The sequence below is a fragment of the Oryctolagus cuniculus genome, chromosome 10 (assembly GCF_964237555.1).
Source record: "Oryctolagus cuniculus chromosome 10, mOryCun1.1, whole genome shotgun sequence".
In the NCBI taxonomy this organism is placed as follows: Eukaryota; Metazoa; Chordata; class Mammalia; order Lagomorpha; family Leporidae; genus Oryctolagus; species Oryctolagus cuniculus.
This window is the reverse complement of record NC_091441.1, coordinates 102,207,223-102,277,972: the sequence shown is the minus strand read 5'-3', so window position 1 is coordinate 102,277,972 and position 70,750 is coordinate 102,207,223. Positions and strand designations below refer to the sequence as shown.

At 50.8% G+C, this 70,750-nt stretch overlaps 2 protein-coding genes across 6 annotated transcripts; both read left to right on the top strand.

Annotated features, from left to right (window-relative positions):
* Positions 1–42,834: 42,834 nt before the first annotated feature.
* On the top strand, positions 42,835–48,764 carry CCR2 (C-C motif chemokine receptor 2). 2 transcript variants are annotated; one of them, XR_011379567.1, is made up of 3 exons: positions 42,835–43,157; positions 46,173–47,885; positions 48,172–48,764. XR_011379567.1 is itself a non-coding variant. In XM_002713280.5 (2 exons), exon 2 carries the CDS (start codon positions 46,191–46,193, stop codon positions 47,298–47,300), a length of 1,110 nt encoding a protein of 369 aa, XP_002713326.3. In that variant the 5' UTR covers positions 42,857–43,157; positions 46,173–46,190; the 3' UTR covers positions 47,301–48,764. The 2 variants fall into 2 exon arrangements, 1 of the variants encoding a protein (XP_002713326.3); XM_002713280.5 differs by having other exon boundaries at positions 42,857–43,157; positions 46,173–48,764.
* Positions 48,765–59,983: 11,219 nt separating this feature from the next.
* CCR5 (C-C motif chemokine receptor 5) lies at positions 59,984–65,314 on the top strand. 4 transcript variants are annotated; one of them, XR_011379143.1, is made up of 3 exons: positions 59,989–60,271; positions 61,737–63,218; positions 63,894–65,314. XR_011379143.1 is itself a non-coding variant. In NM_001171125.1 (2 exon segments), a coding segment is annotated over 1 exon segment (1,059 nt). In that variant the 5' UTR covers positions 59,984–60,356; positions 61,737–61,747; the 3' UTR covers positions 62,807–63,265.
* The last annotated feature ends 5,436 nt before the right edge of the window (positions 65,315–70,750 follow it).

The window sequence follows — 70,750 nt, the reverse complement described above, 5'->3', positions numbered from 1 at the left end:
TACCAAATGGAATACTGCTGGCAACGCCCAGACCACATCAGGGCACCAGGTAGGGGCCTCCAGCCAGCACTGAGTGGACCGTGGTAGAAGATTCTAGGATGGTGGCGTAAGGCCATACCCCTCTCAGCGTTAAAGAATTCCTGGCTTTTTGCTGGACTCCAGGGGAGATGGACTATGGGACGCCAGTTTTCCATGACACCCAAGTAGTATATTATGAGCTGTCTTCATCTGACCTACTTTTACCATAAAGTTGAGAGACCCAATAATACCACCTTACCGAGAGGAAGTGGTACATGAGTCTAATCCCTAGGGGTTCTGCAGCCACCAGGAGCAGGTTACTGATTTCTATACCATCCCTAAACCCAACAACCTACCACCCTCCTCCCTTGGCCGGGGCCTCTAACCTCACAAGAACTTTGCTATGATTATCTGACTCAGGGTGGGGACACCCAGGCCTGGCTCATGGGCAGAGGGCTCTGCACTTTGCTCCTTTTTTTAAAGATTTTTATTTATTTATTTGACAGGCAGAATTACAGACAGTGAGAGAGAGAGAGACAGAGAGAAAGGTCTTCCTTCCATTGCTTTACTCCCCAAATGGCTGCAACAGATGGTGCTGTGCCGATCTGAAGCCAGGAGCCAGGAGCCAGGAGCCAGGTGCTTCTCCCTGGTCTCCCACGCAGGTGCAGGGGCCCAAGCACCCGGGCCATCCTCCACCACTTTCCCAGGCCACAGCAGAGAGCTGGACTGGAAGAGGAGCAACCAGGACTAGAACCAGTGCTCATATGGGATGCTGGTGCTGCAGGCAGAGGATTAACCTAGTGCGCCACGACACTGGCCCCTGCACTTTACTTCTACCAGCCTGAGGTATACTGTGTCAGTCACGGGTCCTCTCAGGTTTAGCCCAAAAGTTCAGTAGAGAAGATTCCCCCAAGTGGCTGAATTCCATGGGTTTATCATAATGTCCACTTGGCCAGAAAGAAAAGAACACCAAGGTTCAAGAATCTACACATATTTCTAGGAAATGCTTATGGTGTTGTCAGATGGCATGGGAGACAGAAGGGGTAAAAGTTGAAAGTAGTTGTCAAGAGGATTGGGAGTAGTACATCAATAGGCCCTTGGAATGAGCCCCCTGGCCTAAAAATGATGATATCATACATAAATGCTCACCAGAAGGTACCCTGTGTTGGAAGAGACTCTGAAAATACAGCGTGCTGGGTTGCCCTGCCCGTGACAGTCAGATGATTTGTCTCCGGCTCATGAACAACATCAACAGCGCTTCAGAGAGAGAGACCAAGCGTGCACCTCCTCTCATTGAAACCGTGTTGGTTTCTGTTACGGCCATGTTCTAACTTCTCTACAACAGCAATCAACCCGAACCCCCAAAGGGGTTCCAGGCTTCCAGAAGACCAGTTAGCTTCCGGTTGCACCCAGGCTGTGTCAACTCATTTGCATTCAAAGAAGGGAAATGGATTTACCCTCGGCGGACTGAATACTCTGGGACTGAATGGTTTCCCTTGCTCATTACGCCTCTGCTAACACCAGTTATCCGCAAATCTCCTGAAGGCCTTACGTAGCCATGGTACCCTACCTACCGCCAAGACAGAAAACAATGGGCTGGTGCCCAGCGCAGCCTATTGGTCTCATCACACTCATCAGTCATTCAGAGTCAGCTGCACCTGTGGCAGCAAGGCCCACAGAAGAGTTTGAGGAACAAAGAGGAATTAGCTCAGTAGAATCCTGAAGAGTTGGAGGCACCAACTATGGTGGAAGCTGGAGTCGAGGCTTCAGGCTGCAAACAGGACAGTTAGTTACAAGGTGATAGAAGGGGGGAAAAGAACAAGGAGAAAAACAGAAATGAAAACTATGGCTGAGATTCAAATGTTAGCAGAAGGTTTGGAATATAAAGTTCAGTAGAAAAACTCAAAGGACTAGCACAGTAATAATAATCACTATTATTTTTCAAGGGACTTGTCTAAGAATACACAAACACATTTAAACCTCCTAACAACCTTCCAAAGTAGAAATTATTATGATTTTTATTTCTTTTTGCTGTTAGGGAAGCTTTCAAAGGCCTCCAGCTGCCATGGGGCAGCCAGGATTTGGAACATCATCTTTCTCCCAATCCCCTCCCTTAACTATCATGCAGTACCAACCCTTGAGGGAACATCCAGTGGGGAGGAAGAGGAAATACGAGGTGGGTCCACCTGGAGGTGGGGAAGATGGGTGGCACCCATCTTCTCACTATGGGAGTTCAAGAATAGGAGAAAAGTGTTGCAAAGCACAGTCTCACAAGGCAGTGGGAGAAATCAGGCAGAGTTCCCCGCACAGAAGGACACAGGTCTCTGAAATGAAGGGGACACCGAGGGCCCTGCACTGCAAACAGGCACGGCCCCTCCTCACAGCACGTGATCATGACCTTGTAGAGAGGCGGGACGAAGAAGTATGCTGTGAGCTTCCAAGGAGGGAACCCAAAAAAGAGGAGGAGCAGAGATGGACTTGAGGACATCAGATTCGCAATGACATTGGCTAATGAAAGACGGTAGGGCAACAGGTGCACAGGTTTGGGAAAATTTTGTGTCCAACCCAGAAATCTGCACAGGACCAGTGGATTGCATCGGCCCTGAGGGTAGAACACAGATATTTTTTAAGTGTGTAAGGACTTTAAGATGTGCCTCCAATTGACGCTTTTTCAGCAGGAGACAAATGGGGGAGGGGGACTAAACAGAGGTAGGGGGTAGTCTCAGGATCTTGGAAACAGGTACAGCACGAGAGAGCAGCCCAGGGGCCAGTAGGACATCCAAAGCCAGGCCAGGCTGACTCAAGAGCACATGCGGCATGTGTGGGTTCTGAGCATCCTGAAAAATGATTGTGGGTTCCATGACAGATCTAGTGGAAAACTGGTTTTAGGTATCAAAAAAATAACCAAAAAAAAAAAAAAAAACCTAAGCAAATCGAAAAAAATTTAAAAGAAACTACTATCAATTCTAGGAACACAAAAATGTTAGCTCAGTGGTGAAAAATACCTATGCAATTATAACAGTGTGAACCTTAATTAGTGGTTTAACCAACAGCTGTTAAGTAACCATAGTGAGAGGATATAGGGAGGGGAAGGAAGTGTGATGAATCAAATCTTCATCTACAAGAACAGGGACTCAATAACTAGTGTCTAAAATCGGTTTATCACCAGGTAGCAGTATCAACATATTATTTAACAACATGGGCAAAACACTAGGAGAAGGAACCAATAAAAACCAACATGGTCATCCAGAGGAGGCAGGAGATGCTATTGCTGAATTATTAAATGTACATTCTTAAAATTTTTATTAAAAAGTGACTTTTAAAACTTTGATGTTATAATGAAATAAGAGCAAAAAGGAATTAAGAGTATGATCAAACTATAAACAGATTCCTTTACTACATTATACAAGGCCCTGACAATTGAAAAAGATGAACAAAAATGTGGCCCCGCACTTCTTTAGCAACCAAAACAAAGAGCCAACACTGCCACCACAGTGCCTAACACATTCTTAGATGATTAGAACACTGTTAGATCAGAAGCTATAACCAACTACACGTTTGGAGTAAACACAGAATGACACACCACAGATAAGACCCAAACCAATCTTCACTATCAGAAAGAAAATGGGCAGGCACTTGAAGCAGTCTGAAATTTTCCGTTAAAATGTGATTGCAATTATGATTGTGTTATATCTTTCAAAATTTCTTTTTTTTTTTTTTTTTGACAGGCAGAGTGGACAGTGAGAGAGAGAGAGACAGAGAGAGAAAGGTCTTCCTTTGCCGTTGGTTCACCCTCCAATGGCCGCCGCTGCAGCCGGCGCACCGCGCTGATCCTGGCAGGAGCCAGGAGCCAGGTGCTTTTCCTGGTCTCCCATGGGGTGCAGGGCCCAAGCACCTGGGCCATCCTCCACTACACTCCCTGGCCATAGCAGAGAGCTGGCCTGGAAGAGGGGCAACCGGGACAGAATCCGGCGCCCCAACCGGGACTAGAACCCGGTGTGCCGGCGCCGCAAGGTGGAGGATTAGCCTATTGAGCCACGGCGCCGGCTCACCTTTCAAAATTTCTATCAGTTTCTAGAACCAATCGCTTCTGTGCGCCACCAGCGGTCATTGATTCCTGTGGTCACATTTACGACAGCAAATCGTCACCAGATTCCAGCAGAGCTACAGGAAGAGCAAGGCTTGGTGCTGGCTGTGCCAGTGTAGTCGGTGCTCCTGGTGATGCCGTCACTGAAATGCTAAGCTTTGCTTTCACTACTCTCGTAATAGTCAACTAAGGTAACAGCTTGCTCCCTCCAACTCCTAGAATTAAAGACATCATCACTGGTAAAAGTCCAAGTCCATTGTGCAGATTTGAAGAAGCTTTGTGAGATTCTCAGAGCTATTTGGAGACCCCTTAGGTACAACTTCCAGTCCTCAAGGGCTGCTCTGTTAGGGGCTCCACCCAGCCTGCCGCAGGTACAGCCCCATGGTAGCCGGCATGGGCCCATACAACGCTGCTTGTCACCTGCCCCAGGACACTCAGCACCCACACACGTGCAAACTGGAAGCATAGCGCAGGGACTTGAGCCCCAGTGGGGACAGAGCTGAGGGAGAAATCCTATAGCTTGAACATGATTTAGCTCCCTAAATCAGATATTTAAACCCCAAAGTCATAAATCAATGGTTCTAAAAGGGCAAAGATGTAAGCCAGTTACGGTGTCTGGCAAGCAGTTAGACTAGATTCGGTTATAGGGTGAGACCCCTGTGATGGAACCACGGTGGCTGTGTAAGGAGAGACCACATAGACACAGACAGTGAGGGTGTTCCCAGGGTGCTTGCTTGCTGGCTCGCCAGGAGAACCTTCCTCTGCCTGTATCCACCACTGCTGCCCCTCGGCTACCCCAGGTGGCTGAATCAACTGTCTCCACCTGATCTTGGACTCTGCCCTCCAAAACAGTGAGCCAAAACAAATCTCTGTCTCTCATAAGTAGTCTGTTTCAGGCATTTAGTTACAGTGACAAAAAGCTGGTGGATAGGGGCTGGTGCTACGGCATAGCTAGTAAAGCTGCCTCCTGCAGTGCTGCCATCCCATATGGATGCCAGTTCGAGTCCCAGCTGCTCCTCTTCCAATCCAGCTCTCTGCTATGGCCTGAGATAGCAGAAGATGGCCCACGTCCTTGGGTCCCTGCACCAGTGTGTGAGAACCAGAAGAAGCTTCTGGCTCCTGACTTCAGATCAGCACAGCTCAGCTCTGGCCATTGCAGCCATCTGGGGAGTGAACCAGCTGATGGCACACCTCTCTCTCTCTCTCTCTTTCTCTCTCTCTCTCTCTCTGTGAGTGTGTGTGTGTGTGTGTGTGTCTATACCTCTCTCTGTAACTCTTCCAAATAAATTAAAAATAAATCTTAGAAAAAGCTGATGGCCAGGCCTGCTGTCTCCCTGAGGGCCATCTCAGAGCTCTCCAGGCAGTCCTGAGAGCTTGCAAACAGCACGCATGCTCCGTCATGGCCACACGTGTCCTTGATCTGTGTCTCTCTTTCCTGGCCTCACTCCCTCGACCCTCACCTCTGCTGCCTGAGGTCACAGGCCCTGGTGAAGCACTGATACAGAGGCCTTGATCTTGGGCTTTGCCTTCTAGGGTACCCATCAAGACATGGGCTGATGACGAGGGCCTTTAACTTCATTTTTCTCCTAACGCCTGGGATCCTATACAGGCACCTGAGAAAACTTGGTTGCAAGCCCCTGATCCCTGACATGTGCCGCGATGTGATGGACATTCAGTGTGTTTTTTAAGGGTCTCAGATTCCAGCTGCGACTCCTTCCTCACTACACACACACTTCTGGAGGTGGGAGGATCTTAATAGCAGCGCCGAGACAAACACCGGTGCTGTCAAGAGTTCTCCAGCAGCTGCTGGGAACCAAGCTATTTTCCCACAAGCAGCTATGGCTTGTGAGCACGTTCTCTGGGGTCAGTGCCCTGTAGGAGAGGAAGAGACGCCCTCTACCGACCGGAGTGCTTACAAGGATTCTGGCTGGTTCTAGAGATTGAATACAAAAGCCGACTAATGGCGGAAAAACATACGTTTCTGTGCAAGTTTCCTGTCCTTGGGGATCTTCCCGAGAGATTGAAACCGAAGCACGATGCTTTCACACCTGTTAGGCAAAGAACAATAACTTGTGAAGGGGAATGACAGAATAAACGGGTCTTTGGCCTGTCACTAAGAGATGTTAGGGGCAGGGGACAGGCAGAGCCGGTGGGGGATGAGGGTCCCTTCACTGGGCGGGTGTTCAGGCTCACTGCAGCCTTGGCCATCTGGGTTATTTGTTGTCCTAGGGGTGGGAAGAACGTGTCTCCCAGGGGACCTCCTCAGCTTGCTGTGTGCTGGAAGCCAAAAAGACCCCTCTGGATTCCAGTTCCTCGTGAGATTTCAGCCTGAGATGATTTATACACCTCTTTGGCCTTAACTCCTTCAAGTCACCTGTCAAGTTCCTTATCATGCTTTCTTTTGATCCAGCAACTTCTTGAATCCATCAAGGATGTGATGCCTTTTGCTTGATCATCTTGGATAAATGTGAATCAGGCAGTCCCAGCATCTTGTATGCATCGTACAGTTTATCTTTGGCTAGAAACCAAGTGATCAAATGCCTGTTTACCTTTAACATCAGCGATGCCGCTACACTCAGCCTGGTTGGGGCCCTTTCTCAAAACACAACCAGCAGGTGCCGTGATCCCTAAATAACTCATAGTGCCCCCTGTGTTTTCCAGCATCAATAACAAGTACCCAATATTTTCCTGGGTTGGTTTTGCACTTAATAAGTACTTCTTACTTTAGATTCACTGTGCGGTTTTTTTAAGACAGAACCCTGAAATCCTTTAAAAGCAAGGAAAACCAAAGCACAGTTCGATGTTCTTCTCCTGCACCGTTGAGCTTGACAAAAGAGATGCGTGATTGTTTCTGAGCTGTCTAAGCATCAGATGCGTCAGACACAAAACCAGCCCACGTGGTGCTGTGTGCAGCTGAATGCACATCAGACTTGTTCTAGATGGGTCTTTGTATCAAGAATTCGCAGCCTGGACAATCTCAAGTTCTTCAGATTCTGAGGAGTAGCAACCTCTTGCAGCCATCTTGCAATGCTTTGAATGAAAGTGTTTATTTCCATTCTAGCCCCTGCTCGCAATCTTCCTTTGAAATTAACGGTTGTGTTTGCAAACCTCTCTTATGAAGAAGCATGTTGCAAAGTTTGATTGGCGAGATAAAATAGGCTTCTGAGGTTCCCCTTCCCCCATCACTTTCTTCTTTATACCTTAGGCGTTTTTCTAAATCGTATGGGTCAAAGATAGTTTATCAGGGATATTTTTTTTAAGTTTTTTTTTTTTTTTTTTTTTTTTTTTTTTTTTGACAGGCAGAGTTAGACAGCAAGAGAGAGAGACAGAGATAAAGGTCTTCCTTCCGTTGGTTCACCCCCCAAACAGCTGCCACAGCCGATGTACTGTGCTGATCTGAAGCCAGAAGCCAGGTGCTTCCTCCTGGTCTCCCATGGGGGGCAGGGCCCAAGCACTTGGGCCATCCTCCACTGCACTCCCGGGCCACAGCAGAGAGCTGGCCTGGAAGAGGAGCAACCGGGACAGAACCGACCCCCCCCAACCGGGACTAGAACTCGGGGTGCCGGCGCTGCAGGTGGAGGATTAGCCTAATGAGCTGTGGTGCTGGCCTATCAAGGATATTTTTATACATTCTTCCAGAGACTGTTTGGGAGATTTTGAGGTAGAATCTTGCTATTCTACTTTTAATTCATTGCCATGGGACAGGAAAAATTCTCAAACAGAAAATTTTCCGGAAGGAAAACTTAAGTAAAACAGATTGAATTCAGCAAGTTAAAATTTCATTGAAATGAATATGAACTCTAAATCTTAAAGTTCACTTTGTTTAATTTGTGGATAATTCCAGCATACCAAGCAGCTCAACAAGATCAAAATCATGATGGCATTTAATCTTTGTAATGAATCCTCTCTATTCTGCTTTTTACTGCTCTCACGTATTTACAAACACCTCTGCATCCAAGGCTAGCACAATGCGCCCTCACAGCACCTAAATAACACTCTCTCTTAACGCTTGTTTTAACCGCCAGTTTATTTTTTCTGCTTATTTTACCATATGAAAAATCATATTTTTGGTATAAAATAGAAATTTATCATAGTTGTTACAGCATTTTACTCTGGCGATTTTTAGTGTACATTTACATTTCAATTGGTTGATGGGAGTTCTGTTTTGAATTTTTTATTTTTAAGCATTTTATTGAAATATGGTACATATACCAAAAAATAAACCCAAGTACACAGATGAGTGAGCCTCTTGTCCTCTGATCACAGCGCCCAGAGGAGGAACAAAGCATTGCCAGTGCCCCAGGAGTCCGCTCCACCCACTCCACCCCCTGCCTTTCTTTTCAATATGGGAAAGAAGAGTGCACCGTCAGTTACATGCTTTGATGCAGGGAAGCAATGGGGATGACTACACCAAATGATATGATGGCCATGCAACTTTATGCTCTCTCTATGTATCAACGACCACAAGTAATAAAAAGTGTGGACTTTGTCTTTTTTGGATCTGGCTTATTTCACTTAGAACAGCAATCTTCAGTTGTATCCATATTTTTGCAAATGTCAGGATTTCATTCTTCTTTGTGGCTGAGTAACTTTAAGGAGATTTTCTACTCCCAGTTACACGCAGGTGTGAGGTCCTCCTTGGAACTGCCCTTGGGTCACGGCCTGTAAGCCTGAACTTGGTGAGGTAATGGCTGGGATGACTGTAGCCCACACGGTCACACCACACTAGACACACAGCACTCCAGGGACACCCCCAAAATGACACTGATGTAGGTGTCTGGCTTTTTGGTATCCAATGGCCAAGTCAACATGGAAGCCAAAATTAGATTCTTTGGGGGCCGGTGTTGTGGCACAAAGGGTAACGCTGCCACCTGGGATGCCGGCATCCCATATGGATGCTGGTTCGAGTCCCAGCTGTTCCACTTTTGATCCAGCTCCTTGTTAGTGTGCCTGGGAAAGCAGTGGAAGTCCCAGTGCTTGGGCCCCTGCACCCACATGGGAGACCTGGAAGAAGCTCCTGGCTCCTGGCTCCTGGCTTCCCTCTAGTCCAGCTCCAGTCATTGCAGCCATCTGGGAAGTGATGTAGCAGATGGAACATCTCTCTGTAACTCTGCCTTTCAAATAAATAAAAAACACCTTTAAAAAAATTAGATTCTTTGAACTCTATTTTTAGCTACCTCATCTTACCTCAGCCCCATCTTCAAATGGCTCCGGATTGCCATAAAAACTATTTTCAAACGGGGGATTTGTCAAAGATCTGGGTGCTGTTTTGCCACTTGTGAGTCATAAAGAACCAAAGCAGGAAGTCCTCCGAGAACCCCGAGGCACCCGTGTGACGCTGTGTTTCTGACTGTGCCTCCAAGGCCAGTGCTTTCTAAAGCTGGGTGAACATTTAGCTAAGTTGCCAGCTGAGTCAAGATCTTGAAGGCTGAGGGCTCTGAACCCCAGGTCCCCGAGGTGGAGGTGGGCGGAGAGAGGAAGGGACTGGTGATGCATCTCCTAGTTTCGCCTAATGATCCACCCCGAACATTCTCTCATGCTTAACACCCCTAACTCTGCCCGTCTGAGGTTTTCGTGCCCATGGAGGATGCTTCCACGAGAGGATCAACAAAGCTCTCCTTGGTTAGAAGCTGCAAATGCTACCTACTCCTAGTGTTTCCCCCACACAGTTAGAGAATTGGCATAAAATACATATGTCTCTCTCTCTGTGTGTGTGTGTGTATATATATATGTGTGTATATATATATAAATGACACATTCTAGAAGAGTATATGTAATATACATTCTAGAAGAGGAATTATGAGTGGTGAAACCAAGCAGATATTTTATGGGTTTCCTTGTAAAAGTGTACCCCAAAGTAGGCGGTAACAGAAACGACTGTAGTACTATATGGATCCTCTCTGAACGTCTCAGTTGACTGAGAATTGACCACACTGGGCAATCCAGACTCCAGTCAAGGAGACAGTGGCCCCAAGGAAGGGGAGCAGCCAGCAAGCAGCGGAGGAGGGCCGTCAATGTCAGCTGCAGAAGTAAGCCTCACTGTTGATCCCCAGGGCCGCCTCTCCTTCCTTCTCTTTCTCTTGTCGCTGTGAGTGAGTCTTGTCAGTGGGGTTAAATTTAACATTTGATTCCCAGGCTGCAGCTGGCTCACATGGACTCATACTGGCAATCCAGTGGAAACTGACATCATTGGGAGAGCGTGCACTTGCGTGGCCGTAGCCAGGAACTCATTTCAGGTAATGACGGCCACGCCCGTGGCACCCACTCGGCCACCTGTCCATGGAGCTGCCCCAAGCTGCAACATCTGGCAAGAAACTCTTTTATAGAAAAAAAAAAATCCCAGAAGCATGCCTTATAAAAGGTTAATAATAGCTACTGATTACTTTCACTTCCTATTTTTTCTTTTAGGACGGCTTTCAGAATAGAGAAATCCTATGTGTATTATATAGCAAGAGATGCCTTAGTATACGAAGACGCACAAAAATCAAAGTTGCCATCTTCCCCTGCTCATACAGAAAGAACTGCAAGTGCACCCACATACACAGGGGATCGTTTTCTATTTGTCTTTTTATCTTTGCCAATGTTTCATTTTATCCTAAATTATGGGCATTCCTCCACTTGATGGACAGATGTGTACCTCTCCATCTCTCTTCCTAATTTTGTGTATAAAAATACACATTCATATGGGAAATTTTGCTTTTATGGAATCATATTGTACCTGTACATGTAGGGATGTTCTTTCTTTTTAGTGTGGTTTTTTGCTTCTTTCTCTTTTTTCCTACCAACCTCCCCACGGCTCCTCCTCCCTCTTCTATCTTCCACCACCACTAGGTTTCACAAGTGACTCATGTTCTCTGCTAGCACACCCATGCCCACGCGGAGAGGGAGTTTGGGACCATTGTTTATGACATGTAGCACACACTTCTTTATCTCTTGCTTTTGATTTTTTTAAAGACTTTGTGGAAATTCTTCCAAACCACCTGTTCTTGGTCTGTTTCCTTCTTTCTCACATCATCCTAACATTCCAGGTGTGAACGGGCCATAATTCATGGGCTATTTCTGGTATTGCCTTTATCACTATTCAAGGTTTTTGCCCTCATTAACATCCTGAAACATCAGTTGCTAGTGCCTTTATTCTGATGGCATAGACTCCATGGAGGGGAACTGGCGAGTCACAAGCTCTGTGTTTGAAACGGGAAAACTCTGTCAGGGTGTTTTCTGAGATCATTACAGCAGTTCACTTTTCCACGGGCAGGGCACGAGGGAACCTCTCACTTCTCACTGAGCTCACGCTCCCACTCTCGGAACGTGGGTAGCGTGATGACAGGAAGTGCTCCACTCCGGGGGCAGCTCCGGGTTTGAGAATGCTCTTAGGCTTGTTAGCCGTTTTCATTTGTTTCCTGTGAACTGCACAACCATCAGGGGTGACACAGGAAGCATCTCATGGACATGGAAGGGGTGAGCGGATGCTGGGTGGGTTCTACATGCAGCCCCACAGCACCTCCAGGAAAATCTCCAGGAAATCCTCCCAATGGAATGTTGAAATGACCAAACGAATCCAGTAAGAAATGGAAAATATGAATAGGCCAACTGACACAGAAAAATTGGAAAGGTAAATGAGTATCTGCTTTTTGGAAAGGTACTGATACCAGCTAAAATCTACCTACACTGTAAAATAGATAATTTTGTTACATTTAAATTATTCCAGCTCATAAAAAATAATGGGAAACTTCCTATTTAATTTTGTAAATCCAGTGTATTTTAAAGAAAGGATGCATAAATATATCTATAATGCACAGGCATTGGGCTGCAGCAGGTTCAGCCACTGCTCCAGGCGCCTGCATCCCATCACCGAATGCTCAGGACTGAGGTTCGCCTCTACTTCTGACCCAGCTTCGTGTGAATGGGCACCCAAGGCGCATGGGGACCTCAGTACTACCTGTGTGGGAGACCCAGCTGGAGTTCTCCGCCTCCTACTTACAGCCTGCCCCGCCCCGACTGTTGAGGACATTTGGAGAACGAACCAAATGGAAGATCTCTGTCTCTTTCTCTCTTTCTCTCTTTCTCTCTCTCTCTCTCTCTCTCTGTCACTCTGCCTTTCAAATAAATAAAGAAAACTTTTAAAAAGTGACACACAAACTCACACACACAAACGTGCAAAACAACCCACCACGCAACTATGTATCAATGTCACTTACAAAGCCAGTAAGTGATAGACAAAACATTGAAGAATGAAATCCAACAACAAATCAAAAGGAAAACACACATGGTCAAGGGATGGATGTTACCCAAGCATGAAAACATGGTTTAAGTTATGAACTCTGGTGTTTGAAGTCATTAGATCAACAAATTAAGGAGAAAACTTCAAACTATCACACTGATACTGAAAATTATTCAAGACAAGACAACAATTATCCCCAACAATAAATAAAAGAGGGAGAAATTGTGGAACTATTTGTGATAAAGTCTATTACCAAAAAATAATCACCCCAAAGGATGAACTATTAAGACTAAGCCCACTGGCCGGCGCCGCGGCTCACTAGGCTAATCCTCCGCCTAGCGGCGCCGGCACACCGGGTTCTAGTCCCGGTCGGGGCGCCGGATTCTGTCCCGGTTGCCCCTCTTCCAGGCCAGCCCTCTGCTGTGGCCAGGGAGTGCAGCGGAGGATGGCCCAGGTGCTTGGGCCCTGCACCCCATGGGAGACCAGGAAAAGCACCTGGCTCCTGGCTCCTGCCATCGGATCAGCGCGGTGCGCCGGCCGCAGTGCGCCGGCCGCGGCGGCCATTGGAGGGTGAACCAACGGCAAAGGAAGACCTTTCTCTCTGTCTCTCTGTCTCTCTCTCTCACTGTCCACTCTGCCTGTCCCCCCTCAAAAAAAAAAAAAGACTAAGCCCACTAAGTTTAAAAACCATCCGTAGATGCTTGCCATCACCATTATAATTTGATGTTCCCTTAGAGGAGCTAACAAATGCACTGAGAACAATTTCAAAATTGGTGAAACCTGGCATGCCCCGTGCTCCAAGTGCCTCTCTAGGGAAAAAAAAATCCTCTGGAACACACTAGAATCAGTATTTTCTTTCCATCAGTAATAGCTGACACAGCACCCCAGAGGCTACGAAGGAAAAGACAAACATCTTTGACAGCATAAACTCTTCAGCTCTGTTGTAGAACCAAACAGCCCACATAGCAACAAAGATGATGAATAAAGTATTTATGTCTTCAATATACAGAATTGGTACACATTTGCAGGAAAAAGACAACGCAATAGAAACCTACTGAAAGTCACACCTTGCTGAGATAGGGAGCTCGACTTCATACCGCAGAGGGCAGGTTTCCCCTCACGTGGGCTGTCCGCGGGACCAGGCTGTGCTAGATTAACCATCCGATTACACCCCTGTTTTCAGCACACTTTAAAAAATAATAACGCGAAGGAGGAAGCACACGCACTCCCTTCCAAACCCCCTCGCCATCTGTGACAGCTACGGTCCCGTCTTATGGTCCCTTGGCCGGCCGTCATGGTCTCTGCTGTGGCGGAAAGAGAAACTCTGGTGGTGGCCCTTACGTCTCTGGGCCGGTACTAGGGGACCTTGGCTAGACGGCGTCTCCTACGGATCCTGGCTCAGCCCCCTGGAGCCCTGACAGCGATCCTGCCTACCTCTCTCCTAGCCCTGGATGGCCCCAGCCGTCTTTCAACACCCACCCTGCCGTGAGGCCCTACAGAACAGAGCACCTGGGTTTTGGATACAGATGTGCATGGGTGGACTTTGGCCACCAGGTCCCAGCCACCAGCCTGAGCTGTGTGGGTAGAAATGGGCACCTGGGGCAGGACACCTGCTGCTCAGATTGAGAGCATCTCCTTCAGGAAGGCTTCTGCCATCCAGCCACTCCCCACACCCCTGCCCGCTTCTTCCCACTGTCCATCAACCCATGCCTGTCGGGTATGGTGGCCCGGTGACCTGGGGGAAGGGAGCGGTGATGAAATAATCAAGGGTTCCGATTCGGCCCCACCCAACCTGGGCAGGGTCTGTGACCCGAGAATCACCACCTTCCGCCCTGAGGTCAGGTGGGCCTCTGTGACAGGGGCAGGTGGGGAGGCTCCCCGGTGAGCTGACGAAGCAACCATGGCACGGCCCGGGCGTGCGTGGGCTTGGAGTGGGGGCAGGGGAGAACTCAAGCCACAGCAGAAATGAGTCACTCGGGCTGTTCAAGCCCTGCTACACCCAGGAAATTGCCCCAGGAGCTCGAGCTCAGAGGTCGTTACTTTCACTCCACCTACAGATGCCAAGAAGGGGTAGGGGAGGCTGCCCAGGAGTGGAAACCGAGGCAGCCAGGACTGAGCACAGAGCGGGGGTGTTTCCTTCTAATGGCCCGTGATGCCAGCTCCAATCCACTGCACGCAGAAAGACCAGGGTGGGAGCTCCCATGGCGCCTGGCAGCCGCTTAGACGCAGGGTCCACAAGCCCAGTCTCGAGTGAAGCATTGTGGGATGTGCAGGGCACAGGGAAGACCTGGTCGTCCATGTCCCCGTCCCCCATCCCCGTTGAAACCATGAGACAATGGTGCTGACCCGTCTTACGTGGAGCCTTGGTACTTAAAGTGAGATCTGTGGTTTGGCCTGGGAGCTCATGAGAAAGGTCCTACCCCAGACTGCCCCCCAAATCAGTCCCTGCCTTCATAGCGAAATCCCCAGAAGTCGTCTGAGAAGTGTGGACCGAAACAAGAAAGCAGACTGGGAGGGCTGCCTGGAGGTGGCACCACCATGGAAAGCTTCCCAGACCACTTGAATCTGGGACAAAACACCAGGTCTTGGGGCCAGCACTGTGGTGAGACAGGTAAAGCTGCCGACTGCAATGCTGGCATCCCATATGGGCGCCGGTTCAAGTCCCCGCTGCTCCACTTGTGATGCAACTCTCTGCTATGACCTGGGAAAGCAGTGGAAGATGGCCCAAGTCCTGGGGCTCCTGCACTCTTAGGTGAAGACCCAGAGGAATCTCCTGGCTTTGGCTTTGGATCAGGGCAGCTCCGACCAGTGCAACCAACAGGGGAGTGAACCAGCGGATGGAAGACCTCTCTCTCTATCTCTCTTTCTCTCTCTGCTTTCCCTTCTTACTCTGTGTAACTCTGATTTTCAAATAAACCAATCAATCTTAAACAAAACTCAGGGTCTTGCCCTTGCTCGCATGGCCTCCCCATTGGGGAAGACACATGTGTGGCTACAAGCAGTGCACACGTCACTGCTGACCCACACGAAGGAGTGTTTTGCTCCAAAGTTGCCTTTGAAGGCAGCACTGCCTCTGCTCCAGGATCTGCTGGCGGCACCCATGGGTGCATGGTGTGCTCCGGGACATGCTAGCTGGAAGCTGCTGCAGGAAATGGTGACGGGACGGTGGAGATGGGGACCTGCTCCTCTGTGCTGCAGGCACGCGGGCCGCTGCCTGTGTGCTGAGAGCAGTCAGCTGAGACCTCAGGACACAGATCTGGGACTCTCCAAAAAGGACCCTGAGACACGGGGCTTTCCAAACTGGCTTCATCACTGTTTTCAAGACATTCTTGTGTAAAATGCTTCAGGACAGGAGTCGCCATTCCCACGCCTTCTCTCTCTTTTTCTTTTTTTAAAGACTTATTTATTTATTTGAAAGTCAGAGTTACACAGAGAAAGAAGGGACGAGAGAGAGAGAGAGAGAGAGAGAGAGAGGTCCTCCATCCACTGGTTCACTCCCCAAATGGCCACAACAGCCGGAGCTGGGCTGATCTGAAGCCAGGAGCCAGGAGCTTCTTCCAGGTCTCCCACGTGGGTGCAGGAGCCCAAGGACTTGAGCCATCTTCTACTGTGTTCCCAGGCCATAGCAGAGAGCTGGATCAGAAGTGAAGCAGCCAGGACTTGAACTGGAGCCCATATGGGATTCCAGCACTGCAGGCAACAGCTGTACCCACTATGCCACAGTGCCAGCCCCACCCTCGCCTTCTCAAAGAAGCTCCCAGAACACCTTTTCCTCCTTGAATCCAACACCAAGAATGAGCATGTGCTACCGGCAGCGGGACGGGGGTGGGCACCTCACCTGGTTTCACAAGTCCCAAGACACAGAAACTAAATGAGCTTCCCTCTTCTCATTGGCTGCTGGGAAGCTCAGAGCCAAATCGCTGGCATGCTCCAGCAAGGGCTCGGCACCTCGGCGTGCGTCCTCCATGGCTTCTCACTGCTGTCCACTTGTTAACCTCCATTTCCCATCTGTCATTTGACAAGCCTTTCCCAGCCCACCTCTCCTTGTGCCATTCAATCTTTTCCCAGCAAAAGCACAGATGGCCTATGTGACCAGCCCAAGATGACACAGCCTATCGGCGAGAACTTAGATCACTTCCGCCAGTCTTAAAGGCCTGAATTCCACGATGCCATCTCCCTGGCCCCGCATGGGCTCCGTGGCACCCTGGCTGTGCAGGTGACACGGGGGGTTGGTAGACAATAGCCAATCCTGACCAGCAATGATTGGACTTCATTGTTCTCTCTCACTAGGCTGGTTTCTTGGCTCCTTGGTCTCTTCCACACCCACCCTTTAAAAAGCGTTCCCTGCTTTGTAAGCTCTTCATCAGCTCCACAAGTCCAAGACCCATAACCTAGGACTCACGGCACAGCCCGTGCACTTGCAGATAACCAGGTGCGTCAGAACCATGTGCCTGGCGGCCAGCACCAGCCCCTGGCCAGAACAACATGGCAGCATGATCGGTCGTTCTGGTGTGTTCCAGCTGACAGCCTCCCCCACCTGTGAGCAACAGGGCCCCTGCTGCAGACACTTGATGGGGCACCACTCTGCTACTCCCGCACACACCCCAGCTGCCGCACCCACCCCTGTGCCCTGCCGTCCTGGAGTAGAGCTGTCATCCCCATGGTGGCCACTTGGGTTCCAGGAGGCTGGACCACTGTTACCATGGCAGGAGAAGAAAACATCCCAGGCCCTGCCACTGACTTCCGTTGGGGGGTCTCAGGGGCTGTGCCACAGGGCCCCCTCTAGCTGCGAGGGCGGCCATCCCGAGTGTTCCTGTGGTTAACGAGGAAGGAGGAGAGGCGGGATTTGCAGTCAGCTGGTGTGATTGGCCACACCAGAAAGCCACCCCCCAAATGCCCAGGTTGTGCACAGGTGCAGCAAGCTGGCAGCAGGAGCCAGGAAGAGGTGACCAGGGCCGAGCGACTGGGGGCGCAGTGACCACTCTGCGGCACCCTTGTGTTCCCCTGGGGAGCTGAAGAGCTCTTGTCCTCCAGTTCTGGGAGCGCTGTTGGAACCCCCAGCTAGCAGCCTTGTTGGAGAATCATGTCAGTTGCAAACAGTCGCCTTGCCCAAGGTCGCGTCCCCTTCCCGACCACTGCCCACTCTGTGTGTAACCCTGTGAGTCCACCCCCGTCCCGCAGTTTCCCACGGAGCTGCCTGAGGCCACTGAGACTGCAGGATTCCACACGGCAGCCCGGCTCCCTCTGCTCCACTGCCTTCCCTCCCCAGCCCCCAGCCCCCAGCCCCCGGCCCCCGGCCCCCGAGCATCCCTCATCCACACTCTGCAGGCTGATCTGCTGGGGCCGGAGCCTGCACCGAGCAGCAAACGCCTTCTTTCCCTCTGTGGAGCAACTGCAGAGTCATCCACTGGGGGCCGGCTGTGTTTGTGGCACTGTGCCCGCTGCTGGCCACGGAGGGGTGGACGCATCCAACGTGAGTAACTGTCACTAAGCCCCACCTTCAAGAGGCTCACAGCTGGGGCTGGGGAACAAGTGGTTAAGGGACAAGACAACACCCAGGAAGACAAACCCCTGTGCAGCGGCTGCAGGGAGAAGGGCGTTCGGAGAGCTGGGGGCGCTCCACGGGACAAGGACACTTTGCCTGGACTCTGAAGAGTCCAGCACAGAGGAGCATCCAGGCAGGTCCTGCGTGGACAGAGGCCAAGAGGGCTGGGGCGTGGGCCACATCCAGGGCGGCCAGCAACAGATCCTGGTGACTGGATGGAGAAGTGAAACTGGGCACATGTTGAGAACGTGGGCGTCCAAGTTACACCATCCTGGCTCAGCCTCCAGCTCCACCTCTGCAGGAGAGGCACCCCTCTGCTAGCTACGGCTTTCCCCTCTGCCGAACGGGACCAATCACATCCCCCTACCACAACGGACTACGGTGGGAACTGAATAGTTAACTCTGCAAACCACTGCATAGACACCTGGAAGAGCTTGAAGCTCGTTGGAAATCCAGAGAAACCCTGAGTCAGCTGCTTTGTAAGTCAGCCAGTGGTTCTCAAAGCGAGGTCCCCAGATCACCAGCAGCATATCAGTGGGAACCTAGCAGGAATGTAGGTTCTTAGGCCCTGCACTAGACCTAGTCAATCAGAAGTTCCGGGAGTGGCACCCACAACACACTCTAGCAAGCCCTCCAGGGGACGCCGAGGCACATCTGGACATGAAAGTGCTAGCCTAGGCCTACAGGGATTTATTTTGGGGGGTGCTGGGGCTCTTCACGGGTTTTGGGATATGTGCTGCCGAAGCAGGCACTCTTCATGGGATTTGGACACTGGCAACAGAGTTTCAGAAATGGGGGCCTCACAGATGGGCACCTCCGGAGAAAGGTCTCCCCCCACCTTCTATCCTACCTCCTCCTCCTCCTCCCCCGCCTCCTCCTCTTCTCCCCCCCCCCCCCCGCCGTGGTTGCAGAGGAGCTCACCCTGCCCCCTACTTCTCCAAGCTGAGGGTTTCGGCCACAGATGGGCGTCACAAAAACCAGAGCTCACCCCTGACTCCCAGAAACCCTGGGAGCGGCTCACTGGCCCTGCCGGAGCCAGGCGCCCACAGCTGGCCTGAGTAGGTGGTCTGGGAGCTGAGACTCTCGGTCTGGGCCTCGGGGCCCTACCCCAACCCAATGCATGGAAGGCAAGGGCTGAGTCCATGGGGTCTCAGGACACCAGCAATGCTGGTCGGGTGCTTGGGAAAGCGGTCAAGTCGAGAAGGTGGCATTTAGGAGTCGGCAGAACCAGATGGACGCTCAGGGCTCCCAGCTTCAGCCTATTGCCATTTTTTTTTTAAAAGGAGGTTTTCTAGGTTAAAGAGCAAAGAGACGGAGAAAGTGGGTGACAGTCAAGTCCTCTGAGCGCTGCATGAGAAATCTGGAGCCGCGTTAGGCAGCCATGGGGCTGCACGTGCAGCTGCAGGCTGTGGAGTCGTGGACCGCACGATGATCCCAACGCGGTCAAGCCTCAGATCCCAACGCTCGGATTATTAGTTTCCACTCACCACAAACCAAGGTAGAACTAACCCCACCACCGCCTCAAAATTAGAATATTCAAGGCTTTCACAGGAAAGGAAGGGGCCACAACAAAGGACGACTCCAGCTCGTGAAGTCTTACATGGGGTGGAGCTGCCAAGCGCCCAGCAGCGGCAGAATGGCCGGAACCCTGCCTGAGGGTCACGGCAATGGTCTGTCCTGCAGGCTCTGAGCTTTGCACACTGACAAAAAGAGGGACGTGCACGCTCGGTGGCTGATGCATCAGCCTGAATCACAGAAGTGGCAAGGCCAGCCTGAGTCGGGTGGATCAGGAAAGCTTGTGGGAGGCGCAGCAAGAGGTCAACCGACAACAAAAAACCCTTCAAGGAGGACACGAAAGAGGAACCGACCTGAACCAAAACAAACAGAGCTTTGCTCTGGGTTTTACTAAGGTTGGGTTAGGAGGGGTGGGTGTGGACAGCTGTGCAGGTTGTGGCCTAAACAAACACGGCACTCCTGCCCCTGCGTGAGGCCAGCTGGAACCCAGCCAGTGCTCTGCTCACCAAGCCGGGCCCAGAGCAGCCCAGGCGCCAGCAACAGCCTCGGTGTCCAATTCACAGCATCCCGTTGCTGGCTCGCCATCCAGTGCTGGGTTTGCCCGAGCCAATGGTGTCCATCAAAGGAGGACATCAGTGCGTCTCAGATAATTCCCTCGTTGACGTTCATAAAGACCCAAACTCGACAGCTCCTGCAAGCCATTTGAAATCAAGGCCTTGGTGTCGGGACCCAGACACTGAGTCTGTCCCCACTTAGCGCCACACAAGCAAACAGATCCCCAGTCCCAGAGGGTGGGGGCTGCAGAGCATGCTGGCTTCGCTTCCACTGCCTAATTGTTTTGGAAGCCACCTTTTGCAGGCTCCTTACGGCCCTTGATGGCTGGTTTGGGACTTGCTTTCTTGCGGTCCATCTCTGGTGTCCCTGTGCCACATGTGACTCGACACAGGCAGACCTCTTGCCTTGCAGAAATCCTTCCCAAACATCAACTCTTGAAATGGTCGAAATTACCCAGAACTAGCACTGAACTGCTCACTTCCAGGAGGAACAGGAAAGAGGGCTTCTCGCCCGAGGGGCAGCTGGTTTCCAAGAAGCGTAAGCCAGAGCGGATGCCTGCTCGCTATCTGGATCCGTGGAACCCCCTGCAGTACGTCAGCGTTGCCACGTGCCTGACGCCCGCCCCGCTGTGTGGTCTGCCGCCGGAGCCACAGCCTGACTGCGTAGTGCTCTGTTTTCTGTTACTATAACAACATACTGGGCACTTCATAAAGGGAAGAAATTGGGAGTGTGGCACAGCAGCAACACAGCACTTGGGACACCCCCATCTCATATCAGAGTGAAGGGTTTGAGTCCCAGCGCTGGTTCCAGTTCCAGCCTCCTGGTGATGTGCACCCTGGGAGGAGCAGGTGATGGCTCAACTACTTGAGTTCCTGCCATTCCTATGGGAGACCCAGATGGACTCCCAGGCTCCTGGCTCTGGCCTGGCCCAGCCCCAGCTGTTGTGGGCCTTTGAGGAACAAACCAGCTGTCTGCTTCCATCTCTGTTTCTCTGCCTTTCAAATAAAACAAAAATACATTTTTACAATTTTTTTAAAGAAAAGAGATTTACTCCACACGGTTCAGCTGGGTCAAGAGCTGGGGTCCTCTGTTCCATGCCAGTGAGGGCCTTATCACCGATGGCGACACACTACAGGAGCCCGCGTGAGAGCAGCCACGCAGCAAGGCAGGAAGTGAGAGGTCAGGGAGGTGTCGTCCTGCTCCTCCCAACTCAAACTTGCCAGACCTCACTCCACAGCCCAGTGTGACTCGGTCCTGAGGCAGGGGCCCCCTGTGGCCTCAACACCCACCCATGTAAAGGAGAATACAGCCGCAACCAGAGACAAAGGAGGGAACGGAGACCCCTGGCCTTCACTTGGAAAAGCAGCTGGTGTAGCGGTGGTGCGGTTATCTTGTGTAGGGAGGGGGGGTGTCCCAGGTTCTGCTTCTGTAACTCCAGTCATGAGTCTGTCCTAACAAATCTGCCCCAGGTATCTCTCTCTCTTTTTTTTTTTTTTTTTTTTTTTTTTTTGACAGGCAGAGTGGACAGAGAGTGACAGACAGAGAGAAAGGTCTTCCTTTGCCGTTGGCCGTTGGTTCACCCTCCAATGGCCGCTGCGGGGCATCCGATGGCAGGAGCCAGGTGCTTCTCCTGGTCTCCCATGGGGTGCAGGGCCCAAGCACTTGGGCCATCTTCCACTGCACTCCCTGGCCACAGCAGAGAGCTGGCCTGGAAGAGGGGCAACCGGGACAGAATCCGGTGCCCCGACCCGGACTAGAACCCGGTGTGCCGGCGCCGCAAGGCGGAGGATTAACCTAGTGAGCCGCGGCGCCAGCCCCAGGTATCTCTTTTACAAACACACGGTAGCCATCGACCATTGGAAGTGTGGTCCTAAGTCACGCAGGCTGCAATTTAAACCCACCAATGCTCTAACTGCAGAGGCATGATGCTGACGAACCTGTAAATACTGTAAGAAACTCAGGATAGTTGCTCAGCGCTCAGGAAACGATTCCAGCTGAGCCCGCTGGTGTTCACCAACTGCCTCGATCCTCCACTGTCTCTGGTGCCCGTTTGAACAAAGTGAGTTTTCCCACCCCAGCTTTCGGTAACACCGGGCCTCACCTCTTACAGGTTCCATCCCATGGCACCATACTGGAGGCCCAGCTTCCGCCACAGGCAACCATGCACGACACACTCAAACCATACGCCACAGAGCAGAGCCTTTGTCCCCACTGCCACTGCTCTTCCTGTCCAAGCCACCATGGTGAGCGGGGCCTTTGCATAACTCGTTTCCCTGCTTCTGCGCTGGCCTTAGCGACAGGCTGCGTTCTGTGCAGCCGCCAGAACGCTCCTGTGGGAGTGACTGTGCCTCCACGGCGCAGAGCCCTCAACAGCCCCGCAGCTGGTTCCCTGCCAAGGGCAGAGCCCGTCCTGTGGCCTCCCTGCCGTGGGTCCCTCCGTGCTCCTCTTCACTCCCTCTGCACTGCCCCCTCTGCCTCCCTGCAGTTTCTTTGTGCACACGTGTTGAAATTTCTCTAGGCTAGATGTATACCAAAAACTGGAAGTGCTGAGTCAAGACATCTCTACATTTTCTGGATGTTACCAAATTTCCTACCAACAGCTTTGCCAATTTAAATTCCTGCCCATGCTCCAGGGGAGGGTGTGTTCTTGCACAGCCTCACCAAAGACTATTTAATTTTTACAAATCAGACGAGCGGGAAATGTCAGCCCGACACTGGTTCGATTTACCTGGGTTTGATTATGATGGAATATATTCGTGTTTCTCGGCCACTTGTATTTCCTCTTCTGGAAATCTGTTTGGATCAGGGAGGAAATCCAGGTAATTCAACTTCTTTCTAAGTTTATGCAGTTCCAGTTCTCAAGAATGCATGCTGGCACTGTATAGTCTTTTTTTTTAATATTTATTTACTTGAAAGGCAGAGGTGGGGGGCTGAGAGAGTGAGACACAGTGTTCCATCTGCTGGTTCACTCTGTAAATGGCCATAGCTGCACCAATCCAAAGCCAGGAGCCAGGAGCTTCTTCCAGGTCTCCCACGTGGGTACAGAGGCCCAAGGACTTGGGCCATCTTCTACTGCTTTCCCAGGCCATATCAGAGAACTGGATTGGAAGTGGAGCAGCTGGGACTTGAACCAGCACCCATATGGGATGCTGGCACTGCAGGAGGTGGCTTTACCAATTAAGTCACGGTGCCAGCCCCTGTATACTTTTCTAAAAAATCACCCACTTGGGGGCCAGCGCTGTGGCATAGCGGGTTAAGCTGCCACATGTACTGCTGGCACCACGTATGGGCACCAGTTGGCGTCCTGGCAGCTCCACTTCCAATCCAGCTCCCTGCTAATGCACCTGGGAAACAGCAGAAGACGGCCTGAGTCCTTGAGCCTCTGGCCCACGTGGGAGACACAGATGGAGCTCTTGGTTCCTGGCTTCATTGCCACCTTGTGGGGAATAAACCAGCAGATGGAAGACCTTTCCCTCTCGCTCTCGCTCTTGCTCTCATTCTCACTCTTGCTGTCTCTCACTTTCTCTCAATCTCTCTCTCTCTCACAAAAACTTCAAATTAAGTGTTTTTTTTTTAAGTCACTCACTTATCCAAATTTTCAAATGTGCTGTGCGAAGTCTCTGCAAACGTCTTCTATTCTGTTCCTTACCTCTGTTGTTGCCACTGGTTCTCACCTTTTCCTCATCACTCTTGCTGGAGGATTGCAAATGGCCTCAGATCAGAATCTGCCACTGATCAAGGTATGAAAAGAAGTTTCCATTTTATAAAGTCTTTTCGATTTCAAAACTGTGGCCTGTGGACGATCGATCTATGCTTTCATTTTACTCGGTTCTAAATCTTTGTTATTTTTGTTCTGCTTTCAATCTGATCTCATAAGCCACTTAGAAATTTAATTTTTCCTTTCCAAAACCGTGTTGTTTTGGTTTTCTAAATTATCTACAGGAAGAAGATTTTTAATAAACTGTGGTCAGAGTGTGGTCTGTATGATACCAAGTCTTTAAATATTTGCTAAAAGCTCTGTGATGAATGTGTCCAGGACAGCTTTTGCCTAGCTTCTGTTTATGTGAACTTTTTGAAGATCCTTTCTGCATGATTTGTATCAGAGTTTCATCATGTTTAAAACTCTTAATAGAAAACATTTCATACCTTTGATATTAAGTATCATTCGTGGGCGGTGCTGTGGCATAGCAGGTAAAGCCCCGACCTGCAGTGCTGGCATCCCATATGGGCACTGGTTTTGGACCTGGCTGCTCCTCTTCCAATCCAGCTCTCTGCTGTGGCCTGGGAAAGCAGTAGAGAATGGCCCAAGTCCTTGGGCTCTGCACCTGCGTGGGAGACCCGGATGAAGCTCCTGGCTTTGGATCAGCGCAGCTCCAGCCGTTTCGGCCATCTGGGGAGTGAACCAGAGGATGGAGAACCTCTCTCTCTCTCTCTCTCTCTGCTTTCCCTTCTCTCTCTGTGTAACTCTGACTTTCAAATAAATAAATAAATCTTTAAAAAAAAAAAGTAAAAGAACAGATTTTTTAAAAAGCATCATTTGTATTTCAGCATCGCAGAAAATTTCTTTCTTTCTTTTTTCTTTTTTTTTTTTTTTTACAGGCAGAGTGGACAGTGAGAGAGAGAGAGACAGAGAGAAAGGTCTTCCTTTTTGCAGTTGGTTCACCCTCCAATGGCTGCTGCAGCCAGCGCACTGTGGCCAGCACACTACGCTGATCCGATGGCAGGAGCCAGGTGCTTCTCCTGGTCTCCCATGCGGGTGCAGGGCCCAAGCACTTGGGCCATCCTCCATTGCACTCCCAGACCACAGCAGAGAGCTGGCCTGGAAGAGGGGCAACTGGGACAGAATCCAGCGCCCCAACCGGGACTAGAACTTGGTGTGCCGGCGCCGCTAGGTGGAGGATTAACCCTAGTGAGCCGTGGCGCCGGCCTGAGAATTTCAATATTACACTTGCTAATAAAAGAGAAAGAAGAACTATCGGATCTTGCAAACATAATTGCATTGCTGTGTAATTTTGATGATAAAAAGTCTGCTTTGATTTTTATCACCCACTCATGTGAATAAAGTTTCCCATTGATTGTGACAAGAATTGAAAACTCTTGTCAGTGAAAACCTTGATCTAGAATGTGCATGACAATTTCAAGCAGAAAATGATAAAAACTTCTGTCTGTAGAATCAACTCATTTCTCACTTAAAATTAGAAAATATTTCAGTTATACAAGTTTTAAAAGTCACTATTTACAATTTTATAATAAATTATATGACATTAATATATTTAATCTGATTAAATATAAAATGGCTGTAAGATACAAATTACTTTCTTAACAGATTGTTTTGTTAATGTGATATAGTTTTCCTCTTCTTGAACTAAGGCTCTTGTCTGTTCTATTTTGATATTAGACCTCAGCACTGTTTTGGCTACTTTCGTCCCATAATATCTCTTCCCATCCCTTTCTTTTTGTCTTTTCTTTGCTGTTTTGGTTATGAGTTCTTGTACAAGCACTGAAAATCTAACATCTAACAAATGGTGCTCATCCATTTACTTTTTTCATGAATATTGATAGAACTGGATTTACCATCACGGTTTCTTTATTTCTTCCTTAAAACCCTTCCTCTGTCTTTAGTCTTTATTTGTTTTTTTTTGTTTGTTTGTTTGTTTGTTTGTTTTTGACAGGCAGAGTGGACAGTGAGAGAGAGAGAGAGAGAGAGAAAGGTCTTCCTTTGCTGTTGGTTCACCCTCCAATGGCCACCGCGGCGGGCGCACCGCACCCAACTGAAGGCAGGAGCCAGGTACTTCTCCTGGTCTCCCATGCGGTGCAGGGCCCAAAGACTTGGGCCATCCTCCACTGCACTCCCTGGCCACAGCAGAGAGCTGGCCTGGAAGAGGGGCAACCGGGACAGAATCCAGTGACCCGACCAGGACTAGAACCAATGTGCCAGCGCCGCAGGTGGAGGATTAGCCTAGTGAGCCGCGGTGCCGGCCACCTCCTTCTGTTTTGAAAGCTACAAGTTCTTTTTGAAGTTCTGATTTTTCTAAAACATGCATCCTTAGTTACAGATTTTTCTAAGAGATTCTAGAATTCTTTGATATCTCTGCTTTTCTTCTAAACATATGAGGCTTTGTGCATTTTGCTCATTAAACATCACCTCCCTGCCTACTGGTCGCTATTGCCTTGGATTTCAGGGCAGAGGGGAGGAGGCATTGCTTGCTTCTTGGTTTTATATTTATAAATAGTAATAGGAGCCAACACTGTGGCATAACGGGTAAAGACGCTGCCTGCAGTGCCGGCATCTCATATGGGCACCGGCTCAAGTCCCAGCTGCTCCACTTCCAACCCAGCTCTCTGCTTTCACCTGGGAAAGCAGTGGAAGATGGCCCAAGTCCTTGGGTCCCTGCACCCGCGTGGGAAACCCAGAAGAAGCTCCTGACTCCTGGCTTCAGATCGGCACAGCTCTGGCCGTAGCAGTCAACTGGGAAGAGAACTAGCGGAGAGAAGAGCTCTCTCTCTTTCTCTTCCTCTCCTCCTCTTGGTGTGTAACTATGAATTTCAAATAAATAAATCTTTAAAAAATTAGTAATAATGGCTTTTTTCCCCACCAGCAGTTAAATAAAACAAGTGTCTAATTTCCTAGCATCAACCACCTTTGTGTTTGTTTCTTAATCAAAATTTTTTCCTGAGATAGTTGTAGATTCACGTAAGAAATAATACAGAGAGAGGCGGGTGTTTGGCCTTGCAGTTAGGATACATGTTCGACGCCTGCCTCTCATATCGGACAGCCTGGATCCAAGTCCCAGCTGCACTCCCAAGTTCAGCTTCCTGCTAATGTGCACCCTGCCAGGCAGCAGGTGAGGGTTCAAGTCCTTGAGTCCCTGACCCCCACAGAAGAGACCCAGGTTGAACTCCCAGCTCCTGACTTTGGCCTGACCCAGCCCCAGCTGTTGTAGACATTTGGGGAGTGAACCAGAAGAGAAGAGATGTCTTTCTGTGTCTCTGCATCTCTTTGCCTTTCAAATATATACAATAAATAATTTTTTTTTTTTAAATGCAGAGATCGGTTGGCGCTGCAGCTCACTAGGCTAATCCTCCGCCTGCGGCGCTGGCACCCCGGGTTCTAGTCCCGGTCAGGGCACCGGATTCTGTCCCAGTTGCCCCTCTTCCAGGCCAGCTCTCTGCTGTGGCCCGGGAGTGCAGTGGAGGATGGCCCAAGTGCTTGGGCCCTGCACCCCCTTGGGAGACCAGGAGAAGCACCTGGCTCCTGGCTTTGGATCAGCGCAGCGCACCAGCCATAGTGGCCATTTAGAGGGTGAACTAATGGAAGGAAGACCTTTCTCTCTGTCTCTCTCTCTCACTGTCTAACTCTATCTGTCAAAAAAAAAAAAAAAAAAAAAAAAAAGGACACAAACAACCAAATTTCACCCAAAAAGGTACCAATAACCAGAATAGGCCCATAACTTTAAAAGAAATGGAAATTGTTTAAAACCCTCCCCTAAGGCAAATTTTAGATCCAGTTATTTTCACATGACATCACCGGTAAATTTTACCAGATTTGTCAATAAGAAATAACACTCGTTCTTCACAAAATCCCCCACAAAATTAACAGGGAAGGAATACTTCCCGACTCATTCCCTGATACCAAAACTACACAAAGACAAGAATGGGCACCAGGCTCTAGTCCCGGTTGCTCCTCTTCCAGGCCAGCTCTCTGCTGTGGCCCGGGAGTGCAGTGGAGGATGGCCCAAGTCCTTGGGCCCTGCACCCCATGGGAGACCAGGAGGAAGCACCTGACTCCTGGCTTCAGATTGGCGCAGCGCCAGCCATAGCGTCCATTTGGGGGGTGAACCAACGGAAGGAAGACCTTTCTCTGTGTCTCTCTCTCTCACTGTCTAACTCTATCTGTCAAATAAAAAAAAAAAAAAGACAACAAAGCAACAGGTCGATGTTTCATGAACAGCAGTGCAGTGCGGTGTGATCACTCCTATGCATAAAGAGCAGGACTGCCATGTTCTATGATCCGGTCACCTGCCGCTGCGGGCAGCTGCTGCCGCCATCTCCGTCAGCAGAAGCACTGTCCTCCATAGCAGGCAGCCTGGGTGGCCCCGTCCTCACCATGCCTCCGGGGTCCTCAGCACCTTACCCCTCGGCAGTGAGTCATTTCATGAATCATTTGAGAGGAAAGCAAAAGGAGAAACGCATTTCCACAGGGCCGAAGGGGCAGGAAGTTCCTGTGGGTTTCGTGCAAAACAGGGCTGGAGACAAACTCCAGTTGTGAACAGAAAGAATGCGTGAGACAGGACCCTCGGGGTTCCTACATACAGTGATTTCATTTAAAACAAAAACGAAGTGGCACGTGTCCGGTGCGTGCTGGAGACGCTTTGTGAATGCGTGATGCACCCTGCCTCCTCATTCCTGAAGACAGAGCTCACAGCTTCCTCTTTTCATTTGATTACACGTGGCAACACAAAGCAAAGACGGAGGGCGCAATGAGCCTGCTTCAGGTGAAGGTCTGTCCTTCGGGGTTCATCACGAGGGCAGTCACCACGGAGGACGCACGCACGCCCACGTGCTGCCTGCAGAACCTGTCTCCCGGCCCTGGTTCTAACCGTGTGGCCCTGGGCCTTGACATCAAAGCAGAGGGCGGACAGAGGATGTGACACATTTTCTGCCTGAAGCACATTGCAGGCCTGTAACGGAGAAAGGCAGGAGGCAGCCATCGCTTTCCACAATGTCCGGTCCAGTGTGGATTTCCGGGATCATGGTGTGGGGACTGGGGACAATGCTGGTTGTGTGCATAGGCCATGGAAAGTCCTGAGGCCAGCGCTGTGGCATAATGGGTAAAGCTGCCACCTGCAGTGCCGGCATCTCATATGGGCACCAGTTCGAGTCCCAGCTGCTCCACTTCTGACCCAGCTCTCTGCTATGGCCTGGGAAGCAGTGGAAGATGGCCCAAGTCCCTGGGCCCCTGCACCCACCTGGGAGACCCAGAGGAAGCTCCTGGCTCCTGGCTTCAGAACAGCACAGCTCTGGGGACTTCCAAACGTTGCAGTCATCTGGGGAGTGAACCAGCAAATGGAAAACCTCTCTCTCTCTCTCTCTCTCTCTCTCTCTCTGCCTCTCTCTCTCTCTGCCTCTCTGTAACTCTGCCTTTCAAATAAATAAATAAATCTTTAAAAAACAAAAAAGATTGAGCACCCCAGCCTTTGCGTCCTCCCGCTCCCTGTGGGTGTGGATTATGGTCATGGATGGGGCATGACGGGAAGGAGCTGGAGAAAGCACACCAACGAGGCACATGAAACCGCTTGTGAGGACTGACTTCGTAGGATGAAAACCCACCCGACTCCCGCGGTGCTTCCCAGGCGTCAAGCCCTCGTGTTCTCTGAGCGAGCAGCCAGGCCTCCGAGGAGCCACCGCAGTCTGTTCCCGTTTCCTTCTCAGCCATCAGCCTAGAAGCGAACCTTATAAACATGCACATCTTGTTTCTTCGAGAGTGTGAGCTCCAGCTACCGACCACATCACCCAATAAATGTCTCCCCAACCAAACTGAAAGTCTTAAGAAACGATGCCTGATTTATCTCTGTCAGCATTTTTAAGTAGTTGGCACTCACTACATGTTTGTTGAATGACTGAATGAATGAAAAACAAGCCCACTTGCCTCTGAGCAGTGGATAAGTTGCTTTGCTACGTTCCAGCAGCCTAGACCCGATCACCTGGGGTATCTAAAGTTCTCAAACATTGAGTGTGTCAGAATCATCTGGAAGCCCAGCTTTTTCAAGTAGGATAGAGTTGAGCCTTTGGTTTGTTTTTTTTTTTTTTTTTTTTTGACAGGCAAAGTTAGACAGTGAGAGAGAGACAGAGAGAAAGGTCTTCCTTTTTCCGTTGGTTCACACCCCAAGTGACCGCTACGGTCAGCATGTTGCGGCCGGTGCGCTGCGCAGATCTGATGCCAGGAGCCAGGTGCTTCCTCCTGGTCTCCCATGGGGTGCAGGGCCCAAGGACCTGGGCCATCCTCCACTGCCTCCCAGGGCCACAGCAGAGAGCTGGACTGGAAGAGGAGCAATCAGGACAGAATCCGGCACCCCGACCGGGACTAGAACCCGGGGTGCCAGCGCTGCAGGCAGAGGATTAGCCTAGTGAGCCGTGGCGCCAGCCTAATTTTTAAAATATATTTACTTATTTATTTATTTGAAAGTCAGAGCTACACACAGAGAGAAGGAGAGGCAGAGAGAGAGAGGTCTTCCATCTAATGTTTCACTCCCCAATTGGCCACAACAGCTGCAGCTGTGCCAATCCGAAGCCAGAAGCCAGGAGCTTCTTCCAGGTCTCCCATGTGGGAGGACTTGGGCCATCTTCCACTGCTTTCCCAGGCCATAGCAAGAGAGCTGGATCAGAAGTGGAGCAGCTGGGACTTGAACTGGTGCCCATATGGGATGCCAGCACTGCAGGTGGCGGCTTTAACCACTACGCCACAGCGTCAGCCCTGAGCCTTTGTGTTTTTACCTAGATCCTGAAGTGAATGCCAACACTGAACTGAACTGAAGCACCAGTGCTTCAGCCACGGGCGAGTCGATCTTTTGTATGTCACTGTCACACCATCACAGAAAATGACACTTGGTCAGCAGACTGGGGCAAACGGGATGAAGCCACCTGCAGGCCGCTTCACCTCTTAGCCATGGCCCTCATGGGGCACATGTGGAAGGCCCCGCAAAAGCTTCATGCTCCCTGGCCCAGAGGTCTCAGCCTCAACCAAGAGCTTGTTGGAAATCTTAAACTCAGGCTCCTCCCCAGAGCCACTGAAGCGGAACCGCTTTTCTGCAAGATGTCCAGAGGATTCCTGTGCGCACTAAAGATGGACAAGGGCTCGTCTCAACAACCCAGCCAGGAAACGACGTGATTCCTCTTTTGCCACAATTGACTGAGAAGCAGAGGAAGCGGGGCTGGAATCTGCTGCGCTCAGCTGTTACTGCTATTTGCACTTGAGGCTGTGAGCGGGCATGTGCGTGTGTGTGCACATGTGTACGTGTTATTCCTGACAGAGCACTTCAGAGCCAAAGAGTGTAATGAGCAATCTTGGGTGTTTAAGAAGTCAGGAGTGGGCATTGGGCACAGGGGTTAAGACACTGCTGGGGGCCGGTGCCGCGGCTCACTAGGCTAATCCTCCGCCTTGCGGCGCCGGCACACCAGGTTCTAGTCCCGGTCTAGTCATATGTGTGGGGCTGGCCCTGGGTGGGACATCCAGGAAGCTGGATCCAAGAGGCTGCAGGAATGGTTAGGGGGTGCGGGGAAGAAGAGTGCCCAGGCAGGACTTAGGACATAGGAATGCTAGATGGTGGGAAGCAGCAGGGGGCCCTCACGGAGTGGCCCAAGGAGTGAGATAGCAGCAGGAGAGGGGCACAGCAGAGGCTCAGATCTCCAAAGGGCTGCTGCGTGCACTAGAGAATTCTTTCTCAATTGTCTAAGGTGGTGAAGCGAGGTGGCAGGGCAGATTTTAATCGGGGGGCTATGCATACAGGTCTGACCTCCAACCCCACAAGAGCAACCTGCAAGTTTTGTGACAATGTCTGATGTGCAGACGGGGCTCAGGATGAAGGTAGGGGAACCAGACGCAAGAAGGCTGCTTGGAGAAATGGTTGTTTCTCTTTGTCATGGTGAGGTTGATTGGGAGCAGCCAGACCCCAGCATGGCGAGAGTGGTATACTGCACATCCCTGGCCCCAGAAAAGGTCAAAATTAAGGATGTAACATACTGAATGTGGATTGCTTTCACACTTCCATAGAGTCAAAAAATCCTAAGTCGAACCATTCAAAGTCAGCCAGCATTTGTATATACCGCATCTTTTCCCATTTACTCATCAGGGGGTGCTCGGGTTGCTTCCACTTTGTAGCTGTTGTGAACAATGCCCTGTGAGCAGGAGAGCACAGATGCCTGTTTGAGTACTGCTTTCAGCATGTCCGTCCTGCGTCTTCGAGGAGGGGCCACTGTCCTTTCTGCACAGCAGGTGCAGGATTTCACACCTCCCCCAGCAGCTCACAAGTGTTCCAACTTTTCCACGTTCGTGCCACTATTTCCTTGCTTTATAACAACAGTCATCCTAATAGATATAAAGTGGCATCTCATTGTGATTTTGATTTGTACTGTCCTAACAATTAGCGATGGCCATGTGCTTCTTGGTCATTTTTTTCTTTGGAGAAATGGCTATTGAGTCCTGTGCTCATTTTTGAATCAAGTTGGTTTTTATTGTTCTTCTGCTTCTTGTTCTTCCTGACTTATAGTTCTTTACATCTTTCAGATATTAATATTTTGTTAGATATGTGATTTCCAAATATTTTCTTGCATTCCATGGGTTGCCTTTGAATTCTGTTGATAGTATTCTTTGATGCAAAGACAGTTTTTTGTGAAGATTTATTTATTTGAAAAGCAGAGTTACAGAGACCTTCCATCCTCTGGCTCACTACCCAAATGGCTGCAACAGCTGGACCAGACAGAAGCCAGGAGCTTCTTCTGTGTCTCCCATGTGGGTGCAGAGGCCCAAACATTTAGGCCATCTTCTGCTGCTTTCTCGGGTGCATTAGTGCAGAGCTGGATCAGAAGTAGAGCAGCCATAACTCAAACTGGTGCCCAAATGGGATGCTGTCATCACAGGTGGTGCATCACCCACTGCACCACAACGCTGGTCCCCAAAACAGCTGTGAATTTGGATGAAGTCTAAATGATCTAGTTTTGCCTTTGTTGCCTGGTGACTTCAGTGTCATAGCCAAGAATTCATTGCCAAATCCAATGTCATGAAGCTTTCCTCTATACTTTTCTCTAAGAGTTTTGTAGTAGTGTGTCTTATGTTTAGGTCTTTGACCATTGTGAGTGATAGGGTAAGGCTCCAACTCCATTTGTGTGGGTGTGGGTAGGTTTGGGTATATCCAGTTTTCCTGACACTGTTTGTTGGAAAGGCCGTCTTGGCACCTTGTTTCTGGGCTTTCTATTCTACTCCCTTAGTCTACATGTCCTTCTCTGTGCCATTTCCACTATTTTGATTATCTCAGGTTTACAGTAAGTTTTGAAATCAAGAATTGTGAGACCTCCAGGATTGCAGTGGGTATTTAGGCTCCTTCAGGTTCCATATAAATTTTAGGATATTTTTTTCTATTTCTGCAAAAATTATCATTGATATTTTGAGATGGGTTGCATTAAATATATACATTGCTTTGGGAAGTATTGACATCTCAACAATGTTCAGTTTTCTAACCCACAAACAAGGGATCCAGCCACTTACTTGTGCCGTCATTAATTTCTTTCAGCAACTTACGTAGTTCTCAACATGCAATTCTGTGACATCTTCAGTTAAGTGCATGCCTGACTATTTTACTCTTCTTGGCACAATGTGGGATCTTTAAATTTCCCTTTTTGGATTGCTCTTTGTGAATACACAGAAGTGCACCTCATTTTTGCGTGCCAAATTTGTACGCTGCAACTTTGCCAGACTCATTTTTTTTTTTTTTTTTTTTTTTTTTGACAGGCAGAGTGGACAGTGAGAGAGAGAGACAGAGAGAAAGGTCTTCCTTTGCCGTTGGTTCACCCTCCAATGGCCGCCGCGGCCGGCGCGCTGCGGCCGGCGCACCGCGCTGATCCGATGGCAGGAGCCAGGAGCCAGGTGCTTATCCTGGTCTCCCATGGGGTGCAGGGCCCAAGCACCTGGGCCATCCTCCACTGCACTCCCTGGCCACAGCAGAGGGCTGCCAGACTCATTATTAGTTAGAACCTATTTCTGAGGGATCTTCAGGATTCCCTACACAAAAGGTCATCTGCAAACAGCTGCACTCTTACTTCTGCCCTCCCAACATCAATTCCTCTTATTTCTCCTCGTCCAGTCGCTCTGTGCAGGACTTCAGTATTAAGCTAAACAGAAATAGTGAGAGTGGGCATCCTTGTCTCATTCTCTATCATAGAAGAAAAGTTTCCAGTCTTTCAGGATCTCAAAGACTCTTTTTTTAAAAAAAAAAAATTTATTGTAACATACAAAGAAATGCACAGGTGTACAGATAAATTTTTTGTCTTCTGATCACAGTCCTAACCAGCACCCAAATTAGAACAAATCAGTACTAGTAAGAGACTTAAATGTGACCTTGCCATTGAAGAGCTTGACACAAGTGCTAAGGGAGAGAGCATTTTCTACATCGAATGGACAACCATGCTGAGAGGTCGCAAAGGAAACAGATAGAGTGGGGACTATCTGGCAGGTGTAGCACATTAGGTGTGCCGCATACACTTTTAGTCTTCCGTGGACGTTCAAGACAGCAAAAGAAACAATGAAAATACAGAAAAGTGCTAAGAGGGGCAGAAAGCCTTCACCAACACTGACTTGGCATCACTGAGTGAAATGACTTCCCAAGATGTCACCAGCCTGGCCTATATCCTAGAGCGGGAAACCAGCGCCTGAGACCCAAAGTCCCGACAGGAAGAAGGGGTAGGAGACTCATCCCGTGCCTCTGCCCAGAAAGGCTCTCCCTCTGGGGTCTGGGGTCCCGGCCCCTGCAAAGCAAGCACAAACTACCACTCTCTCATCTGTTGAAAGATAGAAAGTTGGTCTAAAAATATTGGAGGGGGAACTGAAACATTTCCGAGAAGGCTCAGCTCAGGACTAAGAAACCAAAAGAGGAAGGGAAAATTAGAGTTACCATTAAAAAGAGGAATGGAAATTGAGTCGTTTTACAAAGAACGTCCAGCAGCTGCTCCGCCTTCCCTGGCGACTCCATCAAAAATGGGAAGAAGTCGTGAACAACACAGAAGGCTGCGGAAGATACGGCTGTGCTTTTCCAGGGCAGAATCCAAGCAACCCGGACGGCAGAGCTGGGCGATTTCTTGGCAAAACGGCCGTTGGGGGCTGCAAGGGCGCCTCCTAAAATTGCCCACCTCCATGCCTCCCATCCAGAGAGGGACACTGAGGCTGAAAGCTGCGGGGCCTCTCCAAGGCCGCAGACAAGGCTGGGAATTCGTTCCCCGCCCTCTGCCCTCTGCTCCTTTCCCTGGCCCCCATTCCCACATGAAGGAGTCACCACCCCGGAACTGGTGACTCTCCCCGGCGCTTTCCTCTGTGCCTGGTTCACCGCGGAGACGGTGACTGTGAGAGTGGGTGCAGGTGAGCAGCGGCGGCAGTGCAACCTGGGCACTTGCAGAGGGCCATGGTCTCAGCCTGCCCCACCCTCGGCCTTCACCAGGCCACCAAGGAATTCTGATGCCCAAGACCGCAGAGCCTCTGCTCCGAGAGATAACATACCCTGGCCTCGTGGTGATAGGATGAACAATAAGTGACGTGCATTTCGCATGCTTTCATCCTGGTGCTGGTGCTGGTTTTCATGTTAGGGGAGGATCCCTTCAGAATCTCTACGAAGCTAGGAAGCCAGGCACTGATGCACCTGACTATGCTGTGGGCTCACAGGCGAGATTCTAGGACGGTCCAGATCACGAGGCGGAAGCCCTGGGTCTCTACCCAGTTCTCTCGGCTGAACTTGATGTTCCGCTTCATACTACCAAGATCTCTTCTCTGGACCAAAAGTTTTCGAACCTCAGTGTGTATCAGAAACATCTGGAAAGTGTTAAGAAGTGCTTGAGTGGAGGTAAACCTTTTCATGTTTTGTTCTGTTATTATTAATTAATTGATTTGAGAGGCAGAGAGACGGAGAGATGGAAAGACAAACAGAAGGATCTTCCATTGGCTGATTCACTCTCAAATGTCCCCAAATGGCTGGAACTGGACCAGGCGAATTCAGGAGCCCAGAACTCAATCTGGGACTCCCACGTGAGTGACGGGGACCAAGGACTTGAGTCACCACCTGCTGCTCCCAGGCTGCACAGAAGCAGGAAGCTGGAATCCGGAGAGGAGCCAGAACTCACGCCCGGGCACTCAGATACGGGATAGAGGCATCCCAACCACACACCTCTCCCCCAAAGCACTTCTGATTCTGCAGGCTGGGGTGGGGCCCGTTGCTTTGCATTTCAAACGGAGTCCCAGATGATGACGTGGCCAGTCTGTCTGAGCCTCCCTTTGAGTGGTGAAGTGCTAGATACCTTAATGGGTACACTGATGAGGCTTCGCCACATTCTTGCTGACACTTATTATTTTCCAGTTTTTATTCTAGCTATCCTTGAGAGTGCAAAGCAGTATCTGATTGAGGTTTTGTTTTGCGTTTCCCTGTTGAGTAACGATGCTGAGTACCTTTTCATGAACTTATTGGCCAATTGTGTATCTCTCGAAGCAATGTCTCACCAAGTAATTTCCTCATTTTAAAACTGGGTTTTGTTGTTGAGAGATAGCATGTTTTAATATATTCTGGATACTCGGCCCTTATCAGATCTATGATTTGCCAATATTTTTCTCACTCTGTAGATTCTATTTTCACTTCATTGATAAAAGAATTTTAGTACACCCAAGTTTTTATTTCTGATGCAGTGTATGTACTTTGTCAATTTTTTTCTTTCGTTATTCATGCATTTGTTGTCATATCTAAGACTTTATAGCATAAAATAAAAGAGATTTACCTCGGAACTTCCTCCTCAGAGTTTTACATTTAGGACATGGACCTACTTTTCGTGCATCTTTTGTGTGATGGGGGGAAGAGGTCCACAATGGCTGTTCTGCAGGTGGATACATCAGCACTGCTTGCTCTGATCAGCCTCTCTCCTTTCAACAACACTCTTGGCACCCTATTGAGAACCGGTGTTCAAGAGATGTTCAGTCCTGGACTCTAAATTCTATGCCCTTTACCTGTACGTTTATCCTTGTGCTAGTACTCCATTGTTTTGGTTATTCTACATTTGCAGTAAGCTTGGAGGTCAGAAAACCTGGGTACTCCAGCACTACCCTTTTCCTTTTCCTGGTGTTGGGATTTTTTTTCTAACCAGGGCTCCTCTCAGTTTCATATGAATTTGAGGATTGGCTTCTCTGTTTCCAAAAACACACACACACACACACACACACACACACACACACACACACAAAAGCCCTGTTGTTTTGATAGGGTTACCCTGAAACTGCACACAGTTGTGAACGACACTGTCGTCTTCACCACATTTAAGTCTCCAATCCATGAAGACGAGCCATCTTTCCACCGACTTTAATCTTCTGCAATTTCTGTCAGCATTGCTACGAGTCTTTCTCTCCTTCAGCGACATGCATTCTGAACTATTCTGTTATTTTTGATGTTATTACAAATGGAATTGTTTCCTTGTGGGTTGCCCATGGCAAGTGCGCAGACACTTGACAGATATATGTGTGCTGACCCTGCACCCTGCAACATTGCTGGATCTGTTTAATAGGCGTTGTAGTTCCTTGTGGGTTATTTGGGGTTTTCTATATGAAGAGCCAAGTCATCTGAAAACACAAGTTTATTTCCTCCTTTCTCATTTGGATTCCTTTGGTTTCCTTTGCTTGCCTCATTGGTCTGGCTACAACTTCCAGTGTGATTTTTGAAAAGCAGTGTTGAAAATGTGCATCCTTGTCTTTCTCCTCATTTCACAAAGAAATCATTCAGCCTTTGACCACTGAGCATGATGTTAGCTGTAGGTTTTGGCAAATTTTTTAAAAGATTTATTTAAAAGTCAGAGAGAGAAAGACCGATCTTCCATCTGCTGGTTCACTCCCTAGATGGCTGCAATAGCCAGGGCTCTGCCAGGCTGGATCCAGGAGCCAGGAACCTCTTCCTGGTCTCCCACATGGGTGGCAGGAGCCTAAGCACTTGGGCCATCTTCCACTGCTTTCCCAGGCCATTAATAGGGAGCTGGATTCGAAGTGGAACAGCTGGGACTTGAACCTACGCCCATATGGGATGCCACTGTCACAAGTGATTGCTTTACCTGCTACACCACAATGCTGGTCCCCAAAATTTCTTGATCATTTTAGCAAGTTCTGTCCTACTCTTGTTAAAGAATCTTCCTATTCCTACTGTTTTGAGTGTTGTGAAGGATACTGGATTTGTTGAATGCTTTTTCCAGGACAACTGTGATCATTACATGGAATTTTTTAGCTTCATTTTATTTAGGTAATATACTACATTGATTTTTTTAATGTTGAGCCACATTTGCATTTTTATGCTTTTTTTTTTTTTTTTGACAGGCAGAGTTAGACAATGAGAGAGAGAGAGAAAGGTCTTCCTTTTCCATTGGTTCACCCCTTAAATGGCCGCTGCGGCCAGCATGCTGTGCCGATCCGAAGCCAGGAGCCAGGTGCTTCCTCCTGGTCTCCCATGCGGGTGCAGGGCCCAAGCACTTGGGCCATCCTCTGCTGCCTTCCCGGGCCACAGCAGAGAGCTGGCCTGGAAGAGGAGCAACCGGGACAGAATCCAGCGCCCCAACCAGGTCTAGAACCCAGGGTGCCTGTGCCGCAGGTGGAGGATTAGCCTAGTGAGCCACCGTGCCAGCCCCACATTTGCATTTTAAGATAAATATCACTTGATTATGGAATATAATATGCTGTTGGATTCAGTTCACTAGCATTTTGCTGCGAGTTTTGGCCTCTTGATTCCTGGGTGGGATTGGTCTCTACAGGTTGTGTGTGTGTGTGTGTGTGTGTGGCATCTTTGCCTAGTTTTGCTATCACAGCAATGCTGTGGCGTCATAGAATGAGGAAGTGTACCTTCTTCCGTTTTTTTGCAAGTTTGATAAGTATTGGTGCTCATTTTTCTTCAAATCTTTGGAGAGCTCACCAGTGAAACTGTTACAGGCCTATGTGTCTTGGTCTTTATTCAAGATTCTTGCCCCCACAGAGAGGAGAATTCAAAGCAGAGGCATCATACAGTGCTCAAGTGTGGTGGAATGAGAATGCCATGCCAAGATGGCCGCTGGCAAGCTAGCATCAGTTACTCAGGAATGGCTTCGGAACCCACCTGGCAAGGGAGCCTGCCTGGCAACAGGCTGTGATTGGTTAGGGCATAAACCACCCCTTGACTGCATTGGCTGCCTCGGCTATATAAGCTGCAGCACCAACTGAAATATACAAGTCTGCAAGCTGCTCGCTGCTAGCCCGCTTTAACACGACTCCCGGGGTCTGTGTGGTGACTCCGCGCCTCTTGCCCCCACCACCCTCCTCCTCTCAGAACAAGTCCACAGCAACACTCAAGTGAGGGCAGGACTTATTTGAAAGAGAGAGTGTCTATTCACGTGAATGTGGGCCACCCCAGGTGGAGAGATGCCCATCAGGAGTGGGCCAGAGACTGCCTATGCAGGGAAGCAGGAAGGTCCAAGAAGGAGCCCCACACATGGACAAGTGAGAGAAGGGCCATCCCCACGTTATCCGCCTCTTGTATGAGACAGGGGACGGAGCCTGAATCGAATGTACAAATAGGACGGGACCTGGGTGGAGTCTGGCATGAATGAGGCGTTCTAGGATTTCCATGGTGCCTCCACATGGAGTCTAATTTCCAGGTGGCCATCATGGACCCTTCTTCTTTCCTGGTCCTGAATGAGACGCAAGTGTATCGTGGGAAGATGGGTGTATTCAATTGACAGGTAAAGAGATAAAGTTGCAATGCAGGATTGACAAAAACTCAACTCACGTAAGTCCATGTGTCTCCCTGCCTGGTTCCCCCATATCAAAGGCAGGTTTTTGATTCCTCATTCAATCTGTTTTATTTTTATAGCTATTTTCAGATATTCTATTTCTTCTTGAGTCAGTTTTTGGCAATTTCGGTGCTTCTAGGAATTTGTTTATTTCACTCTGGTTATCTCACTTTCATCTGATTTTAGTAATTTGTACCTTCCCTCCTTTTTCTTATTGTAGCAAAGGTTTGTCAGTTGATCTTTGAAAGAATCAAGTTTGGTTTCAGCATGCATTGCCTTTTAAATAGTAATATTTGTGCCTCCGTGGCAGCACAAATGAGCTGTCCTCCCCACGCTTTTGTTTTCCCCACCTCTAAGTGCTATGGTTCCTGTAAAGCCAATATCAGTTGAGCACATCTCCAACCAGCCATGTTTGGCCAGGGCTCATCTCACTATCTCTATCACATGTCACCTACCCAGGATGAGGCCAGCTATGTCCACCAATCAGAATCTCCACACATCACACCCTGTGGGTTTCCTCTCATGCCACCTGTCCCTACCAGAAGCACAATATAGGTTTTTTGGTGTTTGCCAGAGCCCTGCACCCCTTCCTGGAGCACCTCAGAAGCCACAGTGATATGCAGAAACCTCATCCTGCGAATATTGACTCACACTCATTCTACTCACCAAGCCTTGGGCCAGGGGAGATACTGGTGTTGAAGGCAAGTCCCATTATGTCAGTCCCCAGAACCAGCACTAACCTGCTGTTGCCATGTCCTGGGGTCATCTATAAAGTACCATATCCTGGCTTACCCCCAGCCAAAGCCCTACAACAGCCTACCTCTGAGATAACTCTGTTGAGATCTAAATCTAGCCAAGAGTAGTCCATAGTAGTAGGACTATGGGAAAACAGAATTACCTCCCTACTACAAGAATCAAATGAATCCTCTTGAGTCACTTGAAAGATCTGATAGCAAGTAAATGTGTTATAGATCTGACTTCATCTTTTTCCCCCACAAAGTTCATTTGGCCTGCAGGTATAGAACTATGTGATCTGCTACCTTTATGCTCTAAAAAGACTCAATTTACCATCTTGGTGCTCTTCTCATTGCCATTTTCAATCACACACTCTTGTCTGCTCTGGGTTCATCTGTAGACTCTGGTGAACTTAGACGATGCGGGGAGAATTCATGTTTGAACTCTACTACGTGACATTTCCTTTCTAAGAATCGTTTGAAGTTGCTGGTGTTTCTTGCTGTGACTTTATGCCCTGTTATGTTACCGTGTCACTTAGGAGACAATTGATGGAAATGGTTTGAGTTATTTTCATTATGACGACATGACCAGAACAAGTAGGAACGTAACAACTGCCTTTTCTCTAGGTATTACATCGGTCCTGAAATGGTTGAGCCAAAAATGAAGATGTAAAATCCTAGAACTCATGAATCTATTTTAGTAGGTCACAGGAAGCATGCAAACCATGGAAACCACAACAAACCACGAGCATCTGGGTTGAAAAGAGGCCAGCATTTCTCTCTGCTCTAAAGGTGCCTGCTGAACACAGCCATTGTCAATGATTAGGGAAGTCGCAGGGACACCATCGAAGTTCCTTCAGGCTGCTCCTGTTCCCTTGCCCCACGAGTAGCTCTCTCTAGCCATTCCCCACATTTCCATTTGATTGAGTCTTGCCACCTCTGGAGCGGCAGAGAACAAAACTAACCTTCAGCTCCAACAGTGTAGCCCCACATCAGCTGCCGACCTGCAGCATCTGCAGCTCCTCCAAGCCAGTGCCGCTCTGGCTCCTCTCCTGGTGTTCAGGGAGCGGAAGTTGTTTTCATTTCATTGGTTGGCAGAAGAATTCAGCTTCTCATTCCTGCTCCAGGTCACTTCGAGATGGTCACAGCCCCACCCCCCAGGGGGTTACTGCGTGGTCAGTGGGCACACCAGTCCTTTCTGTCGAATCTGCTGGGAAGACATAACGGTACTCATCTTCCAGACTGGGAAAATCCTATAAATCGTGAACCTGGTGCCAAGAGATTGATACGAATTCATGTAAAACACCCTTCCCAGTTCTCTCCATGTGCATAAAGTATTGATTCTAAGCTGTACTATTGAAGCTCCCAATCTTCCAGCTATCCGTATGCACCGGAGGAGAAGAAAACAGTGAGGAGGAGAACCTGTTAGACCTGATAGTTGCGCTGTTATCAGCCTTACTCCACAGATCCGCTTGGAGCCCAGGAAGCTGACATCTCCAGGCTGCTGTGCCCGAATGCCCATCTGCTCCCTGTTCCCATGAAGTTCAGCCACTGGGAGGCATTGACCCTGGCAGGAGATCCCAGTGTGGGAGCACGAAGTTAGGGGACATCGTGACCCTGATGCCCTCCTGCTTTGCCAAAGTTCTAGTGCTAGCTGTGTCCTTCAAATTCAAGCTCTCAATAGTGCCTGGGTGATACTGTCTACTCCATTGAGCCTTCAACCTATAGGGAAGAAAAATAATTTTTTCCCTTAACCCTTATGTATTCTTAGTTGGAATGGACCCATTTAACAAAACAACAGATTAACATGAGAAAAAAAATTACTAATACATGTATCTCATATACTTATACATATGACCTGCCTAGGGTATCAGTAGTTTTCAAAAGGGGCAGCAGTTTATACAGCACCTTCAACAAAGAACAGTATAATTTTATGGGAGAGATCAAGGCAAAGGAAAGAGGCTTCGAGTCTCTAGGGGCAGCAACTTGTGGGAAGGCAAAACAAATGGTCACTAAAGATCCCTCAGCAAGTTTAATTTGGAGTCGTCTGTATCACCTTCAGTTCAACAAGGATCTACAGTTGTGATGTCCATTGAAGCCCTATGGACCACAGAGAACATGCTACTTATGTTTTAAAGTTGCAGAAGTCAAAGCTTAGAAGCTGGTCAAGGCCACAGCATCAGATCATAGCTCTAAGGTCTGCCGAGTACTAGAAGCTTCCAAGGGTCAACTCGGATGATCTTATAATTTGTACAGAACCTTAAAAGTGTCCTAGGTATGGTACAGAATTTGTATTTTCCTTGAACAAAACTGCTTTCCCTTCAGCAGGACTTATGGTAACTGAAACCCTCCTTTCTAGAAACAGGCTTGATCCAAAAGACCAATTAGTGTCCTCTCTCCACCAAAAAGTTTTTTCTCAATAAAATTTCGAACCAGATCCCAGATCTGCAGCACCACCGAAACCAGCGCACGCAGTCACAGTGAAACCCCCTCCTATCTCCTCCGGCATCACCGGCATCCCCTGTTCACGGTTATCCTCTGGAAAATGAAAAGGTGGTTGTTGTGCTCACAGCATGCAAATGATCTCTAGCAGGAAGGCAGAGCATGGAAGAGCTCAAACAGCCCAGAGCCGTTAGACACATGGGCAGATGTGCACGGACTGCCTGACTCACACTCAAGGTTGCACAAGCAAGATTTCAAAATAAATCCTGCTCTGAAGACCTCAACCCAGGGGACAACGTTCCTGGCTGGAAAAGAAGAACTATATGTTTCTGATTTTTTTTTCAGATCTTTACCATTGCTTGCCCTTGTATCCCCGCCTTCTCTTTGTGGAGGAAACTTTATTTCCTACTTCTGCACACCAAACCTCTACCTCCAGATCTGCCCGATTCGGTTGCTGAGAAGCCTGACACGCCCGTGTCGCCTGGGAGAAGCCATCCACCGGTGAGTTGTGGGCATTTTTTCCCATGACTTCATGACTCATGGGCTCAGATCAGCTCAAAGCTGGAAATGTAGGGCCCAGGCAAACCTCGAGGGGCTGCAAAGGCTGTGTACTTGGGGGTAATAATCAAGATGAGAGGGGATGGGTGGAGGATGGCATGTGCACAGGAGATGTGAGAAAGACCCCATGACAATGAGGAAGTGCTGCATGTGGCAGCATGAGACCTCCCTTCAGAGTCAGGTGGTAGGAGAGAGGGGACAGCTGACCAAGAAGGACAGCACTCTGAGCCATTGTCCCTCCATGCGCCCTAGGGCTCACTGTCCCCAGGGGCACCCAGGGGCTGTGAAGGAGCCAGAGCTATCTCCCTCGTAATCTTTTCTCCTGTAGTCCCTTTGTGGGACAGTCAGGACGCTGCAGCCACTTAGCTGATGGTGCACTGTAACAGGAGTTAGATGCCAGCCACTTGTAGGGTTTAAGGTGATTGCTGTATACAAGGTGTTCGACGCAGTGCCTGGAGCTTTAAGAACACACAGCGCATGCTCACAGTGGTAATTCTCAGACAGTGCAGGATTTTGCCAAGTGCAAGGATTTTGTGAGTGTAAGATCTGGGAAATGGATCGATCACAAGACAAATGGAAAGATGAGGTGCACAGATGAAAGAAAAACTCAGTCACTACCAGAAAAGGTAATCCCTGAGAAGCCAGCCCGAGAATGCCAAGACTTCCGACTTATGATTAAAGAGAGCTATGCCCCCAACCTGTGAACATTTACTGGTGCCTCCTTTAGCCAGATGGAGCCATAGGAGCTGGAGCTCCAGCCCTTGACCTTGAGGAGAGCACAGGACTAACGTCTGTGCAGACGCAAGCAGTGTTCCGAGATAAAAGCGACTTGGAAGAGGATGCAGGTCAGGCTTTACAGAGGGGGAGAGAACTTAACAGGAGGTGGCAAAGCAGGAAAAGCAGGAATAGGAAGGCAGAGAGACCAGCATCTGCAGACCCGCTGAGGCGAGCAGGCACCAGTGAGTCTGGGGAAAATGGAAAGCAGATGCGGGGCTGAAGCGCAGGATCCGAGCAGCGGAGAAGAGGCGAGACGAGAGTTCAGGTGGCAGGGTGGGCGGGCCGGGCATGGCCTTGGAGCTCCCACCGCCTGGGAAGGGGCTTCAAAGAGTTTATTAGAAAATGGAACTAAAAGTTAAGTGAGGGGAGGGTGTTTAGCCTAGCAGCTAGAAACCCATGTTCCATGTCAAAGTGCCTGGCTTCAATGCCTGGCTTTGACTCCTGATTCCAGCTTCCTGCTCACAGCCCCTGGGAAGTAGCAGAGATGGCTCAAGAATCTGGGCTCCTGCCACCCACTTGGGAGGCCTGGATTGAGTTCCTGGTTTCTGGCTTTGACCTGGCCCAGTCCCAGCCTTTGTAGATAGTTGAAGAGTGATTCAACAGATTTCTCTCTTTCTCTCTCTTTCTTCCCAAGTGAAAATTAAAAAAAAAAAAAAAGAGAGAGAGAGAGAGAGATGTTAATTTGGTGCAGAAAATTTAAAATCCATGCATAGTATTTTGATAATACATCTTTCCCATGAAGCTTTTTAAACTCCTCATATGGAATGTTTTTCACCTTTTCACACTGGGCACTGCCCCCAGCCAGATTCTGAGTCTGTTCCCAGGGGTCTACACAGCAGCTCAGCAGAGTTAACACTGCATAGACTCATCATGCAGAAGCAGTTGGCCCCAAACTAGACAGCTTGTATGTTGGAGGCAGGATTTGAACCCAGGTCTGTTTGACTGCAGAGGCTGGATCCTACTTTTCTGAAGAGGACGGGACCCAGAATAATGTCAAAGCTTGAGGTTTAGGCAATGGAGTATATGACAATAACTAAGATTTGGGTACCCCAAGCTGGAGCAGGTTTCAGGGGCTGCTCGGTTTGGGCTGGGCTAAAGTTAGAGCATCTGCATGACACCTGTTCCCTCTCTGCTCCATCTTCAGTGCATAAAACCGAGTGTGGCTCATAGCAGGTGCTCAGTAAGTACTGCCATGTGAATGAACCCATGGAGAGGCATACAGTAGGCAAGGAAAAATCCCACTGAGGTTTAGGCGAAAGGTGGAACAGAACAACAGAGCTTGGGGAAGCATTAGCGCAGAGGGGAGTCAGAAAGCGGAGGTAGACAACACGACTCTGGAAGAGCTCTGGCACAGGCATAAACAGGGAAGGGAGAAGACAGGCGAGACCCGAGCGTGCAGCCTGGAGACTCCCCCGGTGTGGGCAGTGAGAGGAGCTGCGAAAGAGCACATGGGCGCCAAGAAGCAGCTTCAATGGGAGAAGGTAGCAGAAACGTCGAGTAAGTGCTCAAGGAGGGTGGCACAGGAACAAGGTTAGGTTATTGAACATTGACCTGTCAGTGCAACCCTGGCAGGAGATGCCTGGGTGGGATGAGGGAGGCAGAATGTGGAAATGGTTCTCAGAATGTTTTGGGCTGCAAGTAACAGAAAGCCAGAGTCATAATGGTTTTAAAGCAAGGGCTTGTTTTTCTCAAGTAACGGTAAACCAGATGGGCAGTTCAAGCACGCTATGTGGGCTCCTCCTGCCTCTGTCCAGTTCTCTGGGGCTTTCATTCACGGCCCTAAGCACCAGCCCACTTGAGAGAGGCTGGAAAGCAGGAGGGGCAGGCGGGCTCCTTTGTGTGTCTCTTCTCAGGGAACAGCCTGCCCAGAGGTCCCCGGAAGTCCTCTGTTCCATAGTACGGACCAGGAACGGGTCACAGACCCATGTTCCACCTGCAACAGAGGCCGAGGGGCCTAGCACCTGGCAGCCTCAGCCTTCCCGGGGGAACCGTGCTCACCAGGGAACACACGGGGCGGTGGCACTGGCGACTGCTCCCAGGAATAAACGGCAAGCGATGAACTAGCATACGTGCTCCCAGGGAGATGGCTGTGAGGGAGGGATCAGAGACAAGCAAGGACCTTGTGAGGGTCCGGGGTGGTGCTGTTCACGGTATGGTCACTGTGTTCTTCTCTGTTTACAGAACAGGCAGCTGGCGGGCATGCACCCGGCTCCCCAGCTCACCCGCAACATGCTGTCCACGTCTCACTCCCTGCTGACGAGAAGCGACCTCAGCAGCCCCGAGGAAGCCACCACCGTGTTCGACTACGACAGCGAGCCCTGTCACAAGACCGACGTGAAGCAGGTGGCAGCCCAGCTCCTGCCCCCACTGTACTCGCTCGTGTTCGTCTGCGGCTTCGTGGGCAACCTGCTGGTCGTCCTCATCCTGATCAACTGCAAGAAGCTGAAGAGCATGACTGACATCTACCTGCTCAACCTGGCCATCTCCGACCTGCTCTTCCTGCTCACCCTCCCGCTGTGGGCTCACTACGCCGCCGCCGAGTGGGTCTTCGGAAGTGCTATGTGCAAGCTGTCCACGGGGATGTATCACATGGGCTATTTCGGTGGAATCTTCTTCATCATCCTCCTGACCATCGACAGGTACCTGGCTATCGTCCACGCCGTGTTTGCCTTAAAAGCCAGGACGGTCACCTTTGGGGTGGTGACAAGCGGGGTCACCTGGGTGGCGGCCATATTTGCCTCGGTCCCGGGAATCTTGTTTACCAGGTTCCAAGAAGAAGATTCTCGTTACACCTGTGGCCCCGATTTTCCACTCGGCTGGAAGAATTTCCACACCATCATGAGGAATATCTTGAGCCTGGTCCTGCCGCTGCTGGTCATGGTCGTGTGCTACTCGGGGATCCTGAAAACCCTGCTGCGGTGTCGGAACGAGAAGAGGAGGCACAGGGCCGTGCGGCTCATCTTCGCCATCATGGTGGTTTACTTCCTCTTCTGGGCACCCTACAACGTCGTCCTCCTCCTGAACACCTTCCAGGAGTTCTTCGGCCTGAATAACTGTGAAAGCAGCGGTCAGCTGGACCGAGCCATGCAGGTGACGGAGACGCTGGGCATGACACACTGCTGCATCAACCCCGTGGTCTACGCCTTCGTCGGGGAGAAGTTCCGGAGCTACCTCTCCGCGTTTTTCCGGAAGCACGTCGCCAAACGCCTCTGCAAACAATGTCCGGTTTTCTACAGGGAGGCAGCAGATCGAGTGAGTTCAACGTACACCCACTCCACTGGGGACCAGGAAATCTCTGCTGGTCTGTAGGGTGGACAGCCGTCGGCTTGCCCTGTTCAAGGAAGGTAGCAATCTGTACATAGTGACAAGCCTCGAGGGCTTGTTGAAGAATACAGACCTGTAAAGTAGGTACGCAGGAACCTCAGGGCTGTGTGCACCAAGACAGACTCGTGTCACTCCCCGTGCATCCAGCATGTGCTCAAGGAACAGTCTAGAACGACTGTGGGCGGAGACGCTGACTCTCCAGCAAGCTCATCTCGGTTCCTGGAAGATGCCTCCTTGCCTAGTGTTCATGCCCCCTTTCCAGTCTGTGCTATTCCCCCAGTCTCTGATTCTACCAATCTTTTATAACCACAACAAGAACAAGAGGAAAATCAGAGTGAGGGCTCTGGGGCGTGTCCTCAGGGCGGAGGCGGAGCCTGGAGAAAAGGTGACAGAGTCCCCTGCTTTGAAAATCGCACTCCCAGCCTGTGACTCCCGGTGTCTAAATGACCAGGCAGAGAGGGGCTTGGCGAGGAAGATTCTAGATGGGCTGGAAAAATTTTTTTCCAATAACGTACCTCCCAGCACCTCACTTTTGGATGAAAGCATGGCACTCAGACACTCATAAAAAGAGTTACAATTAAAGCAAGAAACTGCAACTTGCAAGGATGGCGACGTATTGCTTTGAAGTCATTGTCACATCTGGCTGGAAATACTGTGTTGTACAGGGAGTCAGTTCCGGCTTTTGAGCTTCCAAGTTTGGAGCAGTATGTTTAGTAGATTGATGAGTCATCACAAACACAAAAGTACTTCTAAGGTTCATGGAAAATGAAATTGAAAGTTTAGGGGCAGGTGTTTGGAGCAGTGATGAACATACCGCTTGGTCACCCATTTCCCAATCAGAGTGCCTGGGTTCAAGTCCCGGCTCTGCCTCTGACTCCAGTTTCCTGCTAACGCAGACCTTGGGAGGCAGCAGATGATGGTGCAAGTGCTTTCCTATGCTACGGAGCCAGGACTGAATCATCCTTTCATGTTCGGGTGCTTTGCGGGCATCACTGTGCACAAATTGACCCCATTCAGCCGGCGGGGAATTCCAAATCAAGCCAGCTCCTAATCACCTAGGTCAAGGCCTATCTGTAAGAAGGGAAGTTGGAGAGCCTCACTCAAGAACGCAAACGCTTTCCTCTTATTGAGGCCAGCCAAGAAGTTTCCTGCAGGCTACCCAGCGCATTCCCAGCCCAACCCAAGCAGCAAACACCCGGCTCCTGGCCGCCAGTGGCTCAGGAACTTGAAGTCACTATGGCTCTACTTTCTTGCCACCTGGCTAGAGAAAGTTTCAGAAAAAAAGGCGGGTAGGGGGCGGGTAGGGGGCGGGTCCATCCTCGGATGTTTGTATTATCCTGATGAACGTGTACGATTGCATTTCGATCATGAGGCCATGTAAATACTGTATTAACAAACTATGACTTGGAAAGCAAATCCAGGCTCTAATCACACTGTTAAAAATTTTGACTGTGGTGTGGTAGACTGTGTTTTGTTCACAACTTTTCACTCCATCTCCTGTACGATCGATCTCACACACATACCCTACCCTTGTGGCGCCACCTCCCACCGCACCCCAGCCACAGCTGACGGGGCTGCGGGGATGTGAGCCCAAGGGACAACCACCCCATCCACCCGGAGCCTGACTCGTGGCTGTGCTAAACCACTCTCCTGGGCCACAGGGAGGTGCTGCAGTTGGCTCACAGCCCTTGACTCTTGTGCCCTGGTGAGCAGCAGCACAGAGAGCAAAGCCAGGGCCGCAGCCATGCCTGAGAGGGGGCGGAAGGCTACCTTGGCCATGGTGAGCCACGGAGTTTGGGGTTTACTTGTTACACAGCACAAAAGGTGATCGATACATAAGCAGCTTCATGAGTAACATTTGGGAAAGCTGGGAATATAAAGACACAGGTTAATGCCCTGCCCTGGAGATCCAGGGGCCCAGGTCTAGGGCCAGAGTGGAGGATCATGGGAGCAGTCATGCTGCCTTGCACCCGGCCCCAGGGGTATACAGGTCAGTGTGAGATGTCCTAGAATCCAGGGAATCGAGTGATAACCAGTGATGGTCCCACGTCATGCAACTGCCAGAGCCACCAAAGAAACTACCATTTAAATGATGCCAACTGGAAAGAAAATGGTTAAAAGTTGCTACTGGGTCAGTTGTTTGGCCTAGTGGTTAAGACACAATTTGGAATCGCTCCTGGCTTCAGCCTGGTCCAGCCCGAGGCAATGTAGCCATTTGGGGAGTGAGCCAGTAGATGGAATGTTTCTCCCTCTGTCTCTCCTTCTCTCTCTCTCGGCCTTTCAAACAAATAAACAAATCTTTAAAAAAAAAAAAAAAAAAAGATACCACTTGGGACATCTGCACCCAACCCCCATCAGAGTATCTGGGTTTGAGTTCCGGGTCCTGTCCTGATTCCTGCCAATACACACACTGGGATGCAGCCGCCACGACCCATGTAGTTGGGTGCCTGCCATGCACGTGGGGGATCCTGCCAAGTTCCCCATTCCCAGCTTAAGCCTGGCCCATCTCCAGCTATTTGGAGAAAGAACCAGCTGGTAGAAGCTCACTCGCCCTCCCTCACTCACTCACTCTCTAATAAAAAATGAATTGGGCCGGCGCCGCAGCTCAATAGGCTAATCTTCCGCCTTGTGGCGCCGGCACACCGGGTTCTAGTCCCCGTTGGGGCACCGGATTCTGTCCTGGTTGCCCCTCTTCCAGGCCAGCTCTCTGCTGTGGCCAGGGAGTGCAGTGGAGGATGGACCAAGTGCTTGGGCTCTGCACCCGCATGGGAGACCAGGAGAAGCACCTGGCTCCTGCCTTCGGATCAGCGCGGTGCGCCTGCCGCAGCACGCCGGCCGCGGCGGTCATTGGAGGGTGAACCAACGGCAAAGGAAGACCTTTCTCTCTGTCTCTCTCTCTCTCACTGTCCACTCTGCCTGTCAAAAAAAATAATAATAATAATAATTAAGTTTCCAGCTGTCTCCATTGCCAGACCTGGATCCTCAGACACCCAAGTCATTCTGGGGAGAACACACAAGAGAGCTGTGTGTCGTGCAGACACAAGGGAAGGAAAGGTGGGCATCCCAGGGGATGGCAACTTCCGGCTTTTGTGCTGGAGTTGGGGGCTTGACACCGCCTGCTCCATGTCACACCCCTGAGCCGTGAGGCCCAGAGCTCCGGGGAAGGCCCTGCAGCCCCTGGGGTAAACCATCAAGGCCCCAGCCTTCCTCTTTTGCTTTTGCTCATTGTTAAAACTTCCCTGACAAACAAATAGCCTGGGGTGAGATGAGCCCGCAGGAAATGCCAACCAGTGCCACCCAAGGGACATATACTGCAAGAAGACTCTGATGAGCGAGCTAGCCGACCTGGGCAGTGCAGCTCTGGAACCCGAGAAGCAGACGGGGCCGGGCGTGGGGAGGGATGCGGGATGCAGGGTGGAGATTCCTTCAGACAAGGCCGTGGTCACGCACCACTGCTGCACGTGTGTAAGCGGGGAGTCGTGAAAGGCGTGGTCTGTAGCCTTGGTGGTCCAGCCCTGGGGCAGGCGAGATCCAAGCCTCCAAGGATTGTGTGGGGAAGGGGTTCCCCCCACCCCTCACCCCAAGAAGCTCTGCTGGCTCAGCAGCCTGGCTAGTCAGGGCAGGGCACTGGACACCGTCTTGCTTTGTCCTATGCCTGTAAATGTCCTCATGCAACCAGCGCACAACATGAAGGCACTTCACTTCTCTCCACGGTGCCTTCTGGGCCTTAGGGTCACCTGGGTTCTGGAGGACTCTGCCTGCTCCTGCCCGGCCCGTGGCTCACGGACTGCCTCCGGGAGACCTCCCGGGCTTCCCTCTTCTGTGTGGGGGCTGACAAAGGAGGGCTAGGGTAAAGGGCACTGCATCTGAATCTCACCACCCCTGCCACAATCCATTCCTGTTGGCCGACACGCCCCAGAGTGGCAGGTGCCTGTGTGTGTTCCCTACAGAGGGCCAGGAGGGGCCCCCTGTAGTAGTGCAGCTCCCCACTGCCACTTCCTGGACGTGCCAGAGTTCATTCGAGTGGAATTCTCTCATTTCGCACCATTTCCCGAGCACTGGGCTCCCTTCACGCAGCCAGTGGGGTCCTACGCGTGGTTCTAGCCAAGTCTCCTCCTGTGGGAGCCGCAGGGCCCCAGAGCACGGTATCCTTGGTTACGTCCTTGCTATCTCAATGCCGCACTTGTTTCCACCCACCACCCCCTCCCAACCCTCCCCACCCCTCCCGCAGCTGGCTCCCAGGGCCCCGCCCCTGGCGTCCCCACCTTCCCCTTTGAAGATCCACTTCCTCCCTCACATCACTCAGAGCCTCTCCCCAGGCTTTGAGGAGACAAACCCCACTCTGCCCTCAGCGACCCCAGCCCTTCCACCATCCTTCCCTGCCCCTAGCTGGCTCCTTACAGACAGACCAGAAGAAGAACAGGTGGGGCCACAGGGCGGCTTCTGTCTCCTCCTAGTGAGCCCTGCGGGGCGTCTGAGCCCAGGTGTGGGTGGTTTCCTCTAGGACGGGGCGGGGAGGGGTTGGGTACTAACACTTCTTTGCCCTCAGTCTTACGCCAGAGTTGCCAGTTCTGGGGCAACCGGAAACACCCTAATACCCTGTAATGCACAGAGTTGAACATAGAGCTGAAGAAGGTCTGACCTCTTGAGAACACAGTGGGTATTCTGTGCATCTTCAATGATAAAAATGAGACTTTTGCCCCTGTGTTAACCCCCTGATCTGAGGGAAGCACCCCAGACGTCCCGGCTGAGGGCAAGGCTTCCATGCTGTGCAGACATGGCCAGAGGGACAGCCTGCTGGTGACCCTGTGGTTAAGGATCTGCTCAGGGCACATTCGAGTTGTGCTACTACAGACACCTGGGGTGGGAAAACTTGCTTCGTTCAAACAGGCTCCAGAGACAGTGGAGGATCAAAGCAGTTGATGAACGCCAGCGGGCTCAGCTGGAATTGTTTCCTGAGGACTCAGCAACAAGTTTCGTATAGTATTTACAAGTTCATCAGCATCGTGCCTCAGCTGTTACAGCATAGGTGGGTTTAAATTGCAGCCTGCATGACTTAGAACCACACTTTCAGCCCTACAGCCCACGGCCGGCCACTCCCTCCTCCGCACCCCACACAGGTTTCCCTGAGCAGCCGCAGCTGTGGCAATGGCCACATAGATGGGGAGTGGCCTCTGGCAACTAGGTTACGAAGCTGGCCCTTCACTTCACAGACTCTAAGTTAAACCAAAAAGTAACTTTGGAGGATGCACCTTAGAGGCCATAATGATAAAGCTCTGATTACCCATTGTTATCTCCTGGGATTTGTTAAACCCAGAAACAAAACAAGCCTGGCATATTATGTTAGGTAGGAAGTCAGTTATGAGCTTATGTGTGTGTGACATAAAGGCCTAAAGAGAAGACATCTATGTCCAGCATATGCATCTGCATCTCAAAGTCATCTTGACAATGTTTCAGGGGCAGCCCGGTCTTCGAATCCTGCCCTGCCCCCTTCTACCTGATAACCTGCCAGGTGGAGGTCCCCGCCCCTTCTGCTTGACAAATCTTCCACAATCTCCCAGATGCAGCCCAGTATCTGCATTTCAAACACCCTGCTCCGGATCCCGATTCTCTAGGGGGTCCTGCTCGCCCTTCCTCTGAACCCAGGATGGTGCCAGCTAGGCTTCCTCCTGTCTGATACCTTCAAGGGAAAACTCAGATAGGAGCTTCTTAATATTTAAAGCCATAAAATCCTTTGTTTCAGGAGGAGATGTGTGAAGACAAAGACCCATCTCCTTAACCCCCCCCCCCCCCCCCCCGCCTCAACCGGACTGTGCGCTCAGCCCTCTGCCTCTCTGCTGAGCCGCCCGCCTGGTCTGGCCAGGTGTAATCTCTCCACTCAACCATGTAACCTCACTCCTTCCTCCCCTCCCCGCCCCCAGTCCGAGCGACTGCACTCTTTCCCGGGTTCTGTCTGGAGAGGTGCCCATCCATCCTTACGGATGGTGTCCCTTCCCTAATAAACCTTGCTATTTTACCTCCCACTACTCTCTGTCTCACGCCTGAATTCTTTCTTGCACAAAGACAAGAACCCTGTAATTTCTGCGGTAACAATTACACCACAAAAAAAGCTTTTCTTTTAAAGCATCGATCTTCTTAGATGTAAAAGAGAACTTTTTTTAAACTCAATGTCCAGTTCCATTTTACCCAGTTATCACCAAAGGTAACTCGGGCCTTTTCATGCAAGAGACTGTTGCTTGTCAAGTATGTCTCCCTAGGATGGCCCAGGTCCTTGGGCTCTGTACCCGCATGGGAGACCAGGAGGAAGCACCTGGCTCCTGGTTTTGGATCGGCACAGCGCGCCAGCCATAGTGGCCATTTTGGGGGTGAACCAACAGAAGGAAGACCTTTCTCTCTGTCTCTAACTCTGCCTATCCAAAAAAAAAAAAAAAAAAAAAGTATGTCTCCCTAGATTTTAAATTGAATTTAAGCCTAGTCTTTTGTCAAACAAGGATCCCAGCTCACACCTCGGCAACAGGTAGATACCTGGGACTGTCGCTGAGACCAACTTGCTCAGGCAGCTGCAAGGCGGGTCCCAGGGGTCACTGTGGGCTAGGGCTGGGGTGCCACAGGGGAAAAGCTCCCTGGAGATTGTTAACTTGATTCAGGAGACCTGCAAGTGTGGCTGCCCCATGCAGCCGAGCTTTCTCCTCCCTGCTCCCAGAGAAGGAATGAACACAGCACACCAAAGACAGGAAAAAAAAGTCTAAAATGTCCCCCTCTCTCTTTTGTTCTTTTTTTCACTCAGAACACATTTTCATGCTTGCACCCCTTTGTAAAGCTTTGATCACACAGTCTAGGACGTTGGCTTTCAATGGGATTCTCCCATAATGTGCCCCCCTTGGTCGGTGTCGCAAAACAAGAGACAAAGACCTCCGGAGCAGGCACTGACCCGGACTGCGGTCGCCTCGCCCACCTGGCCGCTCCCCTTGCGGAGAACACGGAGCGCAGGTGAGGGCTCAATCAGACTCCGTAGCCGCAGGGCCGTGGAGCCACAAACACATCCACACCACACACACACTCTCTTCCGCTACAGACACGGGACGGGTACCTCCTTGTGAGGACCCAACAGGAGCAATCGCAATGATTGCTGGGAGGTGATCAATCTCCCTCTTCCGCACAAAGGCGGCCCTGAGTACTGGGCACCCCGGGGCGTCTTACCGGGTCCTGAAGTTCAGGAGGACCTGTCCACTTGTCCCGTACAGTCGGCCGTGGGGCGTCAGTCGGGGGACTTAGGATCCCAGAGAATGAGTCGGGAGGCTCGCCTTCCAGTCGTCCCGGCTGGGCCTGGGCCCCCGCCCCCGCACCCGCCCCTGCCCCAGCCCCAGCCCCAGCCCCAGCCCCGGTCTGGCCCAATCCTGCAGGTTGAGGCTCAAAAGGCCAGCCATGTTTGAACACAGCAGAGGGGGGTGGTCTCTCAGCACTTGTTAATGGGCACAGCTGGGGCCAAGGTATCAAAATGTTACAGAAACCTGGGGTGGGAAAACTCCCTCCTTCAAACAGGCACCAGAGACAGTGGAGGATAGAAGCAGGCTCAGCTGGAATTGTTTCCTGAGAACTAAGCAACGATCCCAAGTTACTTACAATTCTTGCAGGTTCATCAGCATCATGCCTTAGCCACACTTCCAATGGTCGGTGGGTCCAGTATGTTTATAAAAGAGATACTGGGGCAGGCTTATAAAACAGATTTATGACTGGAGGTACAGAAGCAGAACTTAGGACATCTCCCTCCCTAGACAAGATAACCGCACACAGCAGCTTCACGTCGGGAGGTCCACTTCGCTTCCTTTGTCCCTGGTTGCGGCCTCATTTCCGTTACACTATGCGGGTTGGAAGCAGGAGTATACTGGCAAGGGACCGAGACAGAGAACGGAGTGAACAGTATGGTGACCTCCCAACCCCACCTGCCATGACAGGTGTCTGACGCAAAAGGAGAGGAGCCGTCTCCACCAGGGATGTTGGGAGCCACAGAACCCTGCACGTCATTGTCCAGGCACGCGGGTGACAGAGTGTGACACTGGAGGAGGGGAAGGCGTCTTCCTGTTTCTGTGGGGACCGTGGAGGACTCTCTGGACCTCCTGGTGAGACGCGAGAGGCCTCCAGCATGACTGCTGTGTGCGGTTATCTTGTCTAGCGTCAGAGCGCTGGGAGTGACAGTCGGTCAGCAGCATCCACGCAGTGAGCACTGGCGAGAGCCCAGAGGTCTGGGGATGCCGGCTGATGGACGGCAGCGAATGCAAGAAGCCAGACAGGAGAGAGGATGAAACCTATGCTTCCATGTATATGGAATTAAAGAACAGGCTCATTTATTCTACATGAAGTCGCAGTGCCCCTTATCTTGGTAAGTGTCGCTTGTTCTCGGTGGTGCTAACCCAGGTATGTGCATATGAAACTCATCACACTGTACAACTAAGACCAGGGCACGTGGCTGCATGTAGGTTTCATCTTGGCAACAACATCAGTGAGAGAACTATATTCATAAAGACTTTTTAATAGCATGGGGAAGTGCTTACACTGTAATCTTTAGCAAAGAAAAAAAGCTGCAGCATTCAGAGTGCTATTCACGGGGGAGCAATTAATGAAAAAAATGTGCAAAGAGGAGCAGGTGCATGGTCTAGGGGTTAAGATGCCCACGTCCCACATGCGAGGGCCTGGGCTGGGCTTCCTGCTAATGCAGACCTTGGGAGGCAGCAGTGATGGCTCAAGTCATTGGGTTCCTGCCACTCATGTGGGGGACTTGGATTAAGTTTCCAGCTCTTGGCTTTAGCCTGGTCCTACCCCAGCCGGTGGGCATTTGGGAAGTGAACCAGCAGTGTGAGTGAGTGAGTGTGTGTGTGTGCTTGTCACTCTGTGTCTGTCTGTCTCTACCTGCCTTTCCTCCCTACCCCACTTCTCAATTTTTAAAAAAAATGTGCCCAGGAAAAGGTCAGGATTAAAATATATCGTGTGCTGAAAGGGATGGTTTTGAGATTGTAAGACTATGCTTAATTGTGTGTCCCAATCTCATACAATGAGCACATGCTGGTGTTATGATTAGACATTCATTTTTTAATTTTATTTATTTGAAAGTCAGAGATACACAGAGAGAGGAGAGGGAGAGGGAGAGGGAGAGAGAGAGAGGTCTTCCATCCATTGGTTCACTCCCAAGATGGCCCCAACTGCTGGAGCTGCACCAATCGGAAGCCAGGAGCCAGGAGCTTCTTCCAGGTCTCCCACGTGGGTGCAGGGGCCCAAGGACTTGGGCCATCTTCTACTGCTCTCCTGGGCCATAACAGAAAGCTAGATGGGAAGTGGAGCAGCCGGGACTAGAACCTGCGCCCATATGGGATGCTGGTGCTTCAGGCCAGGGCTTTAACCCGCTGCGTCACAGCACCGGCCCCAGACATTCATTTTTAACATGAAAACAGATGCATTTGCTGTTTACAGCCCCTCCCCCTTTTGACAGCTAGTGGGCTGGGTCAGCTGCAGCCCCAGGCAGGCCTAAGCCCCCGCCCCTCTCCAGGCAGGGTCTGGCTTGCTGTGTGCAGGGAATTGGCCCTTTGAAGTGCAGGACAAGAATCCATGTCCTCCCATCCTGCTGGCGATGTTCTGAGCGTGCATCCCAGAGGTGTGCATGCAGGGAGAGAGCAACCCCGGGCGTGGGTGCAGCGACCAGACTTGGAGCAGCGTCCATAGAAGGGCAGCGTGAGATACCGCCCAGTACGGCCGTCGGGTCCAGAGTGATGGACTGCTAAGAAGCTCATTTCCGTGGGAGTTGGAATGCCACTTGGATGAGAACGAGAAATCAGGAGGGACCAGCACTGTGGGGCATGAAGCTGCTGCCTGTGGTGCCAGCATCTTCCATGAACACAGGCTCTAGTCCTGGCTGCTTCCCTTCTGATCCCGCTCCCTGCTAATGCACTTGGGAAAGCAGTGGGAGATGGCTCAAGGCTTGGGCCCCTCCCATCCATGTGGGAGACCCAGATGGAGTTCCTGGCTCCTGGCTTCTGCCTGGCCCAGCCCTGGCCAGTGGGCCCATTTGGGGAGTGAACCAGTGGATGAAAGATACCCGCCACCTCTCTCTCTCAACTCTGCCTTTCAAATAAGTCTTTCAAAAAAAAATTATAAATTGGGAAGGACAAAGTACTAAAAGAAACAGAGACCAAGAGACACTAAGGCACAGCCCGACGAGCAACTAGCTGTTGTAACCAAAATGGAGCTTCTTGTAAAATTAGATGCTGGAGAATTTCCCAAAGGCCCTCATTTCCCCGGCATCCTTGAAGTGGTCCCTATCCCAAGAGGTGGCTGGAACACCTCCCTGGACCAGCCACTCTGAAGAGGGTGACACCCTCCTAACCCTCATCTCAACCGTGAACCCTCACCCTGTTTCCCGTCTGCCGGGGACTTTGCAAACCCAGCTGGTCACAGAGCCGTGGAAGCGGCGAGGCCTGGCACATCGCTCGGCAGAAGAGGATGTGTAAGCTGAGAGGGGGAAGTCTCGGCTCGGCACTCAGGGAGACAGCGGCACAGTGTGGGCGTCTGGGAGCCTGCTCCGCTGCCCCACATTGCCCTCTGGAGGTGAGCCCTCACGTCCTCAGCCACCTGCTGATGGGCACACAGACCTCAGCTGAGCCCTGCTCTGCCTGGGGAGAACCAGCAGTGGTCACAAGCAGCCCCTGAGAGGTGTACTCCAGGGTGTCACCATGAGCACACTGAACAAGTGTTTGTGACACCCGTTTTCTGCAAGGTTTTCCATCAACTGATTTGTTACCCATCTGGGAAGCTCTTTCTGAAGTACACATTATCTTTCCCTGCTTCCTGTGCGAGCATCGGTCCGTGTTGACCACAGATTTGCGGGGTAGGTTCATGATTGGAGCGTTTTTTAAAAAAAGCCCTCCTTTTGGCCGGTGCCATGGCTCACTAGGCTAATCCTCCACCTGCGTTGTTGGCACCCTGGGTTCTAGTCCCGGTTGCTCCTCTTCCAGCCAGCTCTCTGCTGTGGCCCAGGAGTGCAGTGGAGGATGGCCCAAGTGCTTGGGTCCTGCACCTGCATGGGAGACCAGGAGGAAGCACCTGGCTCCTGGCTTCCGATCAGCGCAGTGCACCGGCCGTAGCGGCCATTTGGGGGGTGAACCAACGGAAGGAAGACCTTTCTCTCTGTCTCTCTCTCTCTCTGTCTAACTCTACCTGTCAAAAAATAAAAATAAAAAAGCCTTCCTTTTGCAGCTAAGAAACCTAAAGCTCTGAGAAATTCGATGACTTGCTTAGAGACAGTAAACAATGAAACTGGGGTTTCAACCCAGGAACATGCCCACAGTTCTTAACCACTCCTGCGAGCTGCACACGTGGGGTGAGCTGAGCATGCTTTGAGGAGTCACCGCCCCTGCTGTTACCCACGACCCAGCTCTGTGGGGACACAGGCAGACGCTCCTGCACCAGGGCCTGGTTGATTGCTGGGCTATTTCTGCACTGTTGGGGATTTTTTCCAAATAGCCATTTCTTCCTGTTTTCCAAGCACTAGCCATGAGCTATACTTTTCAGCTTTGAGTTTGCTCTAGACAAGGACCCCAGGGAACTGATTTTTTTAGGAAATAAAAAGAAAATAAGCTTACAAGCTTTCAAAATTGTTAATAAAATAAATCCTTAGAAAAGATCGCTGAACAAGCAGCCCGGGTTTTGTGTTTCCTGTACGTATAGTTTGTGCTAACGCTGGCTGTGGCTGCTTCACAAACTGCTCCTGATGGATCCTTGAAGTGCCTATTATTATTCAGCCCAATACACAGATGAGAAAAGTGAGGGTGGAGAGCCATTTCCGGCTTGGCAGTCTGACTACAGAGGCTGCTTGCTTAGCGTCTGTGTTCGGCTCCCTCCATGGACTTGGGGACTTGACACCACACCATCTGGGGTCTCCTCTGCCTTCTCGTAGATCACAGGAACAGCTGCTTGCTCTGTAGCTGAGTTAACGGGAGAACAGAGGGACTCCTGTGGCCCAGGGCTGGCTGCATTCTCAGCTCGGTTGTCAGTAGTGAGGTTTTTAAATAAGTCATCAACCACTGAGAGAGGCTGATATGACCACCCGGGATCTTGTCCTGACTCCCGGGCTTGGCCGTCACCCTCTGTCACTACCCGAAAGAGCTCTGTCCTTGATGCCAGCGGATCCGGAGGCTCCAAAACAGTGCACAGAGTGAAGGTGATCCTGATGTGCCCCACCACACGCCGCACCAGAGAAAGACGGGGAACGAGCTTAGCTCACAGATGAGCCTTCAGATAAAACCCTTAGACAAGCAGTTGTTTGAGTTTCCAGAGAAAATAGGATTCAGTTGTGAGCATGTGCGTGTGTGTACGTGTGTGTGCGTGCGTGTGTGTGTGTGCGCTGCATGGGCATGGAGGAGTGACCCCAGTAGATAAAATGCGATGGGGTTCATGTTAACTATAGGATTCCCTTTAGTTAGGGTTGCTTTGAGCTGGCTTTAACCTAGGGCCAGCATGAAGAGAATCCGAATTCTCACCCTTTCAGCCTTGCAGGGAGGAGCCCCAAGGTCATGTGTACATCATTTGCTTCTCCCGGACAGCAATTTCGTCTCCCTCACACATGAAAGTGTGTGTTCTCCTGGCTGTCATAGCCTTTCCTTTGCTCTGTTTTTGAAGAGACTCCTGTAGATGGATGAGCAGAACACAGCAATGAAACAGTCCAAGGAAGGAAGTCACAGGCAGCTCAGACCAGAGATCTCATGTCTGGCCCATTGAAAGTTCAGCTTCGCAAAAAGAAGAACTCTTGTCTGACTTTTTCCTCTACGATGCACTTATTCTTATAGCTCCACCCCCCTCTTCGAAAGAAACTGCATTTCCTACTTTTTGCTCTCTATATGTTTGATGTGCACAGCTCAGCTGGCCAGAGGCACTGAGGCATCCGCTCCCCCTACAAGAAACTCTCTGAGGTAAGTCACTTCTCTGTCACTCGGCCCATTGGTTAGCTCAGCTTGTGTGATGCATAAAAGCCCCTACAGGAAACCCAGAGCAGATGTTGGGCAAATACCAGGTGTTCACAGAGCTATCTGAAAATATAATCTTTGAGATAAGGAAAGGATCAGAATTTAGAATGAGCTTCTGTCTGCTAGCATCCAAGACCAAAACAAGACAATGAATGAAAGACCTTACTTTTAGAGCAAACAACTCTTATCTCGCAGAAGAAAGATTTGTGGAGAGATGGGGCTTGGCTAAAATCTTGGCAGAGATTTTCTCCAGCTAAGGAGAATTAAAACCTCTCCAGGGATAGTTCTAACATGAGCTCAGCGTCTGGTTCTCTTTTTGTTTTCTCCAGAACAGGGGAAAGCCTACGATTTGTCCACATTAATAAGAAATTGGCATTTTGGAAATAATTCCCACAGCACCTTGAGTGTCTGATTATTTTTCTGGCTCAGAACTTAAAGGTGAGGTTTTTCTGGGTGCTTCTGCAGCTGCCTATTTTGAGGTACCTCCCGGGAGTCTGAGAAAACGCTCAGCTGCATCAGTGGGACTCGGCTAGACTGGGCACGTTAGAAAGGCTAGAAGGTGAATCATCTTGTACTTGGCCATTTCTTGGGTTAGTGAGGGAGCTCTTCACCATGGTAACTCGGGGCTCCCAACCCAAGCTCAAAGCCAGGGTGAGCAGGGCAGCCTGGCATTCAGAGTTGGCTGCTGGCTCTGGGACCTTCTTGGAGGACTTGCGCATCAGTCCATCTCTTTCTGACCACAGCAAAGCACCAGGTTGAGGGTCTGTCCTGCTAATTAGTTCTTCTACCAAGCAATGAGGAACAGGGTAGGCGGTGGGTGATGGTGCAGGCTGCCTGTGTTCAGAACCAGCTGCTTCCCAGTTGCACGGCTCTGGGCAACTTACTCATCCTCTCATGCGTGGGGTTCTTGTCTGAGAAATGGGAACTACATTGCCTGCCTCGGGAGGCTGTGTTGAGGGCTCAGTGAATGGATGGGTGTGCAGGGCTTGGCAGGCAACACGTGCCCATGGCACCTCTTGATTATTCCTGGCCCCCTCACCATGGCGTGTCCTTTGTGGGTTCACTCTAGAGAGCGGCACCTTCAATACAAGCTGTAAGGCCGCAAGGTGCACTGTGTCTGACACCGTCTCTTAAAATTGCTGTCATAGCTTCGACTCCATGTAGCTCTAGGAAACGAGGTTCTGCGTGGTGACACGGTGCACACACGAGTTCTAGCTCCTCCTGCTGAGCAGAGAAGTTAGCAGGAAACTTGCCCTTTACTACATGATGTCACTGCTGGGCCCCCAAAGGGAAATGCAGAAAGCTGGTCATCAGACTGGAGCTCTGTTCACATCTAGGACAGCTGCCGTCCATGGTGGGCCACCAGGGGTGCCCGAGCACTTTACGAAGTGTCTCCTTTCTTTTGTCACAGCATCAAGCCAGATGGATTATTCAATGTCCACTGCCCTCTACGACATCGATTATGGGATGTCAGAGCCCTGCCAAAAAATCGACGTGAAGCAGGTGGCAGCCCGGCTCCTGCCCCCACTGTACTCGCTTGTGTTCATTTTCGGCTTCGTGGGCAACCTGCTGGTCGTCCTCATCCTGATCACCTGCAAGAAGCTGAAGAGCATGACTGACATCTACCTGCTCAACCTGGCCATCTCCGACCTGCTCTTCCTGCTCACCCTCCCGCTGTGGGCTCACTACGCCGCCGCCGAGTGGGACTTCGGAGGTGCCATGTGCAAGGTGTTCACGGGGATGTATCACATGGGCTATTTCGGTGGAATCTTCTTCATCATCCTCCTGACCATCGACAGGTACCTGGCTATTGTCCACGCCGTGTTTGCCTTAAAAGCCAGGACGGTCACCTTTGGGGTGGTGACAAGCGGGGTCACCTGGGTGGCGGCCATCTTGGTGTCTCTCCCAGACATCATCTTTACCAGATCTCAAAAAGAAGGTTTTCGGTGTTCGTGCAGCCCTCATTTTCCGGCCAGTCAGTATCAATTTTGGAAGAATTTCCACACCATCATGAGGAACATCTTGAGCCTGGTCCTGCCGCTGCTGGTCATGGTCGTGTGCTACTCGGGGATCCTGAAAACCCTGCTGCGGTGTCGGAACGAGAAGAGGAGGCACAGGGCTGTGCGGCTCATCTTCGCCATCATGGTGGTTTACTTCCTCTTCTGGGCACCCTACAACGTCGTCCTCCTCCTGAACACCTTCCAGGAGTTCTTCGGCCTGAATAACTGCAGCAGCTCCAACAGACTGGACCGAGCCATGCAGGTGACGGAGACGCTGGGCATGACACACTGCTGCATCAACCCCGTGGTCTACGCCTTCGTTGGGGAGAAGTTCCGGAGCTACCTCTCCGCGTTTTTCCGGAAGCACGTCGCCAAACGCCTCTGCAAACACTGCCCGCTCCTCCCGCGGGAGACTCCGGAGCCGGCGAGCTCGGTGTACACCCGATCCACCGGGGAGCAGGAGATCTCTGTTGGCCTGTGACCTGGACTGCCAAGGCGTGGGAGTCCATTGGTGTACACAGATCGGGTGGGAGCAGGTGTTTTTCAAAAGGAAGGTATTGTCATAGAGGGCCCAAGACGGAGCCATCTATCCGGCATTGTGTGAAGTCTTGTGATGTCTTTTACACCCGTCCATTCTCGAAAGCCAAAGCAATGTATGCTGATGAAACAGCAACCTGTGTTCTCCCCTCCACACACACAGCTTATTGGCAAACTCTCTTCACTGCAAAAGCTCATTAGAAAACACACATCGAAGAGCTGCTGATCCTTGAGTTGGGTCAGCTGAACAGCAGAAAGAAACTTAATCCAGACATTGGCTGTGCAAGGCAGAGTGTAAATGTGCTTAAAACAGGCCTTGGTCTTGCCACGGGGAGAAAAGACGTGAATGCGATTAGGTAAGAAATGGTGTCATCCACATGTGACTTCCTCGGCTAGGAAGATCCTCAGCCTGCAGGGCCTGGGGAGTGCCTGTGGCCGGCAGGGCGGGGAAGGTGTCCCCAGGGGGCAGGGTGTCAGGGCGGATCCCGCGCCTCTGGAGGAGAGGGAAGCTGTGCTGTGGACGCTGTGTGGGCCAGGCTGGCTGGTGGGCTGACTTGCAGCTGGTTGGGGGGTCAGGGGTGGGGGTGAGGGTGGTGAGGACGGACCTGGCTGGATGGTGGGGAAGCTCTATAGCATTGCTCCATCATAGCATTGCTCCCAGCAGAGCAGGGAGCGGCCCAGCCCAAGTTACAGAAGGCTTAGTTCCTGGACAAAGCACAACCGGAAAGGTGAGCTCTGAGGCCCAGGAGACCAACAAGCGTCAGGTCAGGGTGAGGCCGGCCTTTGCTAGTACAGAGGCACCGGCTATGGGAAGGGGGGAGCACCTGTGCACGCAGGGCACCGAGTCCACAGAACGTGGGCTGGGCTTGGGCGGAAGGTGAAGAGGAGAGAAGTGAGGGAGGAGCCCTTGGAGAGAAATTATGCTTGTGGGGCCGGCACTGTGCCATAGTGGATAAAGCTACCACCTGCAGTGCTGGCATCCCATGTGGACGCTGGTTCGCTGAGTCCTGGCTGTTCCACTTCTGATCCAGGTCACTGCTATGGCCTGGGAAAGCAGTGGAAGATGGCCCACATCCTTGGGCCCCTGCACCCACATGGGAGACCTGGAAGAAGCTCCTGGCTCCTGGCTTTGGATCGGTGCAACTCCGGCCATTGCAACCATCTGGGAAGTGAACCAGTGGATGGAAGACCTCTCTCTTTCTCTCTGCCTCTGCCTTTGTGTAATTCTGCCTTTCAAATAAATAAACAAATCTTAAAAAAGAAAGAAAGAAAAGAAAAGAAAAAGAAATCAAGCTCGCAAGGTTTAGTTCCCAGACGTGGGGCTGGAGTGAGTGGATGAATCTGGTTTCCTGAACTTGAACGCTGGCTGCCTCTCTCTGAGTGCTGCTGTCTTCCAGGTGGCCCTTGCCAGCCCAGCTGGAATGAGGGGGCTCCAGGAGGCTTGGGAGCACCAGATTTACCCAGGCCTGAGTCTGAGGTCTGGGAACAGACTTTAGGTCCCAGCTGCAATGTAAGTGGGGGTTGATTACATGATTAAATAAAAACCAAGGCTTTGCAAGTGTTGAGCAAACTGGCCCCAGAGAGGCGAGAGAAGTCAGAATGACTCAGATCCGCCTGCGCCCGGGGCACACCACAGTGGGTGTCATTTTCTGGATTGCACTATCAGTAGGCAAAGGGGCAAGAGGCACATTCGTTCGGAAACAAGCTGCCGGGGGCTTTAAAAGCCACAAAAGTGCAATTTACCAGGCTCTGCCTTTCAGAGAGGTGGGACTTCAGACACCTTTCCCGATGCCTTCTCCTAACAAACCCCAAACACTAAGGGACCAACCCGTTTCAAAGGGAGGGTTAGGATGCCTTTATGATTATATGACGATTATTCATTTGGTTTTGGTTTTGGTTAGGTTTGCTTTCCAGTTGCTTATCTGATTTTGTCCACATCAGAAATGGTTTTGAACTTGGGGGTGGCAAAAGCCCTGTGAGTACAAAGCAGGCGAGGAGACACGAAGGGGTGTGAACCTCTCAGGGGATTAAGGTGTCAGAAGAGTAAGAGGTGCTACTGTGAAACCTGTGCATGGTAGCTGTCAACAGGAAGCAATGGATGGAAGTGATCCAGGCCTCTGGGTCAAGTTAAAAAACTTTTGTACATCTTCATGTGGGTGGGGGTTCTTATGGATATAAAAATCACAAACTGCCTGGAAGAAAAAAAATGCATCTATTAAAACTGCCTCCTAAAGCGAACTGATTATCTCTCCATTAAGTGTGCATTTGGACAACAGCACATAAAACTGTCAAAGCATTTTATAAGCAGCTGTTTGGGGAAAGAGAGAGAACTATGTTGCCTTTTGAGTATGTTTTAAAGTTGATACTTTTCCTAAAACAATTAGCCAAGGAGATTTAAAGATGCTACCTCTGAGAACAGAGTTTTTGAATAAATGAACAGAAAAGTCGTCAATTGCGAATTTCATTCCATTCCAGTGAAAGAGGTGACATGCCCTGCAGACGCGTCTCGGTGTTAAGACAGCTGCCTGAGTCGGCACTTGAAGCAGACCTGCCACATCAGGGCCCGTGGTTCACCCGCAGTCCCGAGTGATTGACACGTGGTGCAGGAGGTGCAGCTGGTTGCTAACTAGGCTGCTTTTCTTGCATACAGAAATCCCTCCCAGAAACGTGGCTCTCCTTGCCGTGATGGCAACAAAGGCATTTAGGTTTCTGTGCTTGCATCTCCTACGTGTCCCGAGAAGAAACAGTCATTCCCTGCACCGGTGACCTGCCTGGGTCACGGTCACCATATGCAACATGCTGGTTTTAAGACTTAGTCCTTGGGCTCTTGCTCCCGCGTGGGAGACCCGGAAGAAGCTCCTGGCTTCGGAACGGCACAGCTCCTGCCATTGTGGCCAGTTGGGGAGTGAACCAATGGATGAAAGACCTCTCTCTGTATAACTCTGCCTTTCAAATAAATGAAAAAGATTTACTCATTTATTTGAAAGGCAGAGTTACACACAGAGAGAAAGAGATCATTCATCCACTGGTTCACTCCCCAAATGGCTACAAAAGCCAGGGCTGGGCCAGGCGGAAGCCAGGAGCCTGGAGTCTCCCACATGGATGGCAGGAGCCCGAGTATTTGGGTCATCTTCCACTGTATTCCTAGGCACATTAGCAGGGAGCTGGATCAGAGGTGAAGCAGCTGGGACTCAAACCGGTGCCCATGTGATACCTGATCTGCAGGAGACGACTTAACTCACTGTGCTGCAGCGCCGGCCCCCAACCTGCTGGGATTTGGTCTGCTGCAAGCTCACCTTCAGAGCAGGTCCCGGGCGGCAGGTGCTAGAGGCAGCCACAGCCCCACTGGGACACACATGACATGAGCAGAGGACAGGGCAGCTGGATCTAGCAAGCGGGATGAAGTGACACCTGGACAGTTAGAGCACCCGAGACTCCACCTAGAGAAAGCACCCCTCACCGTGAGACTCTGATCCGAAACTAGGGTCTAAAACTCAGACAATAACCTAACCCTGCATCCCACTTGGCAGAACAGAGAAACTCCCTAGCAGGATCACTCAAGCTTAAAACAGGTACGCTGCACCTGGATTAAGATCGTAATTTGTCTATTGTCAAGATTGTAATTAGTTTCACAAAGGCCTTAGTAACCACGCATTCCCCTCCCCTGCTTGTAGGTTTTGCCTTTATAAACCCTGTTGCTTTGAGCTTCGGGGTCGAGAGCTCTTTAGGATAGGAGCCCGCTCTCTACCGCGGGCAATAAAGGACGATCAAATGTTATCAATGTGTGGTGCCCCTCTGTTTGCACTCACTCAGGCACAAACAGGGACAGCTTCTCCCTCCACATACTTGATGGACTGCCTTCCAGCTCTTAGAGAAAAGGGTGGGATCAATCAGGAAGGGCTGGGGTCAGAGAAGAGGGAAGGGGCCCAGGACAAGGGAGATCACCACGAAAGGGAGCCGCCATAGGAAGACTGAAAGGCACCTGTTTCTATGGTCGGTCTAAGTGCGCATGCTCCCTGCTCCCTGCCCCGTCCCCCGACTGAGCCCGGAGTTAACAAGGAGAAAATCCCTCCCAGGCGTAGGCAGCTTTCGGAGCTCAATCCCACCTTCTCCCACCACCCAGTCCTTACGCCGCAGAGCTTGAATTTACCCCAACCTTCAGGCTTCGAGTCCATTCCCGGCAGCCTGGCTGAAGGTGCCCCCCATCACGGAAGGGTTACATGCATGCCCGAACAAAGCGAGGAGGATTCTGCGGACATTGGAATCCGGGGATTCTGCATTCCACCGCTACAATTAAACTACGCATTTATTTTCCATCAGAGGGAGAAAACCCAACAGAGGAACACAGCTTTCAAGTGTTAACCCTTCTAGTGAGGGCACAAGGCTGGGCAGCCGGAAGTGGAGATGTGGACCTAATGCCCTTCCTGGCGCTTTGCTAACGCCCACGTCCCAGAGCAGGAGCAGTGGAGGCGCAGGCAGGGGGGAGGGCAAAGGGAAGGGGCAAAATGTGCAAGCATTTCCATGGCTCCATTGCTTTGCTTTCCTTTTTTATGGTTTATTTATTTATTTGAAAGAGAGAGAGAGGGAGAGGCAAAGACAGAGACAGAGATCTTCCATCCGCTGGTTCACCCCCCCCCCCCCAGATGGCCGTAACTGCCAGGGCTAGGCGAGGCCAAAGCCAGAAGCCAGGAGCCTCATCTGTGTCTCCCATGACCCAACTGCTTGGGCCATCTTCCATTACTCTCCCTGGCCATTAGCAGGGAGCAGATTGGAAGCGGAGCAGCCGGGACTCAAACCGGCATCCGTATGAGATACTGGCCTCGAAGGCACCAGCTTTACTCTCTGTACCACCATGCTGGCCCCCAGCTCCATTGCTGTGAAACCAAATTCACTATAAAATCCATGCTTATATTTTTCCACAACACAGTCCAAGTGTAGATATATCTGTCATATCCCACACATTATTCATACATATTTTTATATAAGACCTGCATTTCCTTCACCTTTTATGTAAGCATTTTTATTAAGTCTTATTTCCAGTTGTTTGCATCTTGTTACTACCTAGTGTGATCATATGTTGTGTCACAGATTCTGCCCTGTTTCAGGGACTTACTTTTTTTTAAAAAAAAATTATGTACTTATTTATTTGAAAGTCAGCATTACAGAGAGAGTAGAAGAGTCAGAGATCTGTCTGCTGGTTCACTCCCCAGATGGCTACAACAGCCAGAGCTGAGCCAAGCTGAAACCAAGAGCCAGGAGCTTCATCTGGGTCTCCCACGTGGGTGCAGGGGCCCAAGCACTTGGACTGTCTTCCACCGATTTCCCAGGTCATTAGCAGGGAGCCGAATCAGAAACAGAACAGCCAGGACAGGAACCAGCGCCCATGTGGGATGGCGGCACCGCAGGTTGCAGCTGCACCGGCTAAGGAGGTAACTAAGGTGTGCATCTTTTTCAGTCTAGCCTTGGGCTCTACTGCCCCCCTGAGGCCATTAGCAAAGCAACAAGGGTGTTGGCGGGCCGCTTTGACCAGAGCTGAGGCGACCAGGCGCCTCTTACATTCAGCTGTCTCCTGTTCGTCTGGGCCAGCTCCACTCCAGGTCCCTAAAGAGCAAGCGCAGCCTCGTTTGAGGACACAGGTTGAGGCCTTTATTGAAACGAAGGTTCCAGCTGCCAGACCAGGCTGTGTGTGCTGACCGCACGCCCTCCCAAGAGCACCCCCGGCCCAACCATGTTTCTCAACACTGGGGATATTCAAGATGCTGGAAGCCATCAGCGATGATTAGGGAGGAGTTGGCTGTTATTCACTTTCCTTTCCTCCTTACTGTAACCAGCCCATTTCAATCACACTTCTTGGAATCTTAAAACTGACAACAAGAAGGTTGTTGAGGACTTGCATGCCCAAGCAGAGTCTTCCCCGGGGCCCAGGGACGCTGGGGCAGTGGATCTAGGGAGGGCCCCGAGCTCCGGCACGTCTGGATTTTTCCCAGCCACACACAGGCAGCCAGCAAGAGCGGTGGAGTCTGGGAGGTGAGAGCAGTTCAGACGCCCCTCACCATCAGCACCCATATAAATCTGGAGAGACCGGGCCTGGAACCCAAGAAGACCCTGCTCCAGCCCGGGCCTCGTCTGGGCTACACACGGGGGTCACCTGGGGGGTTTCACAGCCAGCGGCACCAAGTCCCCCCCACAAGCACTTCTGATCTGCAACGTGGCCTGTGGTTCTGCCTCGTGGAAGCTTGCCAGGTGATTCCAAGTGCAGTTTGCAAACCCCTGAAAGACAGCACCTGTCCTGTGACGAGGGGGAGGGGGAGTCTGGACTCAGTGCCCTGATTTTCTAGAACATTCACTCGGTCTTCTGAGCTGGGTTTCAAAGCACACGAACATACACTCCGCTGGCAATGTGAAACAGCTCCAGTTGAGGCTCCCTGTGGTTAGCTGTCACTTCGGGTTTAGGATCACATCTGGGCCCATCCTTTCCAAATGGAAAGCCAGCAAAGATGGCAGGTCTGTCGCACACGCTGAGCTTGTCAAGAGTGAACGAATCTCTTGTGTGGGAAGGGACCTCGCTGATGCTGGGGGAAGCGTTCTCCCCCACCAGTTTCCATGACGCTCCTGGTGCTCTGCCCTGGAAGGCATCACCCTTGAAGAACCGGGAACCCGGGCTGGCTCCTGCCCGCCCCGGCCACGGCAGAGACGATTCTGTGGAGAATTTGAAGTGAGTATCCAAAGAGCAGTTCTTCTGGGGCTTGGCGTAGGGTTTGAATACATGTGCACATGCACAAAGCCATAGTCTCTCTTTACTGGAGATAACATAATCTCTTTCAAGATAATCTTTTCGGTTTTGAATCAAGACTGTGCTCTTTGAAACCGCATACTTCTGAATATAATAAAGCATAATTAAAATGAGAAATGAAAATCCAGGGGCCTGCACTGCGGTGTAGAGGGGGAAGCTGCCACTCATGATGCCAATATCTCATATGAGCACTGGTTTGATTCCTGGCTGCTCCACTTCCTATCCAGCTCCCTGCTAATGCACCTGGGAAAGCAGCGGCGGATGGCCCAAGTTCCTGGGCTCCTACCATGCATGTGGGAGACCCAGATGGAGTTCCTAGTTCCTGGCTTCAGCCTGGCCCAGCCTCCACCACTGCAGCCATTTGGGGACAAACAGTGAATGGAAGAAATCTCTCTCTAACTCTGCCTTTCAAATGAATAAATAATATTTTAAAATAAGAATCTAGTAGGACCATGTCAGCATGTATCAACAGACTCCCCTCTCGTGGAGCCCAGTGGCGGCCAGGGCAGGAGAAGGATGGGAGGTGTCGCCTTCGGGCCTCCCTGAGAGGGAGAAGGAACTTGCTCCCTGGAGCAGAAGCAGGAACCTGGGGAGAGGGGGAGGGGAGGGGAGGGGAGGGGAGGGGAGGGGAGGGGAGGGGAGGGGGAGGAGGGGGGGGGCCTCCCAGGACAGTTGACCAGGCAGTTAAGTGTTTGCAGCTCAGCGTGCAGCATCCGTGTGCAAAATGTCCACCCGTGAACCCATGCACGATCCTGTCCTTGTGAGATGTCCTAATTGCAGAGAAAAGCAGACAGACAGATTGATCGTGGTGTTTGGAAGCCACGGTGAGTAGCATAGGAGGGGGACGCGGGGGCCAGAAGAGGGTGAGTCTCACAGGGCCTGCAGCGAGCATCCCTGTGGTTGGTAAGAGTTGGTCAGTAGCTGCTGACATGGAGCATAGAAGCAAATGTGCAGTGATGACATAGACAGACAATAACTACTTCCAGGCCGGCTCTCTGCTGTGGCCAGGGAGTGCAGTGGAGGATGGCCCAGGTGCTTGGGCCCTGCACCCCATGGGAGACCAGGAAAAGCACCTGGCTCCTGGCTCCTGCCATC

Coding starts and splice junctions, on each gene's coding strand:
- CCR5 (XM_008260476.4), top strand. CDS start 61,748: ATGGATTATTCAATGTCCACTGCCCTCTACGACATCGATTATGGGATG.
- CCR2 (XM_002713280.5), top strand. CDS start 46,191: ATGCACCCGGCTCCCCAGCTCACCCGCAACATGCTGTCCACGTCTCAC.